Source organism: Grammomys surdaster, unplaced genomic scaffold (genome assembly GCF_004785775.1).
Source record: "Grammomys surdaster isolate TR1022 unplaced genomic scaffold, NIH_TR_1.0 125739, whole genome shotgun sequence".
Lineage (NCBI taxonomy): Eukaryota > Metazoa > Chordata > Mammalia > Rodentia > Muridae > Grammomys > Grammomys surdaster.
In genome coordinates this window covers 2534159-2600694 of record NW_021620571.1, presented here as the reverse complement: position 1 = coordinate 2600694, position 66536 = coordinate 2534159, and the positions used below count along the sequence as shown (strand labels likewise).

The following is a 66536-nucleotide window of genomic DNA, read 5'->3' as shown; positions in this document are numbered from 1 at the left end:
CTTCTTCTTCTTCTTCTTCTTCTTCTTCTTCTTCTTCTTCTTCTTCTTCTTCTTCTTCTCTCCTCCTCCTCCTTCTTCTCTTCTTCTCCTCCTCCTCCTCTTCCTTCTTCTCTCCTCCTCCTCTTCCTCCTTCTCCTCCTCCTCCTTCTCCTCCTTCTTCTTTTAACTTTTAATGATTCTTTATGGGGTTTACATCATGCATTCCAGTCCTGTTCACCGACCATCCTCTAATATCTGCTCTTCTCCCTAGCAACCTCCCCCACAAAATAAAACACATATGAATAAATAAAAGAGAAAGCATAGGCAATATCTCATTGTGGAAGCTGTAGTGTGTCACAGTGTGTCCTACAGTACATCCCTCTGTCTACACATCTTCACTTGCAAATGTTCATTTGCAATAATGTATCATTAGTCTGATTTGAGATCTCTGACTTCTGTGACGCTATCAATATTGACTCTTCATTGGAACACCTCACAGCTATCCTATTATAACCCTGTATCTTGGACATCTTGAAGCTTTGGAACAGCAGGACTGACCCTTTCAAGTATCTCAAACATTTCCAGATGTTATAGATTTTAGGCCGGGCTGATTCAGAACCCTGGATTTAGGCCTGGGTGGTAGCTGAGCTGGTCAGCCCACCAGTTCTCCCTTATCTGTAACACCAGGGCAAGCCCTGATCCAGCACTGCTCCAAGTAGGCTACCCCATGCCTCCACCAGAAGGAGGCAGGGTCAACTCTCCTGCTCTCATGACCTCAGGTCCAGGCTCACCCACACATATGCCTCCAGAGCTGCTTGGCCAGTCTGAGGGTACAGGAGATGGAACTGTAGGCTTCTTTTTTTTTTTTTTTTTTTTTTTTTTGGTTTTTAGGTTTGGTGCCAAGCACCCTTAAGCTACTGAGCCATCTCAGCAGCCCAGACTTGAGTTGAGTCATGCCGGAACAAGCTGAGAGAATGAGAACCCTTGGAGGATGGACTAAATGTATTTTAAATTACAATGTGATCATGAAATGCTCCTCAAAGACTCACATGTTGAAGACTTGTTCCTCAGATATTGATGTTATTGAGGGGATAACTGGATCCTGAAGATGCTAAACTTGCAATCTTTGTTTTCTTACTGTTAAACTTGACTCAGCTCCAGGGCCCAACACTCGTTCCCTGTCAGTTGTCACAGATGGCATTGTGGAGACACTGACTAAACAGAGCCTCATTTGACACCAAATCCTCTAGAATGGCTACTAGAGACTTGCAAGAAGAATAAACATATTACCTGATATGAGAGACAGTAGGGAATATCCTCCAACTCATTAGCACACGAAGATACTTTCTGAACAAAACACCAACAGTGCAGGTACTAAGATCCATTAATAAATGTGACCTTATAGAACTGAAAACCTTCTGCATGACAAGGACACCATCATTCTGACAAAGTGGCAGTCTACACAGTGGGAAATGATTTTTACCAACTACACATCTGCTAGGAAGCTAGTATCCAAAATATATAAAGGACTAAAAAAAATCGTGTATCAAAAACATATATAATCCAATTTAAAAATGAGGTACAGATCTAAACAGAATTCTCAAAAGAGGAAACTCAACTGGCTGGAAAACACTTAGAGATGTTGAATATCCTTAGTCATCAAGAAAACACAAATCAATATTACTTTGAGATTTCATCTTACACCCACCAGAATGGTCAGGGATCAATAACACAAGTGATCACTCATATTGGAGAGGGTGTGGAATAAGAGGAACACCAGTTCATTGCTGGTGGGAGTGCAAACTTGTACAGCCACTGTGAAAGTCAGCGTGGCAGTTTCTCAGGAAGATGGGGATCCATCTACCTCAAGCTCCATATGCCCAAAGGACATCTCATCCTATCACAGAGGCACTTGCCCAACCATGCTCATTGCTGCTCTATTCATAGTAGCCAGAAACTGGAAACAACCTAGATGTCCATCAACAGAAGAATATATAAAGAAAATGTGATATATTTACACAATGGAACATATTACTCAGTCATAAAAAGAAATGAAATCAAGAAAGTCAAGGGTAACTGGATAAAAATAGAAACAAAGCATCCTTAGTAATGTGACCCACATCCAGAATCAGGGTGACAAAGCCCCAACTGTCCACCTCTTGTCACCAAATGAAGCTTCCAGTACTGAGATTGAGTTACATCTAATTGAGATGGAGCCCCAAAACCACCCAGGCTGTGGCTCTCCCCAAACTGATGGTAAGACCCCATTACTGAAGACAACACCTACACAGTTCATTGAACATGGAAACATTGAACTGATGCCCAGATAAAGCCTTTAATCCTATCTGCTACCATCTTTGGTACAGGAAAGTACTCTGCACACTCCCAAAGGAGAAACATAAACACCAAGCCTGCCACACAATCTTTGATCTACAATGGTCTCCTGCCTGCAAGATCTACTAGTTTGATGGTGGCATTTCATCACTGCAGGATTAGCCAACCAATATCTGGTTTGACTGAAGGGCCACTCCATGAGCTAGAACCCATATCTGATGCTGCTTGGTGACCAAGAACCTGAGATAGCTCAAGGACCTAGGGTCAAACCAAATACTAATGTTCTATATAAAAAAAAACAATAGCAGTAAAATGACTCCTAATGGCATCCTGCTATATTCATAGATCACTCCCTTGCTCTGCCGCCATCAGATAAACATCCAGCACTGGATGGAACATATGGAGAGACCTATTGCAGTAGTATTTAAAGCAGCAGCACCTGATCTGTCTCGTGGTATGGGGCCACCATCTTCCTGACTAGGCAAGCCCTGAGGCCACGAGTGGAAATGTGTTCTTGTTGCTGCTCAGCTCAGGCCGCCTGCTCAGGTGGGCCAGAAGCATAGGCCCTGCCACCCACGAGATGCCAGCGTAAGAGATAACTCCATCAATCTTCCATGCTGTCTCCACAAGGCTGGGCTGAGCCCAGATCATCCCGCCATCCACAAGGTACTCGGTAGAAATGAGACTCTAATGTTTAAAGATTATCCAATAGCTTTATATATTTGGTAATGCTCAAATAACAAGAAGCCCACACAATTAGAGGTGTTACCCAATACCTAACTTAGATATTACAACTACCTTAGACTGCTGGAGACACGCATACATCTGCCGCCATTCTGTCTCCCCTCCCCCCATCCTCCCTCTCCACTAGCTCCTCCTTTTCCTTCTTCTGACTCCTCACTCTGCCTACCTCTCACACAGTCCAATCACTGAGCTTTATACAAATGCAGTGGGAAGATATCCCACTACAGAGACCCACAGGAGACATTATGCCAAGTGAAAGACCTTGGAACAAACACTTCACCCTAATGGGGATGTCATTGTCAAATTCCTTTCCTCAAGGCTCAGAGAATCCCACTGAAGAGGAGGCAGAGTGTATGAGCAGAGGATCTGCTGGAGGATACCAAGACCTTTTAAATCAACATGGGCAAAGCACATATGAATTCACAAAGAGGCAGCATGCACAGGACCTGTGCAGATATGCACCTGATGGGGTCCTAAAGCTGAAAGGAGAGGGGAACACATGGCCCATCCCTAACCCAGATGCTATCTACAATTGATAACTATTTGCAAATGATAATTTGCTTTTCTCCAGTGAAGTCTAACTGGGGAAACAAAACCATTCTTAAGTGCGGGTCCAAACTTGCGTGGGGCGTGCGGGCGGGTCACAGCCACGAGCTGGAGCACAGCAGCCATCCTGGGGGCGCTGTTCAGTCATGCGGGGCGGGGCCGACTTAGTCTCTCGAACCACGGCTGCGCACCAGAGAAGGGGAAAAGTGTTACAGCTCTTTGAAGTGTGCAGGCTAGCCGGCTACGGGGAGAGGAACCGCGACAAAGCACTCCGACAGCGGGAAAGATCTCACACACACTTTACTTTTGAGCTTGGGCAATATATACAGTTTTTGGGGTGGTGGCAGGTAGTCCTATTGGCTTGATCTGAGAGCTTGGGAACACCTCATCTGCATGAAGGTGCTCTTCCCACGTGATCAATGGCCATGGACCTCTCCGTGGGAGGGGCTGTGGGGAGTGGAAGCTAAGAGAGCCAGATGACTTTGGGAAGCTCGAAGCGGTCCTTCCGTCCTAATGGCCTTCTTCAGACCAAGGTTTCTGGGGCTTCCAGAGCTTTCTACCAAGCTTTCTGGCCTTTTCTCATAGCCCATTGCCCCACACTTAAGGTAGGCTGCATGCTCAGCTGTAGACGGCCAACAGAAAACAAACTCAGCAGTATCATTGGAGATTCTTCATCTCATAATGTCATGCCAGGGCTTTTTTAAATCTTATTTTTATATTTTATTTATATATTTCTTCTCTTTTTACCCTATAAGTCCTTTAGGAATATATTATGGGTTCCAGGTTAGTGTGTTTATCTGAGTATGTGGATGAGTGAGTCTCTGAGTCTATATCTGGGTTTTGTGCTCTCTCTTGGTCTCTCTTCCTTATGTTTGATTGTTCTGTTTGTTTCCAGTGTTAGTTCTTGTTCTGTCTTATTATGCTATATATTGTTATTATCCCATAGAGACAGAAAGGAGGTAGATCCAGATGGGAGGGGAAGTGGGAGGAAATGTAAGGGAACAGGGAGGGAAACTGTAAGTAGGGTATATCGTGTAAGAAAAAATTCTATTTTCAATAAAAGAAAAAAATCTATATTGACCTCACAACTTCGTAAAAACAGGGCCAATCAGGCCCCAAGGGCCTGAGAGTACCCAGAAAAAGTACACATCTGCGCTAAATTGTGCATCCAGTTCCATCCAGCAAAGGTTCTGATTCCTTTGAAAGCCAGGCCTAGGAATGACAAAACAAAACAAAATTAGACAACAGACGTGTTGTCTCACGGCATTCTCTTTGTATTTAAGCAAAAATGTGTGTTGGGCCAGGGGCATAGCTAAGTGGGGGAGCATGCGCTCAGCATGCTTGAGGGCCTGGGAATCAGCATGCTCGATTCCAAGTACCAGAGAAGAACAGAGTACAAAACAGGAGGAAAGGAGCAAAAAAGGAAGGATGATGGTAGAGGAGGGGAGGGTGAAGGAGAGAGGAGAGGGAAGAAGAGAGGGGAGAAGAGGGAAGGGGAGGGGAGAGGAGAGGAAAGAGGGGAGAGGAGAGAGAAGAGGGGAGGGAAGAAGGGGGAGGGGAGAAGAGAGGAGGGAAGGGAAGTGGGTGGGAAGAGGAGGGGAGAACAGAAGAGGGGAAGGGATAGATGAGAGTGGAGGGGAGGGGTGAGGAGAGCCGTGGAGAGAATGGCCAATCTTAGAGTTAACAGCACACACTCAACCTCCTCTGTCCCCTCTCTCTTCCTTGGGGTCTCAAAGCCGCCCTTGGGGTGAAAGGTGGGTTACTATGATCAAAATCTCTTCTTTGCCAGTCAGTGACCCATCAGAGACAAAAGTCACTTGTGTAAGTCACAGCTTTTACGATCATGAAGAAAGCACTCAGAACTCCACAACCGAATACACGGCACAGGAAATACCCTTTATTACACTGTACATTTATTTTTTTTTCCACGAAGAGAACAGCTTTCAAAATAAATCCAAAGCAGATGCGGAGATCCACGTGATACCTGAACAGTCCGTGACACAGAGACAACGCAAATGAAACAGTCCTATTCACACAGGCATAGAGACAGTAGAGCAAGGACAGGCACCCCTGACTGACTTCACATTCACCAACCAGGGCCAGGCACCCCGCCTCTGGGCAGAGCTGAGGGTCCCCAGGCCTGCAAACACAGGACAGAGCGACACCCTCTGCTTTTTCAAAGCTACCCAAGTGGCAAAGTGACTGGGCTGGACTTGACTTCTTCTCAAACACCAAGGCTTTCTGGCATGAGATGAAAAGAAAACTCTGAAAAAGAGGAACCACTGGACATACAGGGATATCAAAGCCCTGCAGGCAGAAATCTCTATTTCTAAGCCCCAAAGATGGTTAGTTATGGGGTCACTTCTGGAAGCTTCTGCGGTGACATGCTTTCTTCATGGTGACTTTATTTTGGTTTATATTCCCTGTTTTACAGATGTGCCCTCCTGAACCCAAGGATGTAAAGCTCCTCTCTCAAGCCATAGCTAACTGACTGCAGAGCCACTCCTAATCAATTCTAAGCTCTGTGCTGCTTCCACTACACCAAACACCCACTCTGATCACTTCCTCGCCAAGTTTTAAAAGAAATAAACAAACGCATGAAATGAGTGAGTTTAATGGGGTAGAAATGATTTCTTTGGTAAGAACATGTCAATCTTACATTACCAAATCTAGCAAATCTAGACTGGATAACTGTGAGGCAGGGGACTGGCTTCCACCTGGTAGGGACCTTTGTTGCACAGGATGTCTGCAGTGACTTAGTCTCCACTTTCTCTTCTGTCTCACTTGAATCTAGAACAGACTGGCAGGTGGCGGCTGAGTAATGCTAACGTCTTGAACAAAGGTCTCACATATTAAAGAAAACAATTCTATAAAAATCCGATAAACTACCAAAAGTGTGGAGTGTCACACACAGTACTCAGGAACATGCTGGTCCTGGGTGATCCATACTTTAAAAAAAAACAGTCAGAACACAGAAGGCAAGCATTACTTATGGTAACTCATTAAGCCCCTTCTGGCAAGTGTGGATGGAAAGGTGAATACACGTGACCTCCTAGCACCTTCGTGAGAACCTCCAGGACTTTCTGGGTGTCTCGCCCCTCCCCAACTAGAGCACCTGGGCTTGGAGCCATGAACCGCTTTGTCACAGTCTCAGGAGCCGACTTTGCCACAAAGCACCATTGCTTTAGTCTGGGGCTCATTCGGCTAGCACCACATTTTCAACTTCAACTGCTCCCCCCCACCCCCAACCCGGGAACAATGTCTGCAGGCGAAGAGGCCACACAGATGGAAACGAAAAAATGGCGGCCCAGTGCTGATTCAAGGCACTCAAGCTTTCTGAGCATGTGCACTCGAGACAGTCGGGTGGACTCTTCCTCCTCAGGTCCCACTGCTCGAAAGGCGACTTATCTCAGGGAGCCAGTGGGAGGAGACGAGTAACAACCTTCTGCCCTCCTCCCAACACTGTTCTGCTAAGAAACACTCTTTCCCCCTAAGTGGGACTTTGTGTACTCAGTTTGGTGTCAGCCTGCGGCTGGGTAAACACGGAGTTCCCTGGTGCTCTGAACTGTGAAGACAAGATGGGGAAGAAGGGTCCACCCTAGGCAGCAGAGACCTTGAGCAAGTGAGATTTCTCATCTTCTCACTAGCGAAGTGAGGAGAGAGGAAGCAGACTTCCTTTCTACGGGGCGCTGGGAGGAAGTAAGAGTAAACGTGGATTGTTTAAATAACAATAATATAATATTTTAAAGGGAGCAACTGGAAAGTAATTACTACGCATGAGAAGTGTTGAGTTAGTTGATAACAGGACCCTAGCTTGTACCTACCTTGCAGTGGAGGGGAAAAGCCTTCCCTTCCCCAAAGCTCTAAGACATTTGTCAAAGAGGGATGACTTGATTTGACTTGGCCTGCTTATGTGGAATGACCAAATTTCCTCTAAGGAATAAGTCAAGGACCCTGATTCAGTAGGGAAATTTTGGGGTGCTCAAAATAAACCATCTCTCCATCCCCAGCTGCCCTCACCTGGCCTCTTTTTACAGCCTCCATGGGACATGGGGACATCCTAGTTTCTCCAAGTGCCTCCTACATGACTCCAATCACACATACACACACACACACATAGATACACACATATATATGCATGTGCACACACACATATATACATACATACATACATACATACATACATACATATACACAGACACACACAGACATACATACACATATATACAAACATACACACACACACACACACACACAACCTAGGAAGGCAATCCCACTTTCACAATGGCAATCCGTAATTCTAGATTTCAAAAAAGGGCATAAAAGTCTCAAACCAGAAACATAAATCCCTAGGAGATGCCATCAATTTACCAAACCATCCTTTCCCTCAATGAACTAAAACTAACCACCAGAGGGCACTAGTTGCAAGTTTGTGCCACTTGTGAATTTCCTGAGGCCTGGCCCCTCTAGTCAGAATATTCTCCCTGGACATGACAGGCTGTGCTGAGCTATAGTAAGTCCCATCATGCCCTCCAAGGTGCCAAGTCAAGTAAATAAGGAAACAGGCCATTTTCAGAGCCAATGGACTCCACTGCTCAGGACCCCCTATCTGCTGAGGTTCCCAGGGGAAGACCATAAAGAACCATGGCAGCCAATCAGGTTGCCTTAAGACTCCCACCTGGCCTCACAGGACGGATATCCCTGTGATGGGCACACATATCTGGCTTCAGAGGCACCCTGTCCCAATCCCTAGGAAAGTCTTAGGAAGTACCCAGATGTCTGACAGAATACGACTAGCAGGTGGCCTTGGCAGGCATGATTTGTCTAGTGGTTACCACCTTTCTGAAGCATCTGACTTTGGGGAACTTATTCATTCATTCATTCATTCATTGGTGGTACAGCTACATTCTTCCCCTAAAATCATAGTTTGGGGACTATCCAAACACCAGAAGTTAGAGTAATATTCTAGAATATACCAAAACCAGCCTTTGGTTAACTAGATAGCCAAGTCAGAGTGTTTCTGCCCAAACACCTGAAAACATCTACCAGCTGCATTTTCGGTGCAAATAAAGCCCCACTCCTAGACAGAGAAGCTCAGATACCAGAGTGGTGACTGGATAAATGGAAAGAAATGGGTAACCTGCACATCTTGGCCCCCACACAGACCCTGTCAGGCTTTGGTTGGGCTTTTGATATCTAACCAGAAGCCAATCTTCTCTCAGCCTGGGTGAACTGACGATTTCTTTTATGATCTGAAGTACAAGCAAATTGGGGAGGGGTTTCTGCCTGAGCCGTGGACTTCAGCTCAGGTGTGCTCCTAATGCAGTAAGCATGCTCTCAAGCCAGAGTTCCGGAATTCATGTCCCATTTCCTCCTTCCATCCTCTTCCTTGAGGCTCACCACACTTGCTGCCTCCAGGCCAGATGAACAGAAGGTGAACAAAAAACCAGAGTCACAGAATCATTAGTAACTGGGAAAATGAGAGCAGTGGGGAAGGTGTCTTCCAGGAGAGGAATCCCAAGGCGGTGCTGAATGGGGGCAAAGTGGATGCCCTGGACCTGGACGTTGGCACATGGGTTCCTCTTCTTCCTCAGGACCAGGTTCAGATAGCCAACCAGTGCCGCAACTGCAAAAGGAAAGCAAGGCCACTATAGTGAGGACAGAGACAATGGGACTTGGAGGACAAGGGGCCAGCTGGTTGGAGCCACATGAAGCAAAAAGCAGACAAAACAAATAGCCTTCTTACTGGCACAGACCTCAGAGTATCTTCCCTCATTGGTGCTAAGGCTGGATGCAAAGGAACCACCCCAAAAGGAGGAGGTGGGCAGGTACCACCCTCACTGCCTAGACCAGCAACACATTATTAATGCCCTGCAACTATGTCTTAAAGGTATAAAATGCTCAGCTTAGTTTGGTGACACTAACATGACAACCCAGAGTCAGAATAAAACGCCAGCACCTGGCATCCCAGGACTAGAAAACAGAACAGCAACAATCTCTAGGCTGGCTAGAGATACAGCAGTCTCACCTCCTGCCCCCTTCACCTTGGTCCCTAAAATGAAGGTGGCTGCCATCTTGGACTTTCCTGTGATCTTGCTTGAGGGCACCCAACAGGGTACAACCAGAACCCATCACATCCCGCCCCACCTAACCCAAGTTCAGCTCTGCATTTACCTGGAACTGTCTCACGTCTCTCTGGGCCACCAGATGGTGCTCATTCTCCGGGGTGATGCCGTAGGCCACTCTCTGTGAGAAGGAGAAGGAAGGGAGCCTCAGGAGCCCAGAGAAAGCAGCCCAGGGGTGAGGTTTTTGCCTTACAAAGTAGGGATATTTGAGAAGGCCACCAGCACTAGTTTGAACGGCCAAATAATGAGCGTCATAACATAACTAAGTCAGAAGTGAGTGAGTGTGTATGAATACACACACACACACACACACACACACACACACACACACACACAAATAACAAGTTCAGAAACCCCTGGTTTAGGCTGATCATATTGTAATGATTAGAAAAATGGTAGCAGGCTCAGACAAGAAGAGATGGGATATCTGATGACATTACACACATTAAAGGGGACAGGCATGGCTGACCTTTGCCTTTTTGTGTGAACAGCAGAAACAGCAGTAGTACTGGCAGGCAGAATGCATGAAGTACTTCCCATGGGCCAAGCTCATTACTTAGTACTCAAGTGTCCTTCTCTTCCAAGCTACACTGTATTATTCTCAGGTTACAGATATAGAAACCGAGGCTCGGGATGGGTTATCTTCTCTGCAAATGAGTATCCTCTATCTCTATCTTGCTTCAACAGAACAGCCACCTCCCATCCCATCCCACAAGCCACTCAGAGCTCACCTCCCAAAGGGAGCCCCGTATGCTGAAGAACTTGTAGATGACATAGGCAGGTACCAGGATCATGGATGAGAGGGCAATGCCCCACCCAACCCAGTTGGCCCAGGGAGGATAGACGTAGTCATCATAGGTGAGCGGCTTGAAGTTGATGATGCTGACCACCACCACAAACTGCAGGAAGGGAGCGGGCAGGGAGGGAAGATGGAGGCAGGAAGAAACGGGAGGAGAAATGAAAGTGAGGTTGGAGCCAGCACGACATCACCTGGAGGACCTGACTGGACACCCCTAAGGTGGAATAGCTTTCACCCACACTAAGGCCTGCATGACCAGGACTTCCAGATCCCAGGATCTCCTCCCTTAGACAATAAGTACGCACACCCTACCCCCAACCTGGCCTCACCCACCCTACCAACAGGTACCTCAGGCGCACCCTACCCACCAGGAGGAAGGCGGGGCTCACGAACTTCCAACACAGTCTCCAGTACAGGCCTGGCTTAAACCCCATCATCTGCTGGATGTCATTGCTGAACCTGTCCACACCTGTGAGCACATGGAGCAAGCGTGTCACAGAGAGCCCAGAGATGCAGGACTGGGGCCTCCACCTGAAGGCATTCCATGAGGTTCTGGCAGAGTGCAGGGCAAGGTGGCAGGAGATTGACACTGTGAAATGCAGGAAACCTGGCACACACTTCAATAATGGCAAACAAGGGAGAGGACAAACTCTGGGACTGAGTCATCTTGCATGTGTCACTCTGATTATCTTACAAGATGGAAGCCAGAGCTCAGAGAAGGGAGAAGACTGAGAAGCCAGGTGCCTCCATCCCAGCCTGGCTCTTTCCTCTAGCATAGACTTTCTGTGAAAAGTCCATCTGTCCATATGTTCATGCACATGGACACCCTCAACCAGAATCTAAAAGAGACTATCAAACTCTCTCACCATGATCTCTTCCCAAAAGAGTAAGAATGAGATTAACCAAGGGAAAATGAGCAGTTATGACACATTGGATGGTTTAGTAAATAAAATATAGGATATCTATTTAAATTTTAAGTTCAGACACATAATAGAAAAAGTCAGCATCAATAGATTCTATGCAATAGTTGGGTTCTATAGATCTAAAACTGTAGGTTCATTTTTTCAACTGAAGTTCAAGTTTAGCTGGGCATCCTGTTTTGTTTGTTCAAGCTGTCTGGTTTGGGGATCTGCAGCTCTCTACTGATTCTATTTCAGATACTGGTACTGGGTATCTCCCAGGTCTTAAAGCCCAATGAGCTTCAGATTGCACGAAACTCAGACCTATATTTAACAGGAGCTTCTGACCTCTGGAGACCCACCCAGATGGCTATCCTGAACATGAAAAATCCCTGTCCCCTTCCAGACAAAACAGACTTCAGAAGCCCTAGAGAGCAAAACTTGGAGCACTCACTCACCATAAAACCAGGAAACTCCAATAGCCTCCATAAGCACCGCAAACAGAATGGAGGTGCCTGCTGCAAAGGTGTCCAACAGAGTGAGGACATAAATCCCTCCCTGGGGCACAGAGAGAAAGGGCTTAAGTCATCCTTGGCTATAAAGAGTCACATTGACTACATCTACCAAATTCTACCCATCCTTATTCCCAACTGCTCAGGGTCCTGTTTACAAACACACGTGATGACAGGGCTAAGGTACAACTCAGTATGTCTGCATTTTAACCAACGGCTCTAGGAGCTGCTGGCTGGAAGTGTTTTGTTTGATGAGCAGTACGATAAGCTTCCAAGAAACTTCTGCTGGCTCTAAGTCAATGAGTGGTAAATAATAGTGCTTGAAGCTCATCAGCCCCAGATGTAGCAGAAGGCAAAGGGATCTACAGTCTTACAGATGGACTGTTTAACAGAGCCGTTGTGCTCAGCCTCACCTAGCCCACCCCAATACCAAGGCTGAATGTCTGGATTTTTTGAAACACAGTCCTAGAAAGCCCGAGACTGTCTCATGTCCAGCCTCACCTTGGTTATGCAAAACAATGCCAGAAGAAAGGTACTGATGGTGACAACACACGTGAAGAGTTTCCGGTGTCGCTTCAGGACCTGGAAGTCGTCAGCCAGTCCAGTGATGACTGCTTCCATGCCTCCCATCTATAGAGAACCAGGAAGGTAGGGTACAGATGAAGGGGTTCTTGTGGTTCAGTATCCACCTCAGTTACTTTCCAGAAAATAACAGACCCTGCCGTCCTCCCAAGCATCTTTTCCCTTTTTCTACCCCAAATTCAACCAAGTTCAGGTTAAATGGGATGGTGAAGAGCTAACTCTTGCCTGCCTCAGCACAAGTCCCTGACCCCAGCCTAAGTGGGTACCAATGAGGAATAAAGAGTAAGGGATACAGTTCCCAAATGATACACGCACATGCAAATAGGGCCTTCTGGAAACATCAACCAAATAACTTCTCCAAAGTGGAAACTTTATTCTACAGTAAATGACAAGAGTTCCTTGTTCCCTTTGAATCCCCAAGAAAAGTGATCACTTTAAATACAGACTCTTGGAGTCTATTCCTTGTGAGCCACTGTTGTGGCAGACAATAATCACACATGTCTCTTGCTCCTCCTCTCTGTCCTTGGTAGACATTGTTAATCAACACCAGTACTTTATCCTGGGATCTGGAATCAGCCTCAGACCCCTTTCCAACACACTGCTCTGGCAGATCCACCAAAGTGAAAAGCAAAGGCAGTAAGATCCTTTGGCTGGCCCCTCTCTATGTCATTTAAGAATGAATGGTGGAAACAGACATAAAAAAGATGTCAGGCACATGACTAAATAATAATAATAATAAAAATAAAGCAGAGATCTAGTAACAAAACGGGGTCCAAAATGTTTGAGTTGATTGTCAGTAATAAAATATAAAGAACGGGCAAGTGCCTGGCCACAGAACGTTCTATTCATGACCTTTCTGAAGTCCCCATCTGCACAAGCAGAATGTTGGGCTGGTGTGTCTGAGGCCCAGTACACTTTGGAGTTCCTCTAGGTTCCTGGCTTTGATCTAGGCTGTCATTTGGAAGGGAGACTCACTTCATTGTTTGGATTAAAATAGTGCCCTTTAAAACAGACACCAGACAGCAGCAGCCCTGCAAGGCTGAGTGCTGGTATGGGTTGCAGGGGTGGAGAAAGGTGTTCTGAGAAGGATCATCACTCACTGAGCTATCTAGCCCCAGAGCCAGGAGCATCAAGAAGAACAGGACAGCCCAGAACGTGGATCCCGACAGAGTAGAGATGGCTTCCGGATACAAGATAAACACAAGGCCAGCTCCTGTAAGAAATATTAGGACCTGATCAATGGCTGACATGCTCAATAAAGACTGCACAGAGCATAGGAGCTCTACCCTAGCCTCAGGACATTTGGTCAGGCATGGGTGGGCAGCACAGACTTGGGATCTTGGAATGAGTGATGGAGCCACAATTCAGTTGTGCTATTGTCTGAATCTCTGTTTCCTAAGCTGCCCTGTGTCAGACTTGATCTCCAGCTGGCGCAATTGTGTAGCGATTTGAACCTCAAGAAATGAGGCCCAATGTAGTCTTCCACTCTTTGAGGATGCACTCTTGTAGGAGATCCTGGGACCCAAGCTCTTTTTCCTCTCTCTGCTTTACACCTCGCCCGTTAGATGAACAGATTGTTCCACCATGTGGTCCCACCGAAGGCCCCAAAGCAAGAGCACCAATTAGACATTGTGAGTCAAGTAACCCTGTAACTTCATACATCAGTTAGCTTGAGGACTTTGTTACTAGTAATACAAAACCAAGGAACACAATCTGTATATCAAACAAGCAGCAGAGAGAGCAGTATCTTGCCTGAACAGCTTTAAGTCATGTGTGGCCAACCTGCCTTCCACTCTGTGGAGTTCTACTCTGATTCTCAGAAATTCATGATACTCAGGATCCATTAAAGGTTGCCCTTCCCAGGGTCTCCTCTTCCTTATGGCCTTAAGAATACAGAAGGCCATGGAGAAGAACACAGGTTCCAGAGTCAGGCTGTCTGGGGTCAAATGCTAACATCACCTCTCACTAGCTCATATGCAGCTTACATCCTCAATCCTTCATCTTTAAAGAGAATCTATTAACCCCTGCCTTGCAGCTTTGTGAGAACTACGTAGAACTACAATGCCATGTTTTGAATGTAGTTTATCCCCACTGAACTTTGTGCCCAGGCTTGCTCCCCAAAATAGTGATGTCAAGAGGGCTGAGGACCTTAAAGATTTAATTAGATGTTAGTGAAATTAAACCTCTTTTTTTGGGAGTTCCTACTTTCTAAGAGTTAAACAGGCTTTCAGGGAGTAGGTTGCTATAAATCAGGGATGTCCCGACAAGGATGATCCTTTTGACCCACAGACATTTCTACTACTTTCCTACAGTAAGATAAACAGATATGACCTATGATAGAAGTCTAACTGATAACCAATCTCCACGCTCTGGACTTCCAGGGGTGTAATTTAGCTAAGGTTGCCAGGGTGACAGCCTCAAGGGAAAGTCCAACAGATAGGAGTCCAGAAATCTCCTTAGCCAGTCTTCTCCAACTACAGAGGCATTATGAAACCAGCTCAGTCTTTCTTCATTTAGCTGGAAGCAAAGTGGTTTGGCCACCTACCTTCAGTGGCAACATCCTCAATGTTGACCTTATGTTCATGGGCCATGTAACCAAGGATGGAGAAGATGGCAAATCCAGAAATAAAACTGGTAACACAGTTGATGGTACTGGTCAGCAGAGCATCCCTGGTAGAGAGAGAGGCTGCTAATGACAGTCCACATGACTCCATCCCTACTCTGCCCACAAACCACTGGCCATCTATGGAACTTTCAGCCTGATCCAGCCTCAACGGTAATCCCTCCTTTCCATTGTCCTCCCATCACATGGACTCCAAAGCCTTGCCATCCCTGGGTAAGTACTTGGTTCAGTGCATAGCAAAGAGCTAACCAAAAGCATGCAGTAAACTCTTGGGGATCAGAGTTATTCTTTCCATAAGTAAACTCTGTCTTCCTCTGTCTCCTACCTCCTTGCATCGTCATTTCAGAGTGTTGCTAAGATGAGACACCCTTCCTTCTTGTCTTATTTCTAATGACCTTTAGCATATACTTGTCTTAGCAAGCACAACAAAGCAGCTCATTAATCCACAGACACACTCCCTCCTGTCCTTGTCCATGCCAATGCCACTCCTTACCATAACTTATGCCATCCACTCTACATCTGCCTACCGTAATCTCAACTATCCTCCCAGACTTGCCAGGCTCTTAATGGTGGCAGCCTACTAAGGGAATGGCCACCCCATTTTCTAAAACCTCTCCCGGCTGAACGTTCATCCTGTTCTTTCTTGAATCAAAGATAGTTACTCTGCCTTAATTGTTAAATGGAATGAGAGAGGGAGACCCAAATCTTTCCCAGCTCTAAAGTCCCCATAGCACAGGGTCTGGAAGAGGTAGCATTAGGTTTTCATTGATCCAAACTGGAGGTCTCTTTTATGTCTGTCTGCCTGAAGTCTTACTTCTGAGCTAGCTAGCCCTCACAAGCCTATTCTTTCTGCCCGTTCATGACAGAGTGTCTGAAGAACAAAGTCAGACAGCTTCATCATCTCTTGAAGTCATGCTGTGCTCCTCAGTCACAGTCTCCTCAGTCACAGTGAGCCTTCCCTATGGGCTCCTATAGCTGCTTAACCTCAACTTTCCCAAGATGTGTCTTCTATTTAAATCTTCTCCTTGGACCACATCAAGGATCTCAGAATGACCAGGATGGTCTACAGGGGACAGTCTCGTCTAGATAAAGTCCTCTCAGTTCCTACAAGAGTCAACAACAAGATTTCTAGTGCTGGCAAGCACTAAAAGGGTACTTACCTATAACAGTTGTTGTCAAATTTATTGTAACTGGCAAATGCAATCAAGACTCCAAATCCAGCCCCCAGGGAAAAAAATATCTGGGTTGCAGCATCAATCCATACCTGAAACCAGTAAACAAAACTCATCATCATTTCTACTTCTTACAGACTGGACAACCACCCCGAGAGGGCTGTAGACTAGGAAATGTGGTCTGAAGCAGACATAGACAGCTATAGTAACATCCTGGAATCTTCCTAGATTCTCCTGGCATCAGACACCAGAGTAATCATGTCCTGGTGGATCCCAATGGATCCATTTAATCCCCAGATTTTCAAGTAATGTAACAAACTAGAAATTCTAGGCTAGAATGTTGACAGGGCAAGACCAAAGGGTTCTGTCCATCTCAGGAGTTATAAAGATGGAATCTTAGGAAGATAGTGACTTCTACTGGACTTCTTGATGTAGATGGTGGCAACCAATAGGAGCCTTTGGACACAATGGAGTTTACTTCTCTATCCACCCTCCATGGTAACAAAAGTAGATGGCTGGTAGACTAAAGATTTAAGTGCTTCTCCAATCTCTATATATAATGGTTTGGCCCTTTATAGTCAGTCTCACCTCTCCAATATGCAAGGTTGGAGATACACTATCTATTTATTTATTTATTATAATATTTATATTTTGCATAGGTGTATATTGTATATATTACATATAATACATGATAATTATATCTGTACACCTAAACTAAGGTGGGATAATATCTGCCATGTCTCTACTTGATATTATTCTGGATTTCCCCAAACCTTCCACTATAATGGGGAGAAGGCAGATCCTTTCACTGAGACTGCATGAAGGACTCAGTGCCTGCATAGCTGACTGGGTGAAGGGAAGCTAAACAGGTGCAGAACCCACAAAACCCTGCTCTGTTTCACAAGCTTCAAGGTGACCTGTGGCCTGTGGGCTATCATCTTCCTAAGAGTCACACAGGAAAGAGGCTGCTTCTTGGTCCTTGATCTACAGCATAGTGGTAAGCTAGACACTCAACTAAGAAAGAAGCATATTTAAATGTGTCTCTCTTAATGCTGTGTTACTGCACTTGTCACCTCCCAATCCTAAAAACCCTCCCTCCACTTGGCTATTGAGTAGGTACTTGGTCCCTGGGCACTCACTGTGGCCTCCTTGAGGCGGTAGAAGTCAATGTGCAGGTAGGCATTGATGCCATTGGAGGCACCAGGCAGTGTGACGCCATGGACCAGGAGCACAAATAGGACAAAGTAAGGCAGGGTGGCTGTGATCCAGACAACCTGAGCAATAGACAAGATGGCTGTTAGAATCCTACCCTGACCATGACCTGGGGAGGTACTAGGACAAGGACACCAGGTCTTTTCTTGAACTGCAAACATGCCATCACCACTTCTCTTCTCCTGGTGTTGGAGGTGCCGTCAGGGTCAGAACCTTGGACCCAAGGGACAGAACAATGAAGAGATGCAGGACTCCCTTGGAGAAGCTCAGAACTGATGGAGTCAGTCACTGAGAGAATAGAGATGAGATGGAAGCTAGGTCACCAAGAGCAAAAACTAGGTTCTCAAAGCCCCTAATGGCTCATTCTCAACAGAGCTGCCTCTCGAGACTGCTTTGCACTATTTTATATGGAATCAAGCACACTCACAATGTAAGGTGGTATCGGCCCTGTCAGCCTTGCTTCTGTCACACTACAGACATGGGTTGTTACACCCAACTTTCAGGCAGGGTATTTAAAAGTTCCAGTCCTCCCCCTCCCTATTTCCCTCCCCTCCTTTGCTGCTCGTCTTCCCCTTTAGTCCTTCCTTCTTTATGTATATGTGCTTTTATTTCCTTCAGTGTTGAGAACAGAGCCCAGAGGGTAGAACCCAGAGCTTTCCACACGTCAAGCAAACACTCTAGTACTGAAATACATTTTTTTTCTTTATGAGACACTGCCTCACTTGTAGCCCAGGCTCTCTCAAATTCATGGTCCTCCTGCCTCAGTCTCCCAAGTGCTGGGATTACAAACATGTACATAAAACTTAGCTTCTCTTTTTTTTCTTTATTCATATTTTCAGTACATCCTCTCAAGTCTGGTACATGCTACTGGGCAGAAAACAGAGAAAAAAAATTCTCCATTTCAGTAGGAGCAGATTGAGACCAAGACAAAGTATCTTTGCAGAAACACAAAAGAGAAGAAATTACCTTCAGACTCAAAACAGATAGCGACACCCTTCCCTTACTTGAAGGACCAGAGAAAGGAGTGACCAGGAGGGTTGTCAATGTCACTGATCCTTCATGCTCTTGACACATTAAAGTACTCCGGGGGAGTTATAATCAAGAATGTGGAAGACAATCCCCAGTCCTGGGATTTGAGGTTTAAATGGTCTAAGGTACTGTCTCAACTCCAGTATTTTTTCCCAACTGAGGTCAATGTGTAGCTAAGGTTAATGTCTTCACTCTTGATAGAAATGTAGGCTGTAGCATTTTCTTTGCAGAAAAGCTGTGCACCAAACTGGGTCAGGGCTGGGTAGTCAGACCTAAAGAAGACAATGTTGAAACAGGAATGGACATATAGCTTAAAGACCAAGCTGTTCTTTCCCTACAGCTCAGGAACTCTGCCTCCTAAAGAATTCATACACCACCCTGGGTAGGACATGGCTGAGACTAACGTTCTTTGTCAGCCTAGAAAGATGTGGGGCCAAACCAAAAATTGACATATTAGTGTCAAACTCCCACATTTTTCCATACTCATGTTTAGAGGCTGGAATTTATCTTCCTGATTTTCTTACTCCCAGGATATATGGTTCTTTTAAAATGTTTGTTAGGTGAGTAAATGAACAGTCATAGGTATGAAAGGTTGCATTAGAAAATGAGACAGATGGCGGGATGTAGAATGGGCTTTGGTTAAATGAATGGATGGATGGGTAGCTAAGTGGGCAGATGGTTGAGTGAAGGAATGGAAGAATGCAAGAGCAGATGAGTTACAAACCAGAAGGTTAGTGAATGACAGTCAACAGAAGAATGAAATCATGAGCAAATGAGTGCGAAAGGAAACACAGTGAGTAGACTTTCCAGTGGTGAGCACATCTGGTTCAGAGGGAACGAGGACAACTCTCCTACTTTATGGCATCCAGTCAGTCACTCCCCAGTTCTATGAATATCTTTGAGAACATGGGCTTTGGAGTCTGTGTTCTTTGAGGAGTCATGGGTGCAGCAGAAACATGGCAGACAAACTTGATAACAAATGGGGGAGAAAACCATGCCCTTGAAAGAGAGACTGTTGCATCTGGGTGGCCTCATACTGGTCTCAGATGATTCAGTTTCTCAAACTGGGGCAAGTAGATCCCAACCCTTGGCAACAAGAACAAAGAAGAGCCATTATCCATCCTTATCCTAACAGTTACAGTTTCCTGCCACTCATGTCAACAGCTGTGGCCCAGATGCACTGTCCTGCCCAGGAGGCTGGGTGTGACCACACTCCTCCCATGAAAACAGCACCCAGTGTTCTGACTCCAAGGAATCTCCCATGGATCCTGAGGAGCTCCTACACTGGCCATGAATGTGGCTCCAACACAGATTTAGTTTTCTGAAGGAACATATGTGGTTATGATAGAGCTGACAGTGAGTGTGTCAAGCATCAAGAAATGCCCACACATTCAAAGTTAAAGCTTTTAGTGGCAAACATGTTTTCAGACATCTAGGGTATTTGTCAAAAACTAGAAGACATCTTCCTCACATCCGTGTGCTCTCCTGTACACACAGCAAAGGAAGAGACCTATGAGCTCTGCTATCTCCATCCCAGACTTCCTTTTCAGCATGAGACAAAAACCAAAATGAGTAACTCTTTTTTCTTTTCCTTTTTCTTTGTCACTTCGAACACACTTTTTTTTTGTTGCTGTTATTTGGTTTTGATTTTTTTTTTGAGTCATGGTGTCACTAGGTGGCCCTGGTTAGCCTGCTTTCATAGACCAGGCTAGCCTCAAACTCATAGGCATCTGCCTTACTCTGCTTCCCAGATGCTGGGATTAGAGGCATGTTCCACTATGTCCATCCTGGAACATCAATTATGACCCACTTAGATGTGTCTGTGGATAATCTCTGATGTTCTACAGTACCAAATTTAATCTAATAGCTGATCGTAAAACTGAGGAAGACTGGCCTGTGGCTCATAAAAGAAAAAACCACCAGATAGTAGGGTTCTCCAGTCAAAGTTGTCCAGGGAGAGGCTAAGGTTCCATTATTGAAAATATGCAAGCCTAAAGCCTTGCCATGCATCCAGGTATCAGCCCAAGGATAACCTTGGTCAAGGTGATGTCCATAGATCACTAGCATTGATGTCATCCAAAACCTCATCAGAAATGGGAGCCTCTTATCCCATCCATACCAAATAGATTCTCTGCAGGAAAGATCAGAAATCTGAGCTTTAGCCGGGCGGTGGTGGCGCACACCTTTAATCCCAGTGCTTGGGAGGCAGAGGCAGGTGGATTTCTGAGTTCGAGGACAGCCTGGTCTACTGAGTGAGTTCCAGGACAACCAGGGCTACACAGAGAAACCCTGTCTCGAAAAAAAAGAAAGAAAGAAAGAAAGAAAGAAAGAAAGAAAGAAAGAAAGAAAGAAAGAAAGAAAGAAACCTGAGCTTTATCAGGGTGCTCCTCGGGGTCATGTTAGACCTGAAATTGGAGAAGCTCTGGTGGTGGTCATGCTCCAAAACTGGGAATATAGATACCCATACTCCTAAGAGAAAGCTCCCTACAGTTTGTGACCAGCTAGCCTTGCCTACTTGGCAAGTGCCAGACTAGTGAGAAACCATGTCTCAAACAAACAAACAAACAAACAAACAAGTAAAACCAAGCACAGTGCTCAAGGATGACAATCTAAAGTCTTCCCTTTGGGCCTTACAAGTCCACACACATCCAAATACATATAGACACCCAACACACATACAAACATACACATGGGCACACAAATAAGAACTAGAATAAATAACAAAATCATGTCCACTCTGTATCCCTGTAAAACTTCATTAGCTTTTCCAGGTTTAGGATTTGTAGTCTTTGAACCAAATTTTGGGCCCATTTTCACTAACAATGAAGATAGTTTTTTATAGACAAGAATTTATAGGGTATGGCATAACGGTAATGTTGCTTAAGAAAATAGGGTGCTATAAATAGTTAAGTGTAAGCATGGATCATGTGCAAATCACTCTGCTCTGTGTAACTTAGTCAGGTCAACTCATGAAGGCAAGCCAGGATGAGCTTGGATTGACACAGAAGGGGGAAGACAGCTAGAATTTTGCCTTGACCACAAACGAAAATGCAAATCACAGCAGCGGCAACTACAAAGCTTTTTAATCAATTAAATTTTCTAAAGCTCAAATAATCTCTAAATTTGTCTGGCTTTCTCTCTTTTCCCATTCTACTGCATCTGCTAGAATTCAGGACATCGTCCATCTATTCCAATGGCCTATGTGTTCCCATCTTCCAAGAAGCCCAAAAGCTGGCAGTGAAGCAGATAATGAGGAATGGCTGGATCTGGCCAGCTCTGTCATCCCAGCTCGTCTCCCTGGAAGAGGAGCCTCTGAGCTTTCTCAAAGTGTGGTGGAGTGTGTAAACAGATTGTGTGGGAACTCAGAAGAGGGGGAGGCAGGCCCTGCTCCTGATCTCTTCTGACACCCTTCTACTTTGAAGTGGTCACTGGGCCAACACAGCTGCCACTGTGTGTGTGGTCTGCGGTACCCCCTCACCCCAGCTCAGACTGTGCCCTGCTCCCACCTTCCCAAGAGTCAAGCAGTCAACAAATCGTCCTTCCAAATCATCTTCACTTGCACATGTTTTACTCATTCCAGGCGTCCTCTGTGACTCTGGAGAATAACTAAGAAAAACTTGTGTGCTTTTCCAGAAAGAAATAAGCAATATTCTCAGATTCCTCATCAGCCAGTTTATAAGAAACAATTAAAGACAGGGTACTGGAATGTCCCATGTGAAGCTGATTCTAGAAATAACTTCCTCACGGACTACCTGAGGCCTCTATGTGCTCAAACCTCATAACTCAGGGGGACTTACACAGATGAGAACCCTGGTTTTAGTTGACTCTGCAGGACCAAGCACATCCCTCTTCGTGTCTCCACATGGTTGGTGCTTTGATGGTGAAACACTCCTCAATTCAGAAAGTACATTCAGCAAGAGGAACAGAGCATGTTCAAGCACTACTGCTCCTGCTGATAGCTTGGTAACACCAGGCTCCCTGTAGGCAGCGTATGGTCTGCTCATGACTGGGAGGAACAAGGTTGGGCTCTGTATTAGAATACTAGTGGTTCACATTCACCTTCTACAGCTCATAGGATGGGCTATGTGGCCTGCTCCTGGTGCCAAGGGCAGCACAGAGAAACCTAAGCAGGGCTTGTCCAGGGCTTCCACACCTTGACAACTTTGCTCACAGGTACTTCCAGAGAAACTCTTTCCCTTTTTTCTCACTTCTACCCATGCCTGTCCGGACAGGGGTAGCACAAATATCACTTTCTCTGCACACCTTTCTCTCGGCTGACAGAGCGTCCACTGCCTGCAAATGCAGCATCTCTGACTTTCTGACCATGATCTATAGTAAGAAATATTGCCTACCTCAAGTCAAACATTCAACTAGCTTCGTCTATCTGGTGAGATGTAGCTACCTGCTAAGTTAGCTTAATAATACCTTAAAAGCCTACAGTTTATATTTTTTATTAAGGAATAACTGACTGCCTAATGTAAAATTATTTCTAAGGGTAATGTTAAGTTTAAAACAAAAAAGCAAACTACACAATGACAAGTGTAATTTGTGGCCACAAGTGATTACTTTAAGGAGGCTACAGATAGATACTTCTGGATAGACACTCAAAATACTGCACCTCTGGGTCAACCACAAGCCCATCAGGAACACAAACAGGAGAAAGAAATGGAGGAAAGCTGTCTTCTATTTATATACTGCTAGTCTTCGCATCTAAAACAGCACATAGTAGGTGTCCATAAAAGCATAGTAAGTTGAGCTAAGTATTTAATAAAGTCCCTGAAGTTTACCCACTCATCTTTCAACCCATTACTAAGCATTTACTAAGACCTACTCTGTGCCAAACGTTAGATGACAGTGATCCTGGACTGATTTTGACATTGAGACAAAGAGCAAACATGATGCAAATAGAAACTGGAAGAACTACTTCATACAGGGTCTCTTCTGCGTGAAGTGTGCTCTGGGAAGTCGACTGTCATGACGTGAGATGTCCAGGAAGCACAGAAAAGCTACACAGAAAGAATCCCACACCACTGACTGATAGCTCCAACTCAGCTCTCAGACAGCCTCAACCAGCTAGGATGTTCCAGTCTAGTCAGGTCTCCAGTCATATGGCCCAGGCAGTAGCACACAGAGTGGAAAAACCATCCGTCCGAGCCCAGTCAATTCTCAGAATTGAAACAGGATTAAGATGTTTGCCATTTTAACTCTCTCTTCTTAGGTATGGGGCTTGTTCCAAAGCCTTATCTAAACAAAACATTAGAAAGAACACTTCCTAGCTATATCACTTGAATTACAGTTGAGTTCTTCCAGACTGCATACAGTCCCTGGGAGATTGTTATTCCTATATTAATCCCCAAGCTAAGAATCATCAGGAGCCACTCCCTAAATATACTCCATCTCAGAGAGGTGACCACAGAAGGCAGCAGCATCCAAGTTCAAAATGCCACCTCACTGAACTGCTAACCTGTATTCTTTTCCTAAGTGTCTAGTGTGGGAACCCAGCAATGTATTAGAACCAAGGCACACATCTAATTACCTTTCAAAACATTTTCTTCCAAACATTCAGCATGGACTTACTGAGTCTATAGTAAAGCAAATTGTCAATTTCCCAAGTAAGCTGCAATGCATACATGCAGTTTTAGGTGAGAATTCAAGGCCAAAGATCAGTCAGTAGTTGTTTTAACCTTGGTCTCAGACCTTCGAGGGTGCCCAGGCTCTGATCTCTGCTATTATAGAAGTTTTCAAGAAAAAATGTAAGGAGGCCTGATCCAGTTGCAGCCCTTTACCCTGCCGTTGGGCAAAGTCGGGCTCTAGGGTAACAGATTTGTCTACATAGAGACGGATGAGAATGCAACCTGAACTTGTGCTCCTAGACCCGCCTCTTTGCACTAGCCACATGGTTGTGGCTAGGAGAATACACACACACACACACACTCTGCATGCACGCATGCATGTGTGCGTGCACACACCACCTGTGTGTCTTTCCAAGACTACCCTCACAGCTGAAGAGGCACAGAGACATTACCTTTCCTGATGTCTTCACTCCTTTCCAGAGGCTGAAATACAAGACAACAATGACGACCATCAGGCAGAGCAGCAGTTGCCACTGAGGCAGGCCGATATCATGGATCCCACTACTCTCATGCAGGTGTAGGACACCGCGCCTGTGAGCAGGAGAGAGGACAGCATCAGGGGGGATGACCATTGCCTGGTGATGGTAAGAGGATTCGTCATTCTCTGTAATTCTAGGGTTCTTGTGTGAGCCGGGTCTGGTCAGCTATGGCCTGCATTTAGGATGGCCTGCTCAAGTGCCACCTGCTAGCTACGGAAACACGGTGATAAGACAGGGAAACCCCCTATTCTCCAGACTGCGTTTTCTAAACTACCAGCCCTCAGTAGGAGGCAGAACGCTGTTCACACACACTACAACCCTAGAATGTTGATATCTACCATTTGTAGAATTAATGTTCACACACACACACTAACCCCAACATGGTAATATCTACCATTTGTGGAATTAATGTTCACACAAGCACAACAACCCCCAAAACAAAAATCCACCATTAGTAGAATGAATGGAGTATAGGGTGTTATGCAGCATCTATCCTCATGGAGATGGACCTTTCCCATCTTATGACCATGACAGACAAACAAATGAGCATGTTCTCTCTGATTCGATTCATATGAAGTTCTTTGAAATATGGAAAATTGATCCAGATGGTTAGAAGTCACTCTGGGCTGGAAGAGAGGGTGGTCAACCAAGAAGAGACTCATGGGTACTTGTAGGGACCATGATTCCTGGGATGGGTGTTAGTCATATGGCTATGTTCAGTTGGTGACAGTCTCTAAGCTCTCCCTTTATGATATGCATTTCTTTGTACTATGTTGCCCTTCAATAAAAGGCATTTAAATTACAAAAACAATCAGTGTAAGCATTTTGAAAGCCTGGGGCTTTCAAGACCCCACATACCATGTACAGAGAGAAAATGAGAGACAGAACAGCAAGGAAAATGACCACTTGCTAATTAGGACCCAAAGCCACTTGATGACATGGCCAAATGAGAAAGATGGATAGATAAAATAGGAGATCAAGCCCCTGGAACGGGGTGTCCCACAGGGCACAGACGCTCACCAACAATACACACCCTAGAAAGTCAAGCAAGCAGAACAAACAGTACCTTAGTGGGGCCTTGGACAACATCTATACCATGCTTTCCTCTCCAAAGGGTGCTGTAGGCTGGCCCATTTGGGCTATAAACACACTCAGGAAGCCTCTGGCTTTCAACCCTGCCACAGTGAGGTTATATCCAACATCAGCAGTAGCAGGAAGTGTAAAATTACTATAAAGAGTAGCTTTGTTAAGAGGGGTCAGGAAGCTGCAGGAGCCCCCAGAGTGGTCTCTGCCTCCTTTCCTCACTCAAAGGCTGCAGCTGCTGACAATTGCTGCCTCCAATGTCCTTTCCTTCAGGAGGGTTCCTCAATCACCCTTTGCTTACATCTTTAACCCTTTCAGTTCCTGTGGCTCCTGACTCATCTGGCAGAAGAGCTTCTACATGAGACACCAAGACTGACTACACAGTTGCACCTCAGTATCCCTGGGGGATTGGTTCCAGGACCTTCCATGGATACTGTAATTAGTGGGTTCCCAAGTCTCTTAGATAAAATGACATTTTATTTGGTATTTCTTACCCAGGTCCTTTTGTACACTCTAAATCACCTCTAGGCTGTTTTAAACACAGTAGCAGTAAACGTGCCATTCTGTATCACTACAGAGACAAAGACAAGACACAAACTTTTGTCTGTACCTGCTCAGAATAGACACATTTTCAAAGAGTGATATGGAGGTTCACTGCACAAAGGTCTTCTCAGAAAGAGAGGTAGATAAATTACTACTGCCCAGGTCTGGCAGCTACATGTTGGATTCAGCACAGGCAAATGTCCTAACCTCTTTTTACCAAGTCCAACCATCTGTCTTCTATTTAAAATAGTATGAGTACCCAGAGACACCCCAAGGAGATCTAGGGAGAAAAGTTGAGTTTCCAGCACGCTTTTGCTTCTCCTAGTAAGCCTGCATTCCACTTGTGGTAAAAATCCCAATTCTCCAGGTCCTTCATACTGCCCGGGCAACCTCCCATTTTTCCCACGTAGACACTTCACTTGCCTGTGTGTCATTTTGCAGATGTCTGTGTTCAGCTTCAGATAGTTATCAATCATACTACATGTTATAACGAAGCCGCAGGTCCATATACTATCCTTCCTTAGAATAAAACACTAATTCAAAAGAAACACTGATGCTAAAAAATTGTATACATCTTAGGTAGAAAGAAGTTACACACACACACACACACACACACACACACACACAGACACACACACACCCCTTCTATGTCTTCTTCTTCATCCTTTTCTTTCTTCAGTTTCCTTCCTCTTCTCCTCCTCCATGTCCTAAGAGAATTATGAGATAGGGGCTTTAATTTGAATATAATTTGGAATCTGCCAGGGACACCAGTTGTTCATGTAGTCCCACCTCAGAGCACCTTCCCTCTTCAGCAATCGGAGTCTCAATTCACATATCAGTATTAATTGTCTAATGTCAAACTAAATCTTTCTGTTTGTTGTTGTTGCTGCTGTTTGATTGCTGTTTCACTGTGTACCCCAGGCTGGCATCGAACTCATGGCTTTCTTTCCATGCTTCATGCTCCCATGACAAAATAATCTATTTTTTTTCAAAGATGTTTTATATCATAAAGCAATCTGCTGCTATCTTCTCACTTCTAACCAATTAAGTCAAACCTCTGTGAAGTTGGAACTTGGGTAGTAAAGTCTTTGATTGGCCACTAAAGGTTGAACCCACTAAGTGCTGCATTTATCCATTCTGTAATTCATTCATTCGTATCAGATGTCTAGTACTTGCAAGAAAATGAAGAGAAGTTGAAGAATGTGGGATGGAAGTGAAGTTATCCAGGCTTCCCCAGAGGGCCCTGTCCCCAGATCCTGTATGACCTGACCCCATGTTTAGTACCAAGCCTTTTGTAGCTCAGCTTTGATCCAGGTTGTGTGTTAGAGGCAGGTGACTTCATCAAACATGAAGCTCCCAGGATAGGGGCAATGCAAATAGGATCATGCAAACATCGCCACTCCTGGGCTGTCTCCCGCTCATGAAGGATTCAGCTGCAGAATGTGGGCCATACCCTGAGCCCAGGAGATGCCCCACAGAGGGCAGCTGTAGCTCTCATTCCATCTGGGCCTAGGCTTCAGGGAGGAGAAGCAGATGTCTGCAAAGGAAGCTGAGGAGCACTTGCAAGGTTCCACAAAGACTGCAAACAGGCCAGGCTCTTCTGACAAGGATGCTAGGAGCCAGTACAGCACAGGACAAGCTGGCAGCAGGTAGGCAGGGGCAGTGATGGACGAGGATGTAAGCATTTGTGAATCAGGAACGAAGCTTTGTGAGTGATCAATACCCCCCCCAAAAAAAACACCCACATTCCCCCAAACATCCAGTCTCTGAAGTGCCAGCTCACCTGTTTTAATTTCACCATCTTTTCTCCTCCCACAACAGTACTTGTGTCTGACTCTTCCTAGACCTGCCTCTGGTCCTCACTAGTCTGTCCCACACCAGGCCCCTTATTCTCTCCCTCTAGAACCATAGAAGACCCTACTTGATCCCCGAGTCCTGGTCTCTCTGCCTCTCACTAGCTCTCTTAAATCCAATCTGGTCTAACCTTAGACTGATGTGCCACATCAGTCTAACCTTGCCACTCTTTTGTCTCCAAACACTCAGAGACTTCCTATCACATAAGACTTCGCACCGAGATGATTCTTCTCGAGTCTGGAGCTTTCTGGAGGGGAAAGGGTGGTGTTGGTATGTATTAAGTAGAGGCCAAGAACACTGCCAAACATACAGGTCAGGAGCTGTCCCACCCTCACTCCCCAGAAAGAATCATCCTACCATAAATTGTGCATGTGAAGTTGTCAAGTCCAGCTCCAGGGGATACAAACAAGCCTTTTAGCATCAGAGGGCTTTCGGAACCCACCACTGCCAAGTACATGCCTCCCTTGCCATGTCAGTCTTTTGCTCCTGGCAACAGCAAGATACTTGGCTACCATCTTCAGATATTCCCCTGACCCTTGGGGAAACCTTGGGACCCTTGGGACCTTCTGTTCCTGCATCCTAAAATACATTTCCCAGCCCAATTTGTCAGCCTGGCCAACCTTTGAGTCTGGCTAGTCTCAAATCAGAAGTGGTCCACTCACTTGTAGCCTTTATTTCCGGAGAGAGAAAGAATGGAAGGTGGGACAGGAAAGGGATGAGTTGGGAAGAGAAGAAAGGAGAAAATGGGGGTGGAGATTTGGAGTGGGTGACTGAATATGACCAAGGATAGAGAATAGTCTGGCCTCACTCGATGCTTAGTTCTGCTTTGTCTCATAGTTTTATGGGTAAAATGTAGAATGATGTCAATGACATTTGACTAATTTGACTGTTAAAAATACCCTCCCCCTCTCTGAGAGGAATCACCACCACTCCCTGCTTGTCTGAAACTTGGGAAAATTCCCTAGTGTCAAGTCACACAACTGAAGGGTCCTCATGCAATGAGCTGCCTCACCCTCATGTGCATCTGAAGAGCTGTGCATCTCCAGAGCTGATCACAGAGGACTGAGGGCAACCTCCCAGGCTTTGGGGTTGGCACGTGTAACTAGGGTTTGCAGTCCTTTTCCAGCAGCTTAATGGACATGAATCATCGCAGAGGGCACCAACCAGGTTTTCCAAAGCCTGTGGGCCAAACGGCTCCATTTCTCACTTGACATTTAAGCACGAAGAGTTAGTATTAGGGAGGAGGGAGAATCCCCTTCTTTATTGGAGGTGTCATGGGTAGAAGTTTTCTATCCTGACACATTCACTGAAGATGCCTTTTACAGATAAGGATAGAACTTTAGTGGCTTTCAGTGGCTTCAGGCCCAGAGCCTGGGGAGAGCAACAGTTTTGTTCTCTTGAATGACATGTTCGGTCTGTCAGCCTAAATGAGCAGAAGATGGCAACAAACTTGGCGAGGATGTCTGGAGGGAAAAGAAGGAATTACTCAACCTCCACAGGGCTGGCACTGGCTCACATTTGCTGGTTCTTCAGAGTTGAATTGTCTTAAAAGCACATCAAGCATTTCAATAAAAGGGGATGTACTACACAAAATCCAGAGGCAGCCCATGACAGTGCTGTGTTCTAGGACACTCATAGGCAGGCCTGACCTGAGAAAGAGAAGCCCGAGAAGGGCTCCTATTTACCTTCAGAGGCCCCTGCACTCTTGTCCCAGAAAAGAAAACCAGGAGCCATTCCTATGAGATGAGTTGTGGACCAAATGAGAAGACCCAGCTCTGCCTCAGACCTAAAGCTGGGCCACACCTTTGTTGTCTGATCTTGTAGGTCATTTCCACCTCCACAAACAGATAAGGCACAAGTGGGATGTGAAAGCAGGCTGGAAACCCAGTTCAGGGGAGCTATGGAGGCATGTGGGGGTAGGGAACAGATGAGGGAACAGACAAGGGAGACAGACAAGTCTACAGAGAAGAACGCTATGGATACTCTCTCTGCCTTCTGCTCTCTACTCTGGGCTCCCAAGGCCCTGTGTAACTGTAGACAAGAATGTGATCTCTTTCCACCACTTTCTACTCTTGGCTGGGCCTGGAAGAAGCTCAGCTCTGCAACAAAGGCACTCAAGGTCTCCTCTCCCTCCTGCTGTGCATCTCTGCGGGAGTACATGTGCTGGCCACTAGGGGGGAGGAATCAAATATTAACCAGACCAAGATGAGGGCCTTTCATTTAGCACTTTAATTTATAAGAACAACGGTTGCCAGGAGCTAAAGGAAAACCATGTTCTTCGCTCTGTGAGAGGAGAGAGGAGCATGCTGGGAAGCAGGGATCAGCAGCCAGTCCCTCCCCATCCCCCATCTTTCACTGTCTCCTTGTCCAAACCACACACATGAAACAGGAAGAAACTCCCAGAACCTTCACCCACAAACTCTGCTCCTCTGAAGAATGAAGGAGACCCTAAATTTTCTACGATATGAGACCTCCCCCACCCAGAGACAAAGACCTGCAGTGACTAATCCAGAGGCCTTCAATGATGACTGGATGTTAGGATTCTGGGGAGACACTGATAAAGAAAGTCCGCATTCCCTGGCTGTACCCAGGCTGGTAAGATCCAGGCATGAATGACTTCTAAAACTCCGCAGGTGAATGTGATGTGTAACCAAGATTTAACTCCGATATGCTAAGTGCTTGGGCATGGGACAAACTCCTTTCTTCTTTCATAGAGCAAGCACCATTTTAGTATTAACCACGTTCCATCCTATTGGAAAACTTCTTCAGCAGGAAGATAAACAACTCAAAATCCTTTCCACAAGTCCCTGAAACTGAGCAGAATCACTAGGCCCCTCACTGCCAGAGTAAGCAACAAAAGCTGAGATTTCCTTGGAGACCAGCGAAACAGAGCTGCCAAGAAGACTCTCGGAGGAGAAAAGCTGCAAAATCTCTGAGAGCAGCCCAGCTGCCTGGAAAAAGCAGAAACCAGCTGATATACCTGGAATCAGTTTAGAGCAGACCCACTTGAAAAGGGCAATGTGCGGTGAGCTTCAGGCTCCTAGCTTTTGTGAGCTGTCACCCAGGCTGGGGTGGGCTTTGCTGATAGAACTGTCTTTGAGTCATTTCTGCTCCAGTAAGTAAGCCCTCACCCATTACCATGTAAATATCTCCAATAAACTCATGACTCAGCAAGCTGAACTTCGGTGGTATCCATACTTTCTTCTATTGTGGGCTTGTATATGACCTAGTAGGTAAATCTACACATGTGACCCAAAAGCCTTAGAATCTATAATCTGTGATTTTGTTTAGTACAGTGAGAGGCTTCTGCAGAGGATCACATGAGCCCTGAGGATGGCGTCCAGTGGACTTTACCTGTCCTCTTCCATGTTTGGACATGGACTACCACTAACATATGACTGAGGCATCGCTCAAATGAGGGTCACCCTTGCTGGAGGGAGCAATTGAAGCACTCTTCTGAGGATAGAAACATGCATGCGAGTTAGGGGACTGAAAATATGTCAACCACTTCCTTCACTAAGACCTAGCAAGACACAGCAGTGAGTAAGAATCCAACAGACTGGATGGTGGTAGCTCAGGAGTCAATCACAGACAAAATAAATATTCAGGAGGCAATTCTGATCTAATCGAATAAACTGGATTGAATACATGAGAGAGGGGAGCTGATCTTCACATCAGGACTCTACTCAGATCTTCTAGGATTGATGAAAATAACAGAGAACTATTAAACGCTCCATCAGAAATCCTTACGTGCCAAAGTTAAGAGTTGGCAGTAAAGGTTAAAGTAGGAAAAACAAGATGCTCACATAACCTGAAAGTACCTCTCTCAAAGATACAATTTAACAAAGTAAAAATATCCCTATCCAGGAAGAAGCTGGCAGCATCCACCTTTTCAACATTCAAGGTTAACCTCACCAGTAACAAGACAGATGGACATCATGTCCCCCAGACAAGGCTCGCCGAGAAGAGCGCCACAGTGCCTCTATCGAGTGCCCTTGTGGAAAGTGAACATCCTCAATCAGAATGTGAGAAAACAACAAATAAATCCATCTTGACATATATGTCACAGAATCCCTGGCCAGCACCCTCTAGAAGTGTCAAAGTCATGAAACTCAAGGAAAGCTCAAAGAAGTCACCCATATTGGAGGAGAGTAAGCAGGCTCAAAAACTAAATAGCGTAACACGGTGTCAGTTGGGAAGTGTGAGTCCGCAGTAGGTTAGCTAATAACATGTGAGTGTTAATTTTCTGACTTCAAGAGTGCACAGAGGTTACTCAAGGTGTCAACATTGGACGCAGGGGAAGGAGTGTCCCGTGTACGATCCATTCAGCTTTCTATTTCTGAAATTACTTCAACTGAAATGTTGTATATATTTTAAACAATGTTTTGTCCATTGCCACCAGCCAGTGCCTCTCATACACACACTGAAAACACACCATCTCCAGGCTACATGCATCTTCTCGGCTTCCTCCAGGACCAGACAGGTGCAGATTCCAACTCTGAAGGCACAGTCTACCGGCTAGCTTGTGGATACCATCAGTATCTACAGTCACTGCCCCAGAGAGGCTGTCCTTTCCACAAGCTCCCATTTGCCTATATTCTTAGTTTGGGTTCTTAAAGGCAATTACTCCCTCCAAAGTGCTGTTTATGTCCTACAGGCTACACGCTGTCTTCAGTACCATCATGCTTCCTGTCTGCATGGTGACATCCTGGCTCCCAACCTCCACTCTCCTGTCCTATACCAGTGGCTCCACCGGGCGTTCCTTACACTACCATATCCTCTGTTCTTAACTTGGCATCAAGCCTGCACCTTTCAAATGCTGGCTGCCACGCTCCTAACTTGTCTGTGTTATTTCCTAATCTCTGGCTCGGCTCCCGCCCAGGCCTCAGTGTGCCAGCGAAGCACCCATGACTTACTCATAAAACTCTGCAGCCGGTGTGAACTTGTATTTGGAGTATTTGGTATGGTCACCCAGCACCGAGGCATTGAGGAGTTTGGGGTCGGTACAGTTGGGGCTGTTCCAGGAGTGGCCACAGTTGGTCCAGGGCAGGTTCAAGGTGAAGGATGCAAAGAGGTAGTAGAGTGACCAGGCAATGATGACATTGTAGTAAAAGCCAACATAGAGGGCAATGAGGATCACAGCATAGCCCACTCCTGTGTGGGGACAAAGAGGTCAGGCTTTCCCAGACCCAGTCTCAGGTCTATCCCCTCACCCCAGGAAGTAGGTTGCAGCCATTGTGCACTCTTGTACCTCTTTTTTTTTTCCCTAAAGCATATTGTCAGAGCCTCACCCATAATCTTTTGACACTGTAGCTCTCTTGCTCCGCTTACCAGGTAAACAAAGTGCCAGGGCCTTAATGCCATATCTGGTGTTGGTGCATAAATACTGCATCTCCCTCAACACTCAGACAGGATAACACAGGGGTGTATTTTCACATTCTCCTTACCCATGGTGGAATTAGTCCATGATGGGCTCCTTAACTGAAGACAGGCACTCTGCCTCCAGCTGATGCTCCTAAGACCCTCTCAGCTTCCCCGGTAACTCCTTAGATGTAAATCCTTCCCCAGGACCTGTTTCTTGGGGAAGATCCAACCAAGCACTCCCTGGCTAGTTCTCAGCACATGTGTTTGTTGTTTTCAACTGTTGAATTTGGTAGAATTTAACCTTGTAGCTGCTCACAGCCATCTTTACTAGCCATTGATAAGAATTTACCTGGGAATGAGGCTAACACAGGAGGAAACAAAGAGACAGAAAGATTCCAGACAGTAGTGTTTGAGCACCTGAACAAAAAAACTGTGTGTGTGTGTGTGTGTGTGTGTGTGCGTGTGTGTGTGTAAGTACATGCATATAGACACCAGATATATACATACATATACACATATACATACATGTATGTATAATCATATATATATATATATACTTATGTATATGTATTTCATAATGAAGCCCATCACTTTGAACTCTAACTTTATAAATTAGTCATAATTTTCAAAAAATAAAAAGAATACTAAAAAGAAACCATCGTGAGTTGGATCTCAGGTGACCTAATAGAAAAGATGCTAATCCATGTACCTTATAAAACTTTTATGTCAGCCTGCCCTCTTCACCACTAAACCAGTACATACAAGGTGCTGAAGAGACTCTCGCCTCTTAAGGAGAGGATCATGGGAGACACACTTGTACGCACTGTCTCCATTTTTCTAACCAGTGTTTGTGAGACACTGGCCTTGTTCCACACCCTTCTCCCAATAGTCTAGGAGATGGAAAATGGCTGTTGACCATGGCTACTTCCCACAGACCTGTTCTAAATTCAAGTACAAGTTAACCTTACAGCAGTCATAGCTGTTGTGTTCAGCTTTCTATGGCAGCTTTCTGCTTGAACTTGAAGGCATCTATGATCAACTTACCATGCCTGCCATGAAGGAAGAAAGTGAGAGTAGAGGTATGTGTGCTGAGATCCCTGCTATCTTTGCATTTACCACATGTAAAAGCACTCTAGTCATTCAGTCAAGTAGTGGGGCCTAGCCTGGAGCTCGAGTTTCAGGCTACACCTCATGTATCCTAGTTTCTTTGTGTAAATTTGAATGGTGGTCAATCTTGACATTGTCAATGCCCATAGCCCCATGTGAGAGTTGGTCTACCTTAAACCTCAGCTTGGGAGCAGATTCTTCAGGATACACCAAGAAAGGCTTTGGAGAAAATATAGGACATGCGTCAGATCACTCTTACCTTTGAAGAAAGGACAAATCTTCCACACAGTGGCTGCCCCCTCCCGGTTGTACTGCCCCAGAGCCAGCTCCATGTAAAACAGAGGCATCCCAGCAATGATGAGGAACAGAGTGTATGGAATCAGGAAGGCACCTACAAGACATAGAGACAACATCAGACCTGCAGGATAGACACCCCTTAAAGGGCTGCAGTCACCTCTCTACAATAGCTGCAAGGATCCTGTTCTTCTACTCATCTGCCCATTTCCCAAGGGATGTTTTGTGGCAATAGAGTTATGCAGAACACTTGATTGGTCTAGCAGCAAGCATGGCAGTCATAGTGTTCATACTCATAATAATGCTCGTCTGCAGTCAGATGACGAAAGTTTGCATGAAGCAAAGAGACAGAGCTGTGTTTCCACAGCTTCTCCTAGCCTTTGGTGCACACTGCATGCCATGAAGCACCACAAGATACAACCTCCACCAAACTCATCTAAACCCAGAACCTTTCCTTCCATGAAGCTTAACTCTGGAAACTCCCACGTAAGGTTAGCCTTTCCTTTCCTCAGGCAAGATGACTGAGACCAGACAGGGAGAGACAGTGCCTAAGGGGACATGTGGAGAGTCTCATTTTCTCACACTGGTAACATTGCAAAACTTCACATGACTTCCCCAAACCTGATTTTACTTCATTCTCCTCAGAGCGTCAAAGAAACCCGTGAGAAACTGTTGTAATCGGGATCATTAGGTCCTCTGGGAGACATTGTTAGGCAGAGAGAAGTCAACACTTCCTGATGGCATTTCTAACAGGAGATGGATTCTCCGTCAGAGTTCCTTCCAGTCCATAGGGCTCATCCTCCTATAGGCTGCTGAAGAAAACGGCTATTACAAAGGGGCCATAAGAAGTCCACCTACTGAGGCAGAGGTAGAACATGAAGGAGGTCCTATGCCACTGGAGGCAATTCTGATGAAATGAGACATGTCTCAGTGTCAGGGACAATTCTCCGTGTACCCTGACACCCTCAGTGAGCAACACGGGCCATGAGCTCTGGCTCATGCCATAACTCAGAGTTGTACATATGCCATGTCAGCAGGGTCAAAGTAAAACTGTAGCGCCTTTCCTGGAACAGCCAGCACAAAGCCAAACTCCTTCTAGACTTCTGAATGAGGTGTTCAAAACTTGGAAACCCTCTGACCCATGCACACCAGGAAAATAACCCAAGATGCAAGTGTATAAATATGACAACATTAGTGATTTTAACACAGGGATCAGCAGGCAGCTCCCTCTGGCTAAGCCCCTCATGTGGTACAGACACTTTCCATGGAACCTCATTAGATCCTTAGAGCATTTCTACAGAGCATTGCTAACTCCACGTTACGGGTGGAAACTGAAGCTCTTAACTTACAAAAGAACTGAGGCAAAGGTACATATTCTCCAGGGTCAAAATCACCCGGTGACTCAGTGTCTGCCTCGGCATGGAAAGCCTGGGGCTCTCAAAGATAAAGCGTGATGTGCTGGTCCTGCTGCAGCAAGGCTGAGATCATTCCCAGCCAGAGATAGTCCAAGGGTGAATAGCAGGAAAAAGTACTGCAAATGTTTATCATGCATGTCAAGCAAGGCACTAGAATCTGAGTTCAGCTTTGCTACACAGAACTTCTCTGGTAACAAACCAGTGCCATGATCACTTTCCAGAGGAGGAGACTGGGGCTTAGGGGTCAAGTCAAAGTGAGCTGAGAAGGCTTACACGTCGGGTAAGTGACAGGTATAGGATTTGGGCCCAGATACTGTTGGCTCCTGAGTTCTAGGCCCAACATATTCTGTGGATTCTAAAACATTCTGGTGCAGATAAAGGATATAAATCTGCTTAAGATGTGGGAAGAGGGGTATCTGAGAATCTGGGACAAGCCAAGCTATCTGGTTTATTTGTCATAGGCTAACCCAGCACCCCACACACTGCTCCAAGTTGGAATTCTTTGTAATACACGTTTCAAGGTCTCCTTTCTTCCTCTTAACTTCTGCCTCAGCCCCTCCCTCACAGGAAGGATCCTTCTGGCATCTGTTGTCAAATGCTATATCCTATGGGGGACCAGAGCTGGCACCAAAGTAGGAAGCTAGGTCCTAAAACAATCAAATAAGTCTGAAGACTAAAGTCAGTGCCCCGAGGGGACTTGGGGGAGCCGAGAGTCAGATATCCATGCTCAGCTGGTGGTTCTAAGATTTGCAACCGAAGGTCCACATTGTCTTTAAAATGGCCAAGCTAAAGAACCCAGTCAATCTATCACAGGTCTAATTTAGCTCATGTCCTTAACTCTAAACTTCCAGATGGTGCCACCAGCCCAGCAAGTCACCCAGTTTGAAGCCCATCTCCCCTGCTGTCGACTTCAAGTCACAGTAAAGCGAAAAAGCATGGACATCGAGAGATCCGTCTGAGCCAGAGTTCTCCACAGGAATGACTCTGATGTGGACCAATGGATGTTTCGTGGACTACAAATCCCAGAAGACACTAGAATGGTGACACGGGGAATGTAGGAGGGGTTGGAAGGAGGAAATGAAATTATATTTTAAAAATTTAATGGGGATATGGTAAGGATGAATGAAAAGCAGAACGTATCCATGGTTCAATTTCTCTGTTAAAAAAGGACATTAAGTAGCACACTGGTGTGAGCTTTCTTACAGATGATGATGATGATGATAATGATGATGATGATGATGACGATGATATATGGCTAAACAGTTAAGGAGCTTCAAGGTAGCTGTGGTGGACTGAGGACACTTCTTTATACCCAGCTCTATAGCATCATCTTAGAGCTAAAGACTGCACGCAAATGTACTAGTCTGAAAGGGCCATCACTGTCATGCCCTAACGTCCCTGTATATCTCCTGTGTGGCCAAGCATTGCAGTAAGCCTCACACCGGACCTGAAAGTCCAGAATGCAGTCATGGCTCTGAAGTGCCCTTGTTTCGTAAGTGCAGGGCTCACATGAACAGACCTGGGAAAACCAGAACAGGATACACCTCTGTGAGGACTCAGCTTCTAGGAGGTTCCCCCAAAACATATGACTTCACAGCCTGACACACTCATATATACTCATGCAAGGCTAGAACTAGACCTTGTGTGAGCACGTGCAGGAGCAAACACACACAAGCACACAGGCACATACATACACACACAAGCACACAGGCACATACATACACACACACACACACGCACACACACATGAGCACACACAAACACACAGGCACATACACACACACCTTCATATCATCTTAGAAGAAAAAGAAACGTCCATTGTGAAAGAGACTCTGGCCAAAGGCCTTTGGATAGATCTGGTAAAAATTAAAAAGCATACATCTTTCAGGGCCACTGACACTTCCAGATACCCGTCCATGATAGAGGAACTCCACTGGCAAAGAGGTTCTGGAATTTTCTGTGTAAATGCTGTTTCATCAGGAGGAAAAGCCACAGGCCACTGAGATCATTAGATAGCCCCCTGAGAAGGTAAGGAGATCTGTGTAAAGGTGATTGAGGGTGGGGGAGGAAGGGCTACTGAGAGGAATAGGAGGGCCCAACTCTGAGGAAGTAGAGTGAGGTCACCAGAAGCTGTAGCAGGAGTAAGGTCATCTAGAGCAGACTTCCGAGGACAGACTTCCTTCATCATTCTGGCCAAACTGAGGATTGAGAACTCACAAGATGGTTTCCTGAATATCTTCAGCTCATCTGTGGGCTGTCACTGCCTGAGGCACCCATCAGGCCCAACAATGCCTAGGCCAGTACCTAAAATAGCCAGAGTTTGTCCCCTGTAGCATCTCATGGGCTAGTATCTAAGTCCAGCAAGCCAACCAAACTCTTGCAGGGCTGGGACTCAGTCCTCTTGGAGACATGGCTCAAAAATGACAACTCCAGCCACAACTCTTTATTAAAACATATCTCCTTCCTACTTTGGCAAGAGACCTTTATAATAGGGTTGTTAAAAGGTCCAAGTTTGGAATTCTCAGCTACTAGACTTTAGAGGCTTCTGGCATACGCTGGTGGGCTCTCCTGTCCTGTGCCTGGGTTTTATTCCCTGAAGGCAACACCATGACCTGCACATTTTTCAACAGATCCTTGGAGCCATTTGCCTGAGAAAACCCAGAGCCAGGTATCTGGAGCTCTGTTGCGTAGAGGGACAGTGACTCTCTCACTTTTTGTGACTCAAGCTGACCTCCTGCCTGAGCCTTGATTCTCAGGAACACCTCCAGTCAAGTAGGGCACTGACCTGTAGAAGGAATCATCTCCTCCCCAGAGGTCAGTGGGCGTGGGACTCGGGGCAATGAGTCTGGAAGCCACTTCTCCTCTATGCGACACCTTTCCTTACATGGTCATGCCTCGACTCGACTTGCCCTCATGGATTCTGGTTCCAGTCTCCTTCCTTCTAATCTCTTTAAAAGGAATAAATCTGAAAGTGTTTTCGATGCTCAGATCTGTGTTCCTACAGGAAATGTGACCCACATAGAACTGAGTACAATCTCATTTCCCTCATCTGAAGTGTGTATAGCACAGTACGAACTTTTAGAATAGTTACAGTAGACTGTAACTCCCAGATCTCTATACTAGGGGCTGTCATTAGCCAATGAGTTTCTTTTGAATAAACAGGTCTCTGTAGTGATTCATATTGAGGGTACCACTAACAAAATCCCGGGGCCTTCTCCAGTGCTCCTAGAATTTAATCCTCACTTAGGCAATTGGGTTTGAGACTGCAGGGCAGGATACTCAGGAACAGTTTCATGTAAAGAGGGGTGCTGCATAGACAGCAGTGGCCTCCAAATTCATTTCCCTCAGCCCCACCCCAACTGACCTCTGAGAGGAGCTGATTTGTTCTACAAGGGCAGTGTGCTTCTTGATGGCAGCTGTCTCTGGGTAACTTTCTCTCCATTAAATCCCACTTGGTTGGGAACTGCCCTTCAGATCCTTTTGTCCAGCTTAGGCTAGCAGCCCACTAGATGATAATGAACCTGGACCAGTATCTTACTCCTTCAAAGTGGTAGGCACGCTCCACAGCTGGGGTGCCATGCTGTTTGGTTCCCTGTGCATGTGACCCAAATAATGTGTCACCTGAACAAGATCCTTAGGTGGTTAACCCTGTGCCCAAACTAGATAGAAAGCTATCAAGTTGGAAAAACCCAGGTGTCTGTGTCAGCACCACCCTCATTAGTGCTATTTAGGAGTCCAGGCATTTGTGTAGTGAGGAAAATAGGCTGAGGACTCAGAATTATAGCATCTCATGCAGGACTGCTATGCCCGCTGTCCAGGTGAGCAATCTATAGTGACACACTGTAGACCAGCTGTTCTCAGCCTTCCTAGTGTCCTCGATCTTTCTTTGACACAGTTCCTCATGCTGTGCTGACCCCCCAACCATAAGACTATTTCACTGCTAGTACATAACTGTAATTTTGCTACTGTTATGAATCGTATTGTAAATATCTGGTATGCAGGACGTCTGAGATGTGACCCCCTAAGGCGCTGTGACCCACATGTGAGAACCACTGTCTGGACATGTACAAGGCCCAACTTTTGCCTCCTAAATCTGCCACACTGCGAACTCAGGCTTAAAAAGGAATTCTTTTTTTTTTTTAACCTTATCTCCTTCATCAATTTCTCTTCAGAATAAATTCTACTTATCTCAGAATTAGGACCTCATCCTACACCTGTGTTAAACGTGTAGCCAGTGTCATCGAAAATAGAAAAATGATAGCATTTACATGTTGTCTCTATTATGTGACACTAACATTATCCCAAGTACCTTATCTATATTGTCCAGTGTTATCTAGTGCTGTAGAAAGGATCAAAATTATCCCTTCTTTGCTACAGAAAGAAACTGAGGCCTAGAGATGCCATATGACTTCTCCAAGGCCATTTCTCTACCAAATACCATCCTCTGAGTCAACGACAGGTATGCTCAAATCCAGAAAGCCATAGTCACCACAAGATCGAGTGTAGAGCACCGTCCATGCACAGAGGACAATCCAGAGGTCACTTCCAGGCATGTGTACTCAGCCTCCTGTGTATCTGTTCCTTCCCAGAGACCAGCACAGACCCGACCCTGGGTTCAAAGGGAACGATCTGGAACGCACAGCCTGTCATCCCAGCAGCTGGTCTTCAGGAAGATGTTCAGACAGGCTGATCTTTGACAGTAATTCATTCATAAAATATTAGCCAGGGGCATAAACTATTGGCAACTTCATCATTTCAAAACATTTTCCGGTCTGGGCCAGTATAAACACTCAGACTTGGAGGTTCTATGTTAATACTGGCACCAAAGAACACAAAGACCCAGGGCCAGGCTGGCAAAGAACAGGATGATGAAGCCTGGCTTGCATACAGCTGTAGTCAGGGCATTGAGGAGCAATGAATTGTTGGGTCATCTCAAATTATGTCCCTTTATACCAGGAATTTTGATGCCTGAGGTCACAGTGAGTGGTGGGGTTGGGATTTAAACTCAACTTTTTGGCTTCTTCCAAGATTGAAGGAAAACCTGCCTGCTCACCCATCTCTGGAACCGAAGCCAGAATTATTGAAGGAGAATGGTCCATCACAAAGAACAGTATGGGGTCTCAGCAGAGATCAAGGCCTGAGGAGGTAGCTGAGCATCCTCTGGAGCAGGGATGGGAGCACTAAATGGGCGTGCTCTGTTCTCCCAGATGAAGGACTGGACTATACTACCCTTCCCCAGAGCAACTGCAAACCTCCTAATCAGCAATGGAAATTCACTGATAGCAGCCCATCCCCCTCAGTCTAGCATCCAAGATTTCCACAGCCCAGCCCCAACTTGCCTCTCACCCTTATCTCTCCTGGCTCGACTTCCAGCCAGTCTATGTTACTCTCCAGAGGAGTCTGTTCCAGGTGGATGCTAAAATGCTATTTTCCAAGCCCTCCCTGTCCAGAGCAGCTGAGTTCCAACCACAGCTCTCTTCTCCTGAGTCACCACTAAACAGCCCCTCCTTAAATCTCTATAGCAACAGTTGCTCCCCCATCCCCTTCCTATGACATCCTAACGATACTGATAAAAAGCGGCAGCTACCCTAAGTCACGTGTCACATAGGCTTTGCATGTGCACTGAAGCATTCAGTCCTTATCCATGTGTGTAGCTGAACAAGATGATTACATATATGAAAAAGAGCTAGAGAGTTTTCCCAAAGTCATACCTGTTAGAGACTGGAGCCTGTAACTTCACAGCCAAGACCCTTCACAGCACACACACACACACACACACACACACACACATCATCATCATCATCTCCAGCACGCCATTGTGTTAGTTCCTATAATGTTTCCGCCATGGTTTGTGAAACTGGCAACGAGTCTCTGAGAGCGTGGGTTATTTTGTTAGTATAGTTGTTCAGTATAAGTGGGTAGGAACTTTCTACCACATTCCTAGGACTAGAATCTTACTGAGGATTAAAAACCAACAGTCTGTGCCCTCAACTTTTCTCAGCCTGCTTGGGAAACAGCTCCATAAACGACAAATTGTGGAACAACTAGGGATAGGCTGCTCCAGGAGCAGTATACGCTGGAAAGGGAATGTCAGTCCGTTTCACAGAAAACTTCACACCTGTGACAAATTTGCTGCACTTTGTCCCTAGACACCCAACTTATCACCCAGGACACAGCAAGTGCTCTTTCCAAAACATGACAGTGGCCAAGTGGACGGTGTCAAAGAGAGCCCTGGCATATCTATTTAGCACACGTGTCAAGTTGGCCACCTGTGTTGCTCCATATAACAATAGAAAAGACTTATCACAACATGGTAGTGAGGACTTCTGGGGAGCCATGTTCCAGGCAGACAGAGTGACGGCTCATACATCCAGGTGACCCCTACAGAGCCTAGCATTATGTCCTACACTGAGCTAACGCAGAGAAATATTGTTGATTAATGACTGACTGTCTGATGTCTAGGGACAAGCAGTCTCAGACGGCCACTAAGGACACGCAACTTGCCCCAAGGTCTCCCAATTTGCCGTTTATTCTTCATCTCCCTGCTTGTTACAAATATAGAGTCTACCCTTTTCTTGTTGTTACTACTGGGCCCCAAGAGCCAGATGCTCAAATCTACCCAGAGTCCCTGGAGGATCTGCAAGTGGAGGAAAAGTTCACCTTTGGGTTATGTGTCCTCTCCTTAGCTTTCTCTCTCTGCCCACCAGCATCTACAGATGAGCATACTGAGCCAGAAGAATAGCAAGGGCCACCAGAGACAGGGAGCATCTCCTGAGACTCGGAAACTTTGTCTTATCTGGAGCATCTAATGGGGACAGACTCATATCCAGAAGGGCTCACAGGACTGCTCACCAGTAGGCTCCTCTTCCTTGGTGAGAACTGATGCTTCCATATGCAACACAATCAACTCAGAGCCACCTGCTCTCTTCGGTGACCACACCCTCTTTACAAATACTGAGTGGTGTTTACCCCATAGCAAGTGTCCAGACAGAACACAGAAATGAAGAACTGTGCGTCTTGGTTTCTGAGAGCACAAGCTTCCCACGCCCCCAGGTCCCCGTAAATTCTCACCCTGCCTCCAACTGACTTCCCTTGAATTCTAAGTCAGAACCACTACATGGCAAGGGGACCCAGGGACAGGCCAATACCTTCCTCTAGAAGCTAACATCCCTAGGTTCTGTGCAGGGTGCTTCTGAACTTATATCTGAGTAAAGGTAGTGGGGCTGGGGTGGTTTGGCCATGCTAGGCTCCAAGCCCTTCAGAAAAGAGCTTGATGCTACTTGCATGGTGTTGTATGTGACCTCTGGGCTCTCATTCCAGGGCAGATGGGTAAAATGACAGCTCATCAAGAAAAGGACAAAAGAGCTGTCTTCTGAGTGTCTTCTCCAGGCTCGCATGCACCGGGCTTCACAACTTGGCCAGAGCTTGCAAAGCTGAAGAGGTCACTCCAGTTTCCCAGGACTCTCACCTCAAGGTCCAGCTCAGCTCTTGGCATCTAGTGTCCTGAAAGGCTGTGTACACTTATCCCTGTAGCCCACCGGTGATCCAAGGGCTCTCATTTTATCCAGCTTAGAGTCTGGGTGCTAGATTTATCGTCATCTTTTGTCTGGCTGAAACATCCCAGACTCTTCTAGAACCCTTTCAAGAACTTCCTGATCTCTATTCTCCTTTTCTGCGCCCGCAGCATTGACTCTGAGTTCCTCACCCAACCAGATACCCTCTGTTCTGTCCTTGAGTCTCTGTGCCTACAACTGTTCAAGGTTCTGCCTCTATTTCCCCAACAGAGAGCACCCTGATCCTATTTCTTGGTGCCCTAAAGAGTTCTTTCCTGCACACTAAATTTGCTCCTGTGTCTCCTCTTCTCCTCCATGTACATCCCTACTCCCTCCCCAACCAATGCCACAAGAACAGGCAGCATCCCAAGTCCAAAAGCCTCAGTCAACCCCGCGCTCACCACCACCATTCTTGTAGCAGAGATAGGGGAAGCGCCACACGTTGGCCAGGTCCACCGCGAAGCCCACCACAGACAGCAGGAAATCAATCTTCTTGCCCCAGGTCTCCCGGGGCTGCTCGTCGCCGTCCTGGGACGCCAGGAGGCACTGGACGCCGTTGCGCTCCTTCACCACTAGCAGGTCGGCGGTTTTGCAGGGCTTCAGGGGCTGCTCGGGCAGCGAGTCCGCCCCGCCGAGCTCCGGCTGCACCTGCGGATTCATTCGCGCCAGAAGCATGGGTGCGGCTGGAGAGAGGGACTTTGGAGGCACTGGGGACACACCAAAGTTCTGCTTGTATGAAAAGGGAAAAAAAGGAGTCAACAAGGCTTGCAGCCCGTTTGTACCAACTGAGACCACCCAGGGGAACCCAGACGTCAGGAATCCTGCGCTGAGCGGACTCTGGCTTCCTAGAAAAGGAGTGCCTGAGTTGGGAATTTTTGCAGACTGAGATTGTGACGCGTGTCCGATTGGGACAGAATTTATAGGTGGGGACCTCCTCGGGCCGCCCTGTGGGTCGGGCTAAAGACCCCGCCGAGGTCTACCTGGATCATTCACTGTCTCCCCTCCCCTAAATGCCAAGTTTCCTCCAGCTCTGGGAGGTGGAGAGGAGTGGCTCCCTCAGACAGCGCTAGGAGCCTTTGCGGACATTCTAGAGGGCGCAGCCGCTCACGGAGTGTCTCCGAGCCGGTCCGCACACTTACCGGTCCCGCGCGCAGAGCGCACTCACGTGGCGGACAGCACGGGGATCCCGGGCTCCAGCCCGGGCTGGGCTCCGCCGCGTGGCACTCAGGCGGGGCCCTGGGAGCGCTGCAGGCACCGGGTGGCCGGCAGGACGCGGGCTGGCTGGCTCTGGCCGCGCCAGGAGAAGGCCGACCTGGTAATGTAGCCTGTGCCCCAGGTAACGCGCCTATTGCATTAGCCCCGCGCCCAGCCCGCTCGGTCTGGAGCCTGTTAGCGCTAATGCAGACTGACAGCGTGGCCGGGACTGGCAGAGGCGGGGGCGCAGCTCCCACGGGCTCCGGGGTGGCGGGAGCCGGACTCCCAGGGACTCTCGGGGACCTGGCTTAGCACCTTTTTTTGGCAAAAGTAGCGCAGGCAGCTCCCCCAAACACCTGGCTTTGACCTCTGGACAAAGGAAGAGAGCAACAGATTACCAGAGCTAGGGTTAAGTCTGTCAAAGGTGGGTTGTAAGGATGGTGTCACCACCCCAGTGACACCAGCGTTGGCATACACCCAGACCACTTATCCTACCTGGTGAGAGTTTTCTCCACCAGCAAAATGGGAACTTGGTGCTCTGAGATAAGGATTGTGACTGGAGACCTGCAGGCTGGGCCTTTTGGGCAGTTTTGTTTGGCTGGCTCTGCTGATTGAAAGGTCATAGCCCTGAGATTTTACTCCTGGCTCCCTTTGTGGCCAGGCTGTGACCCTGTTCTTTGAGTCTGTGACCTTGATCTATAAGGCTGAGAACTGATACATACTCAGTCTCAAAAATGCCTCCTTAATGCCAAATCAAGCTTTATAGTTTCCCACAAGTGGACAAACACCTTCAAAGAGCCTGTTGTCCGATCCCGGAAACAGGAGGAAAACAGGAAGCACAATAAATAAATACTTATGGGCGAGAAGACTGGTGTGGTATAGGCTAAGGGCGGATAAAGCAAAGTAAGGAAATGGATGGGAAAAGCAGGGCTGCACATTTTAACAATCTGTTCTAGAGTGTGTAAGCGTGAGCTACTTGGACCTGAGAGTTCTTGTGTCGAATCTGCCTTGCAAGGAGAGCCACGGAGGCAATTCCCAGGTGTTCTCAGTCAGTTCCCTGTGCAAAGAGCTTAATGCCTTCAGAACTGGTTGTGATCATAGGAGATCGGGAATTTGGGGGAAGCCAAATAAGTAATATCAACAAGCAGGAATATAGGGAAGACCCAAAAGTAGTATGGGAAGCCATCTAGATAAGCCTAGCCACAGCTATCTTTCCACACTTGTGACATTCCAAGCTCAAAGCTACCCCCTGGGGCACTTGCATTAGCTCTTGCTTCCATTTAAAGCTGTTCAGGTCTTAGTGAAGATACACTGACTTAATTAACTAATTATTAATTAATAATTAATTCCATCTCCCCTTTAATGGCAGTTGAACTCCTGAAGAAAACAATAGCATTGTCTACCTTTTCCAGCTGTGTGTCTCTGGCACTAGAACTCTCTAAAATAATAATGAATAAAAATGAATGTGTGACTAAATGTATAGATGATACATGGGGATATTTAAAGAATTTTCACACACAGGGCCAGCAACACAGGTATCCCGTGGAGAGGAGACAGAGAGGAGAGGAGGGGACAGCCAGAGGGTGGAAGGTTCACCCTGACATCTTAGGGTCTGATGGCAGGAAGCAGGAGATTAGGCCAAGGGTGGACCCGAGTTTTCAGGATGAGAACTGGGAAGACCACAGGTTCCCACCCATCAAGAGTGGTCATCTCAGAACCTCTGTGACAAGCCTATGAGGAAGGGACACACATAATCCGAGGTTCAAGAGGTCTGCCTGAGGCCCCACATGTGGGAGGTGTCAGAGCAGAGCTGAAAATTGTACTCAGTTCTCCTCATCCCTCAGTTTCTGGCCCCTCTACCTACTATGGATAAGGACACCTGGATCCCTCTAGCTAACCTGGTGTGCCCCTCTCTGTTTCATGCCTGACCAGCTGGTGTTCGAACTCTGAGAGTCTCATTTCTGAATGCCTATGAAGCCCCACTAATTATCCTGCAAACCCCAGAGGTCCCCCAACCCCCCCTCCTGCTCACCCCATTTCCCCATCTTTCCAGCCACACAATCATACCCAGTTGCCAGAGAAATTCTTGAAATTTAAGTCTAAGACCGTCACCTGAAGTCCCACAGACATTACAGCATGGCTGAATGAACGATAGATGCAGAATAGTCTCACTTTCTCCTTCAGGATGCTTGGTATTTATTTGCCCACTTTTCTACAATGAGCATTTGATACTTGGGCAGTCGGAGAAACTTAACTCACAATTTCAGATGGTCCCCCTGCCTCTCCAAAACAATACACAAGCAAGGTCAGCAGGGCAGACAGAATTTTGTCTGCCCATTTATTGCCATTAATTTTATTGCTATTAATTTTATTGCCTTTAATTTTCTCATTGCTTTCCCCAAGCCTCCCCCCCCTTCAAGATTGCTCAGTGGTTATAAGTACTTGATGCTCTTGGAGGCGACTCAGATTCGGTTCTCAGCACCCACGTGGCAGTTCACATCTATCTGTAACTACTATTTCCTCTTCTGACCTCCACAGACACCAGCCATGGATGTGGTGCTTAGACATCTGTGCAGGCAAAACACACAAAAATAAAATGAAATAAGTCTTCAAAATATACTTTCTTCTTTAGCACATGGGTGATACTTAAGAACTAATATTATGGTGTTATGTCCTGCTGAGGTTTTAATATACTCCTCTCATCCTTTTGACTATTTGAGGAATTCCTGTTCAACCTCTCAAACCTCCAAGGCCAGTACAGGACCCTCCCTGACAAGCAATGCTCACCAGAATCAGATCCTACTTTTTATAGGGCTTTATGTGTTTGTCTGGTTATAGTTATTTGTGCAGTTCCTCTATGCAGGACAAGGATGGCATCTGATCTAACCTCCTACATAGTTGGGACTGCAGAAACTCTCATAAGACAGAAGGGGAAGGGAGCATGTTCCTTGCTTGGGATAGTTACTGTTGCAGTCATCCAGACGCAGAACTTGAAACAAAGGTCAGAATGAGTGAGGGAGGGAACTTCTGGGAAGACGTTGGAGAGCTGAGCAAGCAAGACAAGAAAGGATGTGAGATCAGGAGAATGTGGGATAAAGAGTATCTCATGATATCAGCAACTGGTGTCATCTTCTGGGACATCAGAGGCACAGCATATGCCTTGGAGTCCCACCCCCCACCCCCCACCCCCGAGGAGAAAGCTAAAAGGTTTACCCATGAAATTTGTTCCCAAATATCGACTCTCCCAGTGTTTCCGGTTTGACCTAGGATGAGTATGTGTCTGCTGCCAGAGAAAGGTCAGCAGAGTCCCAGGTCCTGAAAGTGTCTGTTACAGGATGAAGAGAAACATCCCTCTCTCTACATGGACATTACCAGAAGGCTGATTGGCGAGTCCTCAGAATTCCCCCCTGTGCCTTTCAAGACATCTGGGGGACTCAGTAAAGACAGCAGGCTGGGGCTGGGCTGAAGGAGAAGTCTCCTCCATCTCCGGCCCAGACTTCTCCCTCAGAGTTCTCAGGGCCTTTGGGGCCATGTGGCTTCTCTCGTGCTCTCTGCCCTGCCCACCAGGTGGCCCGAGGGCAAGTGGTGGGCAGGAGGCTGCAATGTTATCAGAGCTAACATGGTCTCTGGGGAGGCGTCATTTCCACTTACCATGGCACTTGGTGACACAGGCCATGGGATGCAAAGCAATCGCTGGGGCTGTTAGTCCTTCTTTGGTCATCTTGCTGCAGACACCAGGCCTTGACAAACAGACCCTGGACTAGGGTGCATCTAGAATCCAAGGGGCTGAGTCCTGGAGACATGTTTACAGTCTTTATGTTTAAGACATCGATCGTAGAAGAAATTAAAGCAGGGGAGAAAGAGAACTCTACCTGTATGTTCTCTCCTCCCCCTTCCCTCCCCTCTCCCTTCCTCCCCAGCTCTCCTTCCGTCGCCATTAGGATATTTAATCTTTTTCACTGAAGCTGGTATGCCCAGGATTATTGATCATTGGTTTAAGCTGTGTTCCAAATACAAATAGCAAAACAAGTCTCCCAATATAAAACCTTCATGAGTTAAAATCTGTCTCCACCCACTTCCCACTAAAACCCCTTGAGGTTCTTAAAGTATCTTGCCTAGAACGTTGTGACTCAGTCTTGGGTGTCTTCTCTGTCAAGTTCTAAGCCCTGTTGGTCCCCTGCATTCACTGGCATTGGAGAGCAGCAGCCAGTTCCTTGTTGACCTCCACTTTGAAATCCTCTGCCTGAATCTCTGCTCTGGATTCAGCTACATTCCAGGACTCTCTATATGAAACAGAGGCACCTGAAACTGGCCATGAGCAAATCAAAGCTCCTGGCACCAAACCTGACTTACATGTAAGCTGCTGTTCCACAGTTGCCCTCAGTCTAGGTTACACGGTCTCCCTCTTTTTGGTTCCTCGGCGTAGTGAGCTTGAAGTCAGCTTAGCTCCCCTTGCTCGAATAGCTAATCCTGCCGTTTCTGTGGACTCTAAATCAAGGCACGTCTCCAAGTCTTATCATCTCTTGCCAGGATGACTGACACAGTCTCCAGGTGGCCTCCCCTGCTTCTCTCCAGTCCTCTGTGACTTGAATCCTCTAGGACTACCAGGAAGATGCTTTGGCAACATGTTCATGCCCCATTACCCTCACTCTCTTCCTTCAGTGGATCGTGTCTTATCTGAAAGAAAATCTTCCCTAACCAATGAAACTTGTTTGCACTGGTCTGGGGAAGCCCTAAAGCCCCTACATCAATCAAGGACTGGGATGTGAGGAGTAAGGAGAACCAGAATAGCAGATGATGCAGCCAAAAAGGTAGCTGAGGTTTGATTGGGCTCTGCAGCGTGGCTGAGGCCATCATTGAGGTGAGATAGGGCACAAGAAGAGCAGTGCACATGGCAAGAGAAGAACCAGAAAAGAGAATGGAAAAGATACATCCAGGATACATGGTTCAGTCTCCTGGAGGGAATGGGGGATTTCTTTCTTTCTGTGCCTGCCCATACAGATCCTTGGATGGCATTAGCATGGCCGTGAGAGTTACAAGATACCTGACTCCGGCCTCTCTTCTGGGCAGAGAGAATATGGTCAGCCTGGCACTGGACCTTTGTCTGTCTGAGAATGTCAAAGCAGAAGGAAGCTCAAGAAACAACCGTGAAAGTTGTATTAGGCAGGTATTCCATAACTAGCCACCTGAAGCATAGACTTGCTTCCCAGATATAGCATAAATGCATTTTTCTTGAATTGAATGTGAAATTCATAGAGTATTTAAAAAAGCATAAAACAGTGTGAATAGTTCACAGTTTATAATTATTATGTGAATACACAGATTCCATTCAGTCCTCCCAGTTAAGTAGGGCATCCCTATGTCCCACAAGGCCATGTTATAACAACATGTGTTCCTATACACACAGCCCACCCCAAAGGTAAATCATTGTCTCCACCTTGTTCTTTATGGTAATACCACCTATGAATGTATTCCCAAATATTGCATTGTTTGGTTTTGTTATATATTTTTTTTGAAGATTTATTCAGAATGATGGCATTTGCATCATTGTTGTAGATATTCATTCTGTGGAATGGATGATCACAATTTATTTAATCATTTGGCATGAAAGACATGGAGTTTAGGGTTGTTTCCAGTTGCATGTGTGTCCATGGGGGTGTTGGGAGGCGTGTGTTAATATTTCAAACAATCTTATATATAAACATGTTAAGATATCTCCCATCCACATTTACAAGAATTTCTCCAGGGAATGTTCTTGGAAGTGTGTTGTGATGCTTTAGGTTACACTTAGCTTTATTAAGAAATGATCCACTGTTTTCTAAGTGACTGAATAAACCTCCAACCTCTGCTCCCTCTAGCCATCTATCAGTTCCCATTTCCCGTCTTCAGATTCTTAGTAACCTTGGTGTTTGTTTCTGGGCTGTTAATTCTTGACCATCTTCTGAGTGTGAGATGATGGTATTTTATTGTGGTGAGTTTGCACTTCTCAGGCTGTAATCGTACTGCGTGCCTTCTACCATGTCTCTGGGTCCTTTGTGTGTGGGTCCCTGGTTCTGGAGGGTGTCGCACGACGATCTCCCAGCTGAGGACAGAGTAAGAGCAGGGAGGATCCACTACTGTCTCTGCCCGCATCTCCACTGTCTGTTGGTCTCCGACCTGGCCTGGTGTGAGAGGTCTGGGCCAAAGGATACGGAGTGCGACCAGGGAGGAGAGATTGCCTGCCCCCGCTGCTGCCTCTGCCGGAGTCTCTGTCGCTGCTTGTCACTTCCAGGTGCTGCACCTCTCTCTCCATGCTGAGTTGGCCTGGGCTGGCCCGCCGGTAGGAAGCAGCTTGGTGCCCCAGGAAGGTTTCAGGAGAGCAGATCTCTCCCCAAGTGTTACAGCTTTTGAGACAGAAATTCTCAGACACCAGGATGATTCTCAAACACACCTTTACATCTCCTGAGTAGAGCCCTTATATACAGTTTCAGGGTGGGTTAGGGTCTGAGAGCAGATAATGCCTATTGGCTTGGTCTGAGATCTTGGAGATACCCCATCTACACATGGGAGAGCCTGAGGCACTATTCCTAGTGACTGATGGTCATAGACCTCTCTGTGGGAGGGGCTGTGGAGGACCGAAGCTGAATGAAAAGAACCAGGGCCTTGGGGCAGAGCTGAACACCTGCCATCCTGATAAAGGTCTGGAGTTCAAGACTTTTGCTCAACCAGGCACCCAGCTGCTTCTCCCAGCCCACCACCCCACATGGCCCCCTTTTTCTTTTATAAAGGAGAAGTGTCATCAGAATAAGTGTCTCCTATGTTGGGAACAGTTTGATACCAAACCAAGACCTGATTGGTAGTTACCTTTGAAATGCTACTTATCTGTTGCTTTAGAATCTGAATGAAGTAGGATGCCAGGAGAAGTAAGGCTCCAAAGGCTAGTATGGGGCCAAGGAGAGGAAGAATCCAAGCCATCAAGGGGTTAGAGTACTAAGGGGTAGGGGTGTTGGGAGTATATCGTGCCCGGAGGTTCCCCCTGGAGCTCTTTGAGCATTTGTACATCTTGCTCTACCAGCACAGATTCATTGACATAGAAGCAACATTCCTCCCTCAGCAAAACACAAGGCCCCCTGTGTTCAGCAGTCAACAAGTCCAGGGCCCTCCGGTTTTGGAGAGCAACTCCTGCTAAAGAGGTTATCTGGTGTTGAAGAGATTCAAGGCTCTCTGTAGTAGAGGCCATTGCCTGGTCAAGCTTGTCCTGGAAGTCGCTGGCCAGATGTTGTGTTTGGACAATGGCTACTCCAGCAGTTCCAATAGTACCAAGTGAAACAGCAAGGCCTAGAGGGATGAGCAGAGGGATGAAGATCTCTCTCTTCTTTTGGCTTCCTCCCATCTGTAAGGTGAGTTCTTCAGGTTCATCTACAGTCATGGAGGCACAGGAGCCCTGAAAATGAGGGTTAATACAGGCACCTGTAGTGTCTTTCCACCAGAGGAGGGCAGAAGGGTTAACACATACTGATTTGGTAATGGTGATGTCATGGGCACATGTGAGATGGGGTTTTGAGGAGGGTCCTACAAGGCAAAGAGGTGGGGGTGGGTCAAAGAGAAGAATATCCTGTGCTTTCCTCGTGGGTAGGGGGTCCATGGAGATTGTAAAGGGAAAAGTTAATGGGAACAGCTATTAATAATGGTCGGGAAAGAGAGGTACAGAAAAAGCATTGGGAGGAATTGGGGTGGGTGGTTAAGGGAAGGAAGTCCACTGCATATTGGATGTACTGTAGCCAGGAGAGGGTAGCTTATAGTTCCTCCTGAAACTGGTTTTCCTGTTGGATAATACTAGCATGGGTAAAGGCAGATTTGGGGGCAGGGACAAGTTCATGGGAGACGTGTAGGTCAGTTACTGGGTATCTAGCATAGCCGTTGGGGTAAAGTTTACCCAAGACTCTGGTTCGCCAGCGTTCATTCCATGGATCACTGATAGGAAGCTGAAAATGAGTTTTAAGGTTGGTGAGCATGGTGCCACCATGACTGGTGGATCCCATCCTGCAGCTCCAATATCTGCAACCTCCATATGTGGAGACCTCCTGGAGGCATTCACCTGTGTTTCAGTAAGGAAAGCAGAGAAAGGGGCTGGGGATAGTGGAGATGGATTCAGGGTGTAGGGGAACCTCAATCCTGGTTTGACATCCTTCAAGTGGGCAGTCCTGGGTTCCTATAACTTTGTTATGTCCATTGTAGGTTTCCCTAGCATAGAATATCCAGTGGTAGGTGTTGGGAAGGCTAGGGAAGGGCGGTAGCAGAGTTAGTGTGAAGGATGACAAAAACAGCCAAGAGAATAGAGGAGAGGGAGCTTGTGGAGGGCACATGGCCTGGGCAGCTGTCAACAGGTCATGGATGTCCTTCCAGGAGATCCTGCTGCTCCTCTGTGCATGGTGTCTCCTCTGCCTTCTCTTCCCTCTCCTTGTTCTTGATCTGTTAGTGAGAGGTGTGCCATCTTCTTGGTTGGTGGGGTGGTGTCGGACATTTCGGGCAGGGACCCAGATAGGCTTGGGCTGGTCCTGTGGAAAAACACAAGCGAAACCTGTCACAGTTGTAAGGAGGGGTTCTGGTCCCTTCCAAATTCCATCCACAGGATCTCACCATCATACTAGGATAGGGGTCCTCTGTGTTCATGGTCTCCATTCTCAGCAGCCTGCTCATTCATTTTGGCTAGTAATCTTGAAACTGATGCAATTCTGAACCCAATCATATCTACCTGTCAGCTGTTGCCTCTGTTGCCTTCTCTAGCTCTCCTGCCTTTCAAGATTCACAAGATCTTCCCAGGCTCTTAGGCCCATCTCTTTCATTGTCTTTAGAACCTACCCCAAATGCTATCCTCTTTCTCCTCTTCTCTTCCTCCCTGGGCACTTCTCACTTGCCAAGACTTCGACATCTGGAGATAACCTCCCTTCCCCCACTTTCCTCTGCTTCATTATCTTCCTCCAAGGGAGCTGAGAAAAAGAACGCCCCAACACTCACCCACCCCCAGGCTGTATATCCACTACATGTTGGCACAGGTTAGTCATGTCTCTAAGACTTAAGATTTTGGTCCCCTGGCACTTGAAAGGAGTCTCTTCATACACTACCCCTGTCATCATGTGACACGAATCAGCCATTCGTCATTCGTCACACAAGGTAGTCTGGTTATAAAGGTTGGAGAGCCAGAAGAAGAGTCTATAGGTCCAAATAGAGTCTTGATAGTGGCAGATGGAGGAGGGTCCAGGGTAGGCAGGTTTCTCGGTGGTAACAGAAACAGGGTTGTGCTTCATCAGCCAGTGTTGCCTGTGATGAGGAGTCACTCAAAGTCCACACTTCCCTATGAGGAGCTTAGCAATTCACACTGCCTCAGAGCAATGGGGTGGTGAGTTATTGTCTGTTCTAATACTCAATTCCGTCATCATACTAAAACACACATTTCCATAGAAAAACGGGGAGAAGAAGGTGGTCAAATGGTCTTAGGAGATGCCCCAAGGGCTGTCTTGAAGAATGGATATGTAGCCTCCAAGTATACAGCCACTGCAGTTAGATCCTCTGTGGCTTGACACTGAGATTACCACTCATAAATGTGTGTCCAGATTTGCTATATAATAAATACATGCAGTGTATATTTGTGCAACATATATCATAGTGAATATACATAATATACTTAGCAAGAATATTATATACTTAGATATTAGATATATCTAATATCTAATACCATTAGATATATGTATGCATATATATCCTTAAACTATGTGGGTAGCCCTAAAGTTCTACATTACATACTTGTATGTCTGCATACATGTATACACATATTTCTCTGAGTGTAAGAGAAAACTGAACTAATTACAAGAGAACTTTGGAACTAGTAAATATACCCATTTAACTATATGGAAGATATTAAAAAGACGGGAGCAGCCTTGCAAAAGTTCCCCTGACAACCCTCCCAGTCAGAATCCCCTCCCTCTGCCCAAACAGAACCTCTGCCCTGACCTCTGATGGCACAGATCCTATTTGCCTGACTAAACAATAGAAAGCATCACTTTGCGTATGTTGTAAGTTTATGTAAATGCTATCATTCTGCTTGAATCCTTCTGCAAATGTTCTGGAGATTTTGCCAAGTTGATATGTGAATTTCCCCTTTTTAAACAAATGGGTTTGATTAAGGAAAGCGAATTGATTGGAAAGAAAACATCAAGACCACTCGAGGACAAGCAGAACATGGAGTCCCAGAACCTAGGTTCCATTACACCCACCCTCGCCACCATTCCTTTATGATTATATAAACTGAGGACAGGGACAGTAAAGGCTGTGCCCCCCAGTGTGTGTGTGTGTGTGTGTGTGTGTGTGTGTGTGTGTGTGTGTGCTCCTGCCACAACAGAATGAGCTTCTAGCCAATGCCTGAGACCAGAGAGCTTCCCCATTATGTTATGTTGGCAAGAAATATCGCTCCTTATTTCATCCCACCCATAATCAGACACCGACCCATTTCCTGGCCAAAGTTACTTCTCAGTTACTTTCAACTGCAGAAAGTAAACTGTTTTGCTGAATCAGTTGCTTCAGCATTAAGTTGGGGTGTGACTGCATCGGGGGAGTGGGGGAAACCCGCTCCCACCAAAGCTGCTATCCAGCCTTCAAAGTTATGACAACTCTTCTATCAGCAGCCCACCTCGGTGACCTATATTTTAATGTGTGCTATTAGATTATTGCTAATGAGACATCTTAGGGATAAAAGAATTATGCTCCCTGCTCAGGCCATGGTAGAAGTACAATTGAATTAAAGGCTGAAATCGTTCAGGACTCTGCTAGACAAGCTGTCCCCCAGGCTGGGCCTGAATGCAGATATTAGGCTTTGGAAATTACACAGGAAAAATAAGTATAATTGATCTAAGGTAACCGCACTCGTCTAAATTAAATAATGTGATTGTTACAGGCAGAAAGGCTCGGGATGAGGAGCGAGGCGGAAAAGGCTCCCTATCTGCAAACAAAGTTAGAAGTAAGAGCCCCAGGGAATTGACTTTTCCCTGATGAGCTGAATCCCCTCCTGGCAGCTTCCGAGAGTCCACTTGGTAGAAGCAGGAAGGGAACCTGGTCTGGGTGTCATAGAATGTGAGGCTGGCCAGGCACCCCACCACCATCTTTCCTTGGTCTCTCTTTCCCAAAATGTGGGTCTGTGGTGGGGTCCTCACAGCCGGCCCCCTGCTGGCTGACAGATGACATTTCTGTCTTCCCATGGAGATGCTCTCAGGGCTGTCAGAGGTCATTCATGGTCATCTCTCCTCCTTGGAGAACACTTCCTTTTATCCCATGCCATCACTTATGTGACATTTACAGTCGAGTGCCAACCTCTGACCAGCTCTTGACAGTGTATCAGAAGACTCAAGCTGTCTGGAAGTTGCTCTTTTCTTGAGTCCCACATGCAGCCTCCTCAGCTCGTTCTGTGAGTCTTTGTTACCTGGAGGTAACTCTCCTGTGGAAGCATGCAATGATTGATGCTGGCTTCATACATTACTGGGGAGAAACAGGCCCACGCATCTGTGCACTGAGAGTTCTCACCTGCCGCCAGTTCTCTCTCTCTTGGCTTCAGTATACACTACGGGTAGGTGACTCAGTGGACAGCCTGTAAAGGAAGACGTGATGGTCCCCAAGGATCTTGCCTGCTGTAAAATATTGCTGTGCTGGGGCCTTAAAGCCCACAGTGAAGACTTAGAATGCCACTCGCTTGTGGTTAAAACCATCTAGAATATACACAGACTGAAAAGATTTCTTCTCTTCTCTATCCTTTCTGCAGTGTATACCAACCGGTCTTGATTGCCAGCTTGCCAGGACTCAAAGTCAGGAAGGAGACATTCCACTGAGTGTGTCTGTTGGGATGTTTATAGAGAGACTTAACTTGAACGTATGTGGCACCACTGCATGGGTTAGTGTCCCGACTGAATAAAAAAAAAAGCCAATAGAAGAAAGCCCCCCAAGAGCCCACATTTCTTGAGCTGCCTACCTGTCAGCAAGTTCCTACAGCCACAGACCATGCTTACTCTCATGCCTTCCTCCAAAGGACTAAAGACACCTCCTACTTAAGTCACTTGTTGTCAATATCTGGTGACAGCAATAAGAAAAGTCACTAATATCTCTTAGCATCTCTCTCTTCCTTCTTCCCTTCCTTCCTGCCATGAACATTCACTTATCTACATCCTGAACAAGAACAGTCCTAGGAGCCAAAACTCTAGTGGCAAATAAGACAGCTCAAGTCCCGCCTTGAACTCAAGGAGAAAGGAAAGTCTAGAAAGAAACAAGCAAAAATAAATCCAGCATGGATATGCATTGATAAGGGTTCTGAAGAAAATGCCAGAGTATCGACAAGCCATAGAAAGCCCTGGAAGGGTCCTTGGCTGGTCCTCAGGGGTACCTTCTCCAAGACTTCTATATCAGAAAGAAAATAAATTAAGAGGCCTCAGCGCTGTGAGCAGCTGAGAAGGACTGGCTGTGTCAGAGGGAGCAGCAGCATCCACCAGTGTCAATGGACAGAGGCTGAACAGCAAGAAGGCCATTGCTTGCAAGGTGTGAATAAGCAGAGGTGGACAGTGGCCTTGTTTTCTGGCTCCTTCTGGCAATTCTGAGGGGTGTGGTTCCCCTCTCCTATTAGTAAGGAATCTGTAAAGGATTTTGGAGTAGAGAAACCTGACTGAATCTGTGTTTAAAAGGTCTGGAAGGCTGCATGGGACAGGGACGGGGACATGGGTGAAGGCAGGGGGCTGATCAGCAGGCTCCAGAGTAGTTTAGAACAAAGAAAAGGAAGAAGAGAACAGGCTCTTGTCCCGGAGGAGAAGGAGAAAAGATGATCTTGATGATATTGTGAAGCCCACCCCCCAAAGACAATCTGTGACAGTTTCAGAATTGAAAATATATTAAGGTAATACAAGTAAGACCAGACAATAGCTCTATTTCTTGACTTTCAGAGAGGAGATGGGACTGGCTTCCGAAGCCAGTGGTCCAGAGAAAACCTTTTTCTACCTTGCAAGCAAAGTCCATTCAAAGGCTGCTAGCCCCTGACCAGCTGTGGATAACATACACCACAGATTCTTACTGTTACAAGTACATGTATCTCAACCTTGACCCTGTCCATAGACAGCTGACTTTCAGTGTGGGAATAGAAGAAAGGGCATCATTTGATTGGGTCTCCATGTAAATTCCTGCAGACAATATTTTAAAGGCAGAGTTCAGCTCTTCCTTTCCCAGTATTGACTCCCCCTCCTCCCCCATTAATTAAAAAGAGAAATAATGTAGCTCCCACAGTGCCCCAATCCTTTCCATTGTATCTGCACAGAACCATTCTTTGGCACTCAGAGATGGTTTCCCAGCATTTACTTGGGTTCTTACATCACCAGTTCTCTCTGTAGGGAGTAACCAAATGATGGATGTATTGCCTGTAATGTGGGCTAGCACAAACCATTCTCCAAACATGACGAAGCTCCAGCCCCATTGTGTCGTAGAACACAGAAAGGAAGAAGGGAGCCTGGGGCAGGGTAACCTGCCTGCCACAAGGGACTCACATATCATCCTGTAATTACTTGTTTCCAGCTTCTCCTACTGTTTGGTCACCTGGGGTCTTTTTGAATTCTTCATTACTTTCTGTTTATTTGACTTCCGTTTTTTTTTCCATGTTACCTTCACAGTGAGTTTAGTTCAGTGACTCATCCGATTGACTTCTTTATTTCTTTATTAATTTACTGTTTGATAACACACATATATAATGCATTGTGGTCATATTTACCTCTCTCCCTCTTTCTTATTCCCCTGACTCCCATCAACCTCTTTATTCCCAGAAACCTCCATCCCACATGTCTTTTTTCTTTAGTGTTGTTTCTGTTAGTGAGCCACTGAATTGAGCCAGGACTACCTACGTGGGCACAGAAGTGAAGCAATCTCCAAAGGGTGACAGCTGAACAAGAGATAGAATGCCTATTGTGATAGATACACAGTGCTCTTAAAGACAGCCCACCCCATATTTACATATCATGATTGATTGATCAGGATTTATTTTTATATACCCCATGGCTTTACCCATTGATCCACACAAAATAATAACAGACGTATAGCTCAGTATCTTGGCATAGAGGACCCAGATACAAGTCCAAGAAACCACAACCACCTGGGTTTTGACAAACATACCAGACATATACATTGGAAATAAAATAGTAGCATCAACACCTGGTGGGGAACCTCGGTGAAGAATTAAATTAGATCTTTACTTCTAAGCCTACATAAAAATCAACTTCAACTGGATCAAGGACCTCAGTATAAGAAGTCAGAGTGTACCTTAACATGGGAGCACAGCCATACTTTCTGAGCATGATTCTAGTTGTGTAGGGAATACGGCCAATAAATCAATATAGTGGGCCTTAGAAAACTAAAACAAAGAAACAAACAAAATCCCAAAGCAAATCAAAACAAATACAAAACCAAACCAACCTAACCAACCGACCAACCAACCTACAGAGCTAACACACATATATAATGCATTTTGATAACACACATATATAATGCATTGTGGTCATATACATACATTGTGGTCATAAACAAACAAAATGTCGGCATGTGGCCAACAAGATAGCTCAGCAGGTGAACCTGAAAACCTGGGTTCCATCCTCTGGACCCATAAGGTAGAAAAGGAGAACCTATGTTTACAAGTTGTCCTCTGGGTGCCACATGCATGTTATGGCGTGTGTGTGTGTGTGTGTGTGTGTGTGTGTGTATGTGTGTGTGTGGTGTGCAAACATGCACACACATTTACATAAACAAATTAATTTGTTAAAATATAATAAAAAAGAGATTTGAAATAAAAATGTTTAGAAATGAAAAAATATATAATAAAAAGTTTTTCTTTCTTAAAACAGCTACTTCACCAAGGAAGTAGTCAAGGGAGTGAAAATCCCAGAAGAGGATAAAATGTTGGCCATTGATACATCAGATAGAGGATTCACTTCTAGACTGTACAAAAGAAAACAAACAAACAAAAACAAAACAAACAAAACACATCAAACCCACTTGACATTTTATAAATTCCAGACTCTCATGTCCCACCTGCCCATTTCCATTCCTGGTTCACAGAAGCCTGGCTTATATTTAACTGTTCTTGGATAATCACAAATTGCAACACTGTCAGTTACCCATATCTCACCCACCCTGTCCCTGTAGACTACAGTACTTTCTAGATCATTCTGTTATTGGGCTGAGACTTCCATTTCCAGAGACAAAAGAGAAATCTGAATTTCCTTTTAAAGAAAACATGACTGTAAATAAAGTGAGTTGGAAATCAGGAGCTGTGGCAGTTACAAGTGTGTCAAAGCACAGCCTTCCCAGGGCAATGGGGACTCCAGAACCCATCCAAAAGAGTCCCTTATGCACTTATCACCCCCAAACACTGTTTAACACTCACCCAGATTCCTATTGACACAGAGTGGGATGTGCATGGACAGGCAGTCTTTCCTCTCTTCACACATATGTGGTTGTTAGGTCTGGGGGATCTGTCTCCCTAACTCTGACCATTAGAGTCACACAGAAGAAGCTGATACCCAACCACCCTGCAGACATTTGAGGTTGGGGATGACAGCTCTCCTGGTCCTCCTCAGTCCACCACCATCCACTCTTTTTTCTCTTCCTTGGGCCCCTCTGTTTCTTAGGATGTCTTAAATATTGGTTCTAGAGTTGCCTCAGGAATTCATCAGCTGCCAGGATATCAAAGTTAATTGCTGAAGAGTCCATAGGGACACGTTTCCTCCTTGCCTCAGCCATTGATTTTTTCTTCACCAAGTTTGCCTTGATTGTATCCCTGTGGAACATAAATGCAACCCCCAGCTCCACCATCCTGAGAGATCTTCCCACTGCTCTATCACCAAGGGTGGGCCATAACCATTTGTGATCACTCGGATACCCAAGGGTCACTTAGTAGCTGTGGCACTTCACAGTTCAGGGTGGATCAAGGAAGAACTTACCCCTCCATCACAAGGACTCACCAGGCAGTACCTGGTAGAAAACCCGGAGGCCTGGTCATGCTTTATTGGTTTACCTAGTGCTTTTCAGGTTGAGAGATTCTCTATAAAACACATGTGTTTTTGGCTTTGTATAAAGCTTTGGGAGTTCCCTTTGGCTATCATGAATTTGAGGGAGGGCACACATTCTCCAGATGATGTCACACTTCCTATTTCCCACTTGCTTCTTTGTTCCATGTTTGAGATGTTTGAAAGATTGCAACCCCTGTTATTGACACATCTCCTTCTTCATACAAGCAAGCACTGCCCCAGAATGGTAATGATGTCTGGGTAAGAGTGAAAAGTGAGGTGGTTTGGATGTATCAGAACCAAACTCCAAAGCGATGCCCAGGGAGACATGGCACATCTTGAAGGGGCACCTGGATTTGGGAGGCTGTGAGGTAAGACCCAAGCAAACCCAGCACAGCAAACTCTGAGTCACTTGCAAAGCACAGACATGGCAAATTTACTCTTGAACTGGTTAAGAACCAAGGACTGCTACACTTTCACTGGGAACCAGGTAAGTCTTGGGAAACAGTTTCTGTGTACTACCCAGAACACATCTAGGAGGGGTTCACAATAGCTGGACTTGTCACCACTCTTTCAAGTGAGACAGGGGGTAGGGACTAAGAACAAATTCTAGTCAGCCAATAGTTTCTTAGTACTGCCAGATCAAGAACATGTACCATGAAATCATGACCTCTGCCATCTTAGGAGACAGTAACTGTTCTGTGAGGGAAGGCTGGAGTTGGCCTCACTTCCTGGGCCTGCTGTAATCTTTTCTCTAGGACAGATTACCATGTTTGTCTGTCTAAATCTTACAAGATAAAACAAGACCCTATCCAATTCGGTTCTGGTAGACCAGCATGGAACTCCAAGTGCAAACACATATGGGAAGATCTTGACAAGACCTTTCTCTCCTGAACTGACTTCATTTCTTCTAAATATGAGAGAGAAGTTAGCAGCTATTGGTACATGCCTTCTGGTTGGTTGGCTTAGGCTTGTGCTTTCCACAGACTTGAAGATCTGAAAATTCTTCCTAGCCCATAAGCCCTTTCCTAATACATCCTACATTCATCCATTTAGTTGCTGCAATAAAACACTCAAGATAGGGTACTAAATACAAAATGAAACCTATTATGCCTATATTTTTAGAGGAAGAATGTTTAAGAGCAGGAGGCCCCAACTGTTGTGCCTCTTGTGAAGGGCTGGTGGCAGATGGTGTCATCATGGCTGAAGTATTGTGAGATCAAACAGGAACAGAAGCCCAAGCTTGTTCTTTTTGTAATAACTAACAAAGGAAACCATGTTAATCTTTATTTGATGGTAGATCCCTGCTGTCCAGTGCTCTAATTCTTTCCTATCGCTCCCCATCTCTCCTAGGTTCTACCACCTGTCAGCATCACCACACCAGGCTTCTAACATGTTGAAACACACTCAAACCATACCTGAACTGTAACCCTCATGTAGAAGAGCATACCAGCCTTTCCTCTCTACCTCCTGATGAAGCAAAGGCTGGAAATGAAAGCCGAACTCAGCTTGGAGAGCACTCCTCAGCCTTATCTAAACAGGAAGAAACAAGTTTAGGAACATGGTGACTTGTAGTATTGCCCGGTACGTGCCATGAAGCCTGTCTTGATTGGGTAAAGGTGAGAGTAGGTGAACCCATGGAAGAGATGTGAATCCCTGTTCCTTGCTCCTTTGAAGAAATAATTACTTCACTGAAATGGCAGATACATGCTCTTCGTCTTATTCATGACTCATCCCTGCCAGGGGCCTGGGTACCATAATGCCAGGAGAGTTATAGAGACTTCCTCTTTGAGGAAGAAGCAAGCCCTCCCAGATGTGGGATGATGGCTAAAACCATGCTGAGGTGTAGCAGGGATGCATGGTAGGGGAGAGCTGGGCAAGCAGTGAGATCTGAGGACAGTTTTGAGAATCTGCTCTCAGCAACCTAACTTTTCTAAGGGCTGTAATGCTAGGCACTTAATTTCGACACGAACTAAGCAACAAATGGCTTCCACTTAAACAAAGAGGCCCAGAGAGAGGACAGCAGCTCCTGGAATGAGGAAGACAGGCAGTGTTCCAGAGAGCAGGGTGACTGGGAGCTAGCAGGTTAGATCTGCTGGGCAAAGCAGCATCTCTTGGGAATTATGACAATGGCTGACTCTTGAAACATTGAGAAAGATGAGAGTTTCTCATAGCTCCCAAGGGCCAGTTTGGCATCATTTTAATCTTCACACCAGCAAGAACTATTTGAGCAACATCGGCTTCCTGTGTGAGATAACTCCAGGGAACAGGAGTGAAGGAAGAGAACAAGAGAGCCAGGAAAAGAAGAAGGGAGAAGCCAAGGTGTGTTCCAGGTTGAGCTGTGATCAGTCAGAACTTGCTTCCACTCCAGCCTCTGTTCAGCGTGCCTCCAGTCTTTTCCCTGGACAGAATGCAGCAGCTTTGCTGGTGGGTTCGTGGGCACTGCTCACAAGGACTTATTGGACACTGGTTGCTGGAAGCAGATAGTAGAAAGGCACACTGTACTCCCTTGGGGTTGCAAGGTAGGGTGTTACACCCAAAGGTGAGTCTGAGCCACCTCTGAGAATTGGTCATGGCAGCTGAGATGAAAAACCCAGAAGTGGGTGGAATGGTATAAAGAGGGGTACCAAAGGTTCTCCAGTGTTGGTATGGTAACGGGAGGGCAGAGTGCAAAACCAGCACAGCTTCCTGCCCCAACCTCTTACTATACCACGCATGAGATCACCCTGTTCCCTGTCCTCAGGACTGGGCTAGGTAGCAGGGTAGACCTGGCACCAAAAACAAGGTGACAAGCTGAGGTCCTTCTGGAGTAACTATTCACACAATGGAACATGTCTTCATGGTGAAGTATTTTTTACTTTTTTTCTGAGTGTAGTTGGTGACATACTGAGAGAGGTAGAGTGAGATTCAGGTGACAATCTGTGAAGGTTTTGTCTTTGATTAGAAGAGAGTGTATCTAAATAATAAATAATAAAATCTAAATAATAAAATCCTAAATAATAAAATCTTAGTTGTCAGGAAATAGTGAGGCAGAAAAATCATCCCCTTGGTCTTCCTAGTCAAAAATTCTGGCTAGGGGGTCAAAGTCATGAATGGTGGGTTCTTCTGGGGGTCTGTAGCCTTCGTTGTGGAGGGAATTAACTCACTCAGCACCTATGATAAGACTTAGGATACTTAGAATTTCTAATTGGGCCTGCAAGTCCTCTTCAGGATGGAGTCCTTTCCGATGCGTCTCCCGTTCTAGCCACACTGGACTCCCAAGAGCTTCTGCACACACAAGCAGAGCCCTCTCCCAACAAAACTGTTATTCCTTCTCTTTTCTTAAAAAAATATCCAAGTCATCGGGCCTCAGTCCATAACCAAATGCAACAGGTTCTCTTCCTATTGAGTATAACACCAATAAGGGTGGACACATTGCTGAGCAAGCTCAGTCAAGGAGTACATTCCTGAGATCGTTCAACTTAAGATCATACAGACACGTTGTTAAGGCTAAAATGGTGGATACTCAGGGCCACGCTGGCCTATGTCAAAGATGGAGGGAAAAAAATTATATAGGCCTGGGTAATCCCAGCTATTAGAGACATGGAGATAAGAGGACGCAAGTTCAAGGTCTTCCTGGGCTACAGAGGGAATTCAAGGCCAGCTGGAGCAATGCAGTCCTTAAAAATGTAAAGATGGTGATGTAACTCAGTGGTGAGAGTAACTCAATGATACTCAACAGATGTAGTGAGCATGAGGCCCTACCATTTCAAATAAGCAACAAAAAGAGTGGTGCTCTCTGAGCATGTGCAGATTGTGCCAAAAAAAGCTTTAGCTGGGGAAAACCAAGAGCCACGATCAGTATCTCTGAAGGTATATGTTAATACTGGAGTTAGCTCCCTAAAGGTCCCGGCCCCACTGGAGCTGGCTGGGTGTGTTGACATTCAGGTCCCATCTAGGCTGTAAGTAGCTGGGTGTCTTCGTTTCTGGCTCTTGACAGCTACCAAGTTCTTCTGTTTCTTTAGTACTAGGAATTAAATCCAGGGCTTCAGGCATGTTAGGCATGCTTCCTGCCTCTGTGTCCCACCCACAGCTCTGTCCGAACTCTCTCTGTGGTCTAAGTTGGCCTTGGTTTTGTGATCCTTTGCCTCAGATTGCCAAGTATGAAATAACAGGCTTGACCCACCAACTCTGGCTCTCTTTACTTTCCTTAAGGGAAAGAAGAAATGCCCCAGTATGAGCTCGGAGCCCTTTGCTGGCTCCTCCTGATTAGACTCCACGGCAGGAAAAACCATCCCTGAGCCCTCGTAGTGTCCTCCCTCGCATGTTCCTTCCTAGAGCAAACCCATTTGGTTCAGATAATGATGTTTAATTTTTTTTTTATTATACTCTAGTTTTAGGCAATTGGGAGGGGAAAATTGGAATGGATTTATGAGTAGATTCCTGTGATAGATTTTTAAAGGTACAGTTTAGCTTTTCTAACTCCAGAAGAACCAAATAACTGATTTGGTTCAATGTTTCAAACGTAAGCTCCATTATTTTTTCTGGGTTTGAAGTCCATCTAACTTCAGTAAGGGTTTCTAACTGGACAAGAACGGGAAGCATGCTTGTCCTAAGGAAGGTCATTCATGGCCCTCAGGAGCTGTTGATTGAATGTGAGGCCGCCAGCCCACAACAAGCACTTAGAATCCCCCCTACACACACACACACATACCTCCTGTCCACTCTGAGCCAGCCCCAGCATCAACTCAAGTTCAATCCCTCTCTCTTTGCTCCTCTAAGTCCTTTGTTGGTTATTGGTACAATAAGCAGCTGTCTCTCCCACTCCTCCCACTAGAATATCTCTAGTCCCCTCTACACTTGTATAAAAGAGTGTCCTAGACATTAGACAGAGATCTGTGGGAGCTAAGCATCAAATTATGCCTTCCAGATTTGTTGCATTTTCAGAAGCTTACATGATCCCGTTGGGTAAAAGAAACACTTAACAATGGTGTAAGTGTCTCATGTTGCAGGTGCTTCTTCTCGCTTCATTCTCTCTGTATCTCTCACATACACATGTATGTGTACTACCAACACACACACAGAAAGAGAGAGGGGGGAGAGGGAGAGGGAGAGGGAGAGGGAGAGGGAGAGGAAGAGGGAGAGGGAGAGGGAGAGGGAGAGGGAGAGGGAGAGGGAGAGGGAGAGGGAGAGGGAGAGGGAGAAGGAGAGTCTGATTTCAGCAGTAACACAGAAAAAGAAACATTTAACATTTGGGGAAACTGAGTCATAGCAAGAGCAATCCACAAGGAAACACGGAAACTAATCCCACAGAATCCAGAAGCTGTGCGTTACAGCCACCAAGAGGAATGCACTCTACAGCAGAATGGATAGAGGGATATTGAGGAGGAAGACCCATCCATATCCATGCCTCCTAACTCACTAGCC

The 66536-nt window shown here is 46.1% G+C and overlaps 1 protein-coding gene across 1 annotated transcript; it reads right to left on the bottom strand.

Moving 5' to 3' along the window:
* Positions 1-9205: 9205 nt before the first annotated feature.
* Positions 9206-44595, bottom strand: Slc6a2 (solute carrier family 6 member 2). The gene is made up of 14 exons (XM_028788231.1): positions 44283-44595; positions 34879-35010; positions 33065-33302; positions 24582-24720; positions 17455-17589; positions 16304-16407; positions 15066-15190; positions 13621-13733; positions 12440-12568; positions 11885-11984; positions 10896-10996; positions 10460-10627; positions 9778-9849; positions 9206-9229 (listed from the first exon to the last, which is right to left on the bottom strand). Exons 1-14 carry the CDS (start codon positions 44554-44556, stop codon positions 9206-9208), a joined length of 1854 nt encoding a protein of 617 aa, XP_028644064.1. The 5' UTR covers positions 44557-44595.
* Positions 44596-66536: the final 21941 nt, after the last annotated feature.

Bases quoted from the DNA above. Each gene is read 5' to 3' on its own strand.
- Slc6a2 (XM_028788231.1), bottom strand. From the start codon at position 44,556: ATGCTTCTGGCGCGAATGAATCCGCAGGTGCAGCCGGAGCTCGGCGGG. The intron at 13,734-15,065 runs GTAGGTGGCCAA...TATTTCTTACAG, and splicing joins TGAGGATGTTGCCACTGAAG to GAGCTGGCCTTGTGTTTATC. The intron at 12,569-13,620 runs GTGAGTGATGAT...GGTTCTCTATAG, and splicing joins CTCTGGGGCTAGATAGCTCA to ATGGGAGGCATGGAAGCAGT.